At 39.3% G+C, this 70588-nt stretch overlaps 1 protein-coding gene across 1 annotated transcript; it reads left to right on the top strand.

The window, feature by feature from the left end:
* Positions 1-13638: 13638 nt before the first annotated feature.
* Positions 13639-67711, top strand: INO80D (INO80 complex subunit D). The gene is made up of 11 exons (XM_083348186.1): positions 13639-14417; positions 27419-27514; positions 27607-27853; positions 39009-39760; positions 40412-40520; positions 46830-47054; positions 49457-49560; positions 56992-57125; positions 58191-58408; positions 59740-59897; positions 61344-67711. Exons 3-11 carry the CDS (start codon positions 27636-27638, stop codon positions 62513-62515), a joined length of 3090 nt encoding a protein of 1029 aa, XP_083204312.1. The 5' UTR covers positions 13639-14417; positions 27419-27514; positions 27607-27635; the 3' UTR covers positions 62516-67711.
* The last annotated feature ends 2877 nt before the right edge of the window (positions 67712-70588 follow it).

Here is a 70588-nt window from a genome sequence, read left to right as displayed (position 1 = left end):
AAGAATAATATAAAGCTCTAAAACAAAGAATAACAACAAACCAGTAATAACAAACCAGTTTGCAGTTCACAGTAGTACCAGAATAACTGATCATCAGGGTAGACAAGTGCCAAAAGCTTTTAAATCTTGGTGACAGCCATATCTTAGGGATTTATGTATTGTGGTCTCTAAAGTTGTCACATAGTAATTGTTGGCAGATGCCGTGTCCATCAAGCCTCTCAGAGTTGGCTTCAACCGTGAGATGGGCAGCAAATGAATTTGAGTAGAATAAAAATGCCAAATCCAGTCTGAATATCTGGCTGACTGTGATGAACCAATAATAATGATAATCCTTAAGAATTATACTTAGCTAGCTAATGCATTCTATAAGGTAACCATTACTGCAAGCCAGAGAAGCCAGTGCCATGAACTTTGTTCTCTAATAAAGTGATAACCAACGCTGTGCCTTCAGGATGGATATAACATGTTAGACTATTCTCTTCAATGCGGCATACAGTCTGAATTAAGCTTGATTACCATTGACTTCATGGATACATTTGTGTAGTTTTCTTGGAAACAAACAAAAAATGTCTCCCATTATGCTTTTTTCAACTTAATTCATAGCACTTGAGTTTTCTGGTAGTCTCCCACCAAAGTATTAACCAGATTTTCAAGATAGCCAAGTTTTGCTAGGTGCTCAAACTAACATAGTTGCAGCACTTTGCAGTAACTTCAGTTCTCAAGCCAACATCAGTTTTAGCCATATATAGAATGCATTAAAGTAGTATGTTTCTGATATTTATGTTTTCTCTGTCAGATACCGCTTGTAGATACAATGGAGGTGATTTTAGTATTTAATAGTGTTACAGTGGAGGTGCATTCCTAATCCCTGGGGAAACTATAAACTGACAATTCTACTCATGGGTGATTTACCCATTGAACTTGACACCTCTCAATTCAACCTATCTCGTGTGTGTTATTATATATATATACAGTGGGACAAAAAAGTATTTAGTCAGCCACCAATTGTGCAAGTTCTCCCAGTTAAAAAGATGAGAGAGGCCTGTAATTTTCATCATAGGTATACCTCAACTATGAGAGACAAAATGGGGGGAAAGAATCCAAGAAATCACATTGTAGGATTTCTAATGAATTAATTTGTACATTCCTCGGTAAAATAAGTATTTGGTCACCTACAAACAAGCAAGATTTCTGGCTCTCACAAACCTGTAACTTCTTCTTTAAGAGGCTCCTTTGTCCTCCACTCGTTACCTGTATGAATGGCACCTGGTTGAACTTGTTATCAGTATAAAAGATACAAGTCCACAACCTCAAACAGTCACACTCCAAACTCCACTATGGCCAAGACCAAAGAGCTGTCGAAGGACACCAGAAACAAAATTGTAGACCTGCACCATGCTGGGAAGACTGAATTTGCAATAGGCAAGCAGCTTGGTGTGAAGAAATCAACTGTGGGAGCAATTATTAGAAAATGGAAGACATACAAGACCACTGATAATCTCCCTCGTTCTGGGGTTCCACGCAAGTGGGGTCAAAATGATCACAAGAACGGTGAGCAAAAACCCCAGAACCACACGGGACCTAGTGAATGACCTGCAGAGAGCTGGGACCAAAGTAACAAAGGCTACCATCAGTAACACACTACGCCGCCAGGGACTCAAATCCTGCAATGTAGACGTGTCCCCCTGCTTAAGCCAGTACATGTCCGGGCCCGTCTGAAGTTTGCTAGAGAGCATTTGGATGATCCAGAACAGGATTGGGAGAATGTCATATAGTCAGATGAAACCAAAGTAGAACTTTTTGGTAAAAACTCAACTCATCGTGTTTGGAGGAGAAAGAATGCTGACTTGCATCCAAAGAACACCATACCTACTGTGAAGCATGGGGGTGGAAACATCGTGCTTGAGGACTGTTTTTCTGCAAAGGGACCAGGATGACTGATCCGTGTAAAGGAAAGAATGAATGGGGCCATGTATCGTGAGATTTTGAGTGAAAACCTTCCATCAGCAAGGGAATTGAAGATGAAACATGGCTGGGTCTTTCAGCATGACAATGATCCCAAACACACTGCCCGGGCAATGATGGAGTGGCTTCGTAAGAAGCTTTTCAAGGTCCTGGAGTGGCCTAGCCAGTCTCCAGATCTCAACCCCATAGAAAACCTTTGGAGGGAGTTGAAAGTCTGTGTTGCCCAGCGACAGCCCCAAAACATCACTGCTCTAGAGGAGATCTGCATGGAGGAATGGGCCAAAATACCAGCAACAGTGTGTGCAAACCTTGTGAAGACTTACAGAAAATGTTTGACCTATGTCATTGCCAACAAAGGGTATATAACAAAGTATTGAGATGAACTTTTGTTATTGACCAAATATTTATATATATATGTTTTCTGAGGTTTTCGCGGGTGTTTGTATGTGGATCTTTGGTCATTCGGGTTTTTCCCCGCGTAGAATTAAAGGTGTAGGAGCAACATTTCGACGGAATCCCATCCGTCATCATCAGGCTGGTGGCTTCAGCTTCCTTCTTCTGGGAGAAGCATGTGGTAGTGGCTGTTTGTTCCTCTTTTTTAAACTGCCAGAGGGGGTGTGTTCTGTGGGTGGAGGTGTGCTCTGATTGGGTGGGGGATTAAGTGTGTTCTGATTGGGTGGGAGTGTGTTTTGAATGGTGGGTGTGTTCTGATTAGGTGGGGGTGTGTTTTGAGTGAATGGGCTGGTCTCAGCTGCCAGCCTTAGACCTGAGCTGGTGAGTTGTGCTGCTTTTGTTCGGCTTCGTGTTTGTGGTGGTGCCATGTTTTTATAGTGGGTGTCAGTTTGCTTATGGTGTGGTTTGGAGGGGTTTAAAGTGGCTGATGTTGCAGCTGTAGTTAGGTTTCTGTTTTGTGGTTGTGCCTCGTTATCATTGTGGGTTTGGATTTGCTTTTTGAATGGTTGTGTGGTGGTGATGTCGTGTGATGTTATCATGAGTTTGGGTCTGGTATCATTCTTGGTGGTTGGGACTCGTCTGTCAATCAAGGTGGGTTTCCAAATGGCTGGTAAGCGAGAGGTATCATCTCGTTTGTTCATGCTGTGGGGGCGTTTTTCTATCTCAATGGCTTCTCTGATTATTCTGTTAAAATGTTCAATTTTGGTGATAGTTTTGGTTTTTTTTAAATCAATTTCATGTCCCGTGGCTTCAAAGTGTTGGACCAGGGATGAAGTTTGTTCTCCCTTTCTGAGTGAGTTTTTGTGCTCTTCAATGCGTGCACTTATTCTTCTGTTGGTCTGTCCGATGTATGTGGTGGGGCAGGTGGTGCATGGGATTTCATATACTCCTTGGTTTTCTAACCCAATTATGTCCTTGGGGTTTCTTAGGATGGTGGATATTTTTCTGTCTGTGTAGAATGCTGTTTTGATGTTGTGTTTTTGGAGGACCTTGCTGATTCTGTCTGTGGTCCCTATATATATATATATATATATATATATATATATATATATATATATATATATATATATATATATGCTTGTCGATCAGAAGGTCGGCAGTTTGGTGGGTCAAATCCCGAGTACCGTGTAACAGAGTGAGCGCTTGTTACTCGTCCCAGCTTCTGCCAACCTAGCAGTTTGAAAGCACGTAAAAATGCAAGTAGAAAAATAGGGACCACTACAGTGGGAAGGTAACAGCGTTCCGTGCGCCTTTGGCGTCTAGTCATGCCGGCCACATGACCACGGAGACGTCCTTGGACAAGCGCTGGTTCTTCGGCTTTGAAACGGAGATGAGCACTGGCCCCTAGAGTTGGAAACGACTAGCACGCATGTGCGGGGGAAAATTTTTATTTTATTTATTTTAATTCCATTTATATCCCGCCCTTCTCCAAAGACTCAGGGCGGCTTACAAGCTTAGCAGTAGCCTTCATTCTATGTATATGCCTGCTTATTAGGGCTTTCACACACACCCCAAGCGGCATTATTACAAAGTCAGCTTAATTGCCCCCAACAATCTGGGTCCTCATTTTACCTACCTCGGAAGGATGGAAGGCTGAGTCAACCTTGAGCCTGGTGGGATGCGAACCTGCACTAATTGCAGGCAGCTGGTGTTACTTAAGGAGGCATTAGCCCACTGCTCCACCAAGGCTCTTATATATATATATATATATATATATATATATATATATATATATATATATATATATATATATATATATATACATATATATATATATCAATAGCACACACACACAATCTTGAGTGCCTTATATTTAAGAGTGGGATATAGAGTGAAATAAATTAAATGAGGGGACATATATGTTGCCTTCAACTCCTACAGTACAGAACAGATAATAAAGGAAACAAGCACCAAACCTCTGTAAAAAATAGAAAAATTTGGAGAAGTGGCAGGGTTGACAATAAACAGAGAACAGACTAAAGTGCTAATAAAGACTCTAACAGAAAAACAAAAAAATCAACTAGAAAAAAACAAATCTTCAAATAGTTAAAAAGTTAAATATTTGGGAATTTATCTAACAGCAAGATGTGTAACAATAAAAGAAGATAACTGTGTATGACTGCTAAAACAAATAAAATTGGATATGTAAAAGTGGAAAAACTTCCAACTTTCAAGGTTGGGGAGAATAGAAACAGTGAAAATGAATATCTTACCAAAAATACTCTTTTTATTCCAAACGATTCCTGTAAGGCTGGGAAAAGCCTTTTTTTGATGAACTGAATACAATAATATTGAAATTTATCTGGCAAGGAAAAAAAGCTAGAATTAAAAGTGAAAATGCTATAAGAAGCGAAAGAAAGTGGAGGCTTTGGACTGCTGGACTGGAGGTTATACCACCAAGCAACTATTTTAACATGGCTTAAAGAATGGATAATGCTTAGAGACAAAAGACTATTGTACCTAGGGGGGCATGACCTATAAATTGGTTGGCATGCCTTTCTGTGGTATGGGAAGAATAAAATACATAGATACTTTCAAAACCATTTTATAAGGAATACATTTCTTTCAGAATGGGAAAAAATAAAAGAAAAAAAATTATATTAAGATACCTGAATGGCTTTCAACAATGGAAGGTTTTGCTTACCCTAATTTAATTAACTACGATAAAGTTGTGACTTATAAAGATATTTTGGACAATGAAGGAAAATTGAAAGATCTAGCATGGTGGCCATATCTGCAAATTCAAACAAGATATGAAAAAGATGTTAAAACAATGGGATTTTATAAAGAACAGACAGAATTTGATCAGATACTGCTAAAATCAGATGGAAAGTTGATTAAGAAACACTAGATTTCTGTTAAAGATGGAGGAAGAACAAGTAAAAGAAACTGATAACATGGGCAAAGAACTAGAATTAGAAGATTGGCAAAAGTTATGGGAAAGAAATATTAAATTAACTAAAGCAGTGGCATATAAAAAAGCTTATATAGAATGTTTTACAGATGGCATAAAGTGGCAGAAAGTGAAGAAGGAGAGTGCAAAACCTGGGTTGAAACTAAACATTAAGAAAACCAAGATCATGGCATCCGGCCCTCTCAATTCCTGGCAAATAGATGGGGAAGAAATGGAGGTAGTGACAGATTTTATTTTCCTGGGCTCCAAGATCACTGCAGATGGGGACTGTAGTCAAGAAATTAAAAGACGCTTGCTCCTCGGGAGGAAAGCCATGGCAAATCTAGACAGCACACTAAAAAGCAGAGACATCACCCTGTCAACAAAAGTGTGTATAGTCAAGGCTATGGTCTTCCCAGTTGCAATGTATGGCAGTGAAAGCTGGACCATAAAAAAGGCTGAGCGCCAAAGAATTGAGGCCTTTGAACTATGGTGCTAGAGAAGACTCCTGCGAGTCCCTTGGACTGCAAGGCGATCAAACCGGTCAGTCCTTGAGGAGATCAACCCTGACTGCTCTTTAGAAGGCCAGATCCTGAAGCTAAAACTCAAATACTTTGTCCACCTAATGAGAAGGAAGGAGTCACTGGAGAAGAGCCTAATGCTGGGAAAGATTGAGGGCAAGAGAAGAAGTCGACAGAGAATGAGGTGGCTGGATGGAGTCACTGAAGCAGTAGGCGTGAGCTTAAATGGACTCCAGAAGATGGTAGAGGACAGGAAGGCCTGGAGGAACGTTGTCCATAGGGTCGCGATGGGTCGGACATGACTTCGCAGCTAACAACAACAACAAAAGCAGTGGCATATAAAGAAAACTTATATAAAATGTTTTACAGATGGCATATGACACCAGTGAGATTAGCAAAAATGTTTAAAAATACTTCAAACAACTGTTGGAAATGCAAACAAAGACCAGGTACTTGTTATCATATCTGGTGGACATGCCCTAAAGCAAAAAGATTTTGGGTTAAAATACATTTATGGTTGGAGAAAATAACTAAAAAACAAATAGACTTTAAACCAGAATTATTTTGGTTAGGAATAATAGGAGCTAATTATGAGAAAGATTGCAGATATTTAATACTGCACGTACTAACGGCAGCAAGAATTGTATTTGTCCAACATTGGAAAAATGAAAAATTACCAGCTGAAGAAGTACTAATTAAGAAAATTCTAGAGCGTGCAGAAATTGATAGAAATTGACTTTAAAGATAAAAGAGGACTCGGTATATTTTAGAACATGGGATAATTTCTATCAATGGCTAGAAAAACGAGTTAGAGAGAAAGGAATGTGATATGTAATACTGAATATATATTAGCAAGAAGGCTATTGAGTGATTAACATACTGTTTACGATAATTAACTATTATCTATTATTGTTTATTAAACACATGAATCCAGACATTATGCTGTTTGCTAAATATTGAGAATGTTATTTGGAAAAACCCCAACCCCAACCCTAATCCTAACCCAAATCCCAACCCCAACCCCGACCCCACCTTATTCCTAACCCTATAAAAACTCCTAAAATCTATAAAAAAACAACCAGATATATATGGAGAGACTTCTGTGATAATCCCTGGGCAGGCTCTTTGATGCTAAATATCTCTAAAATAATCTTGATTTCAAGACTACAGTAAAAGAGCACTTAAGCTTGGCACTGACAAATTGGAAACCAATAGACCATAGAGATAAATCACATTTACACACAATTAAAAAGAGACAATAGAAAAGTTAAGAAGAAACAGACCAGAACACATTCTCTCCAACACCCAGCACCCTGATAAGTAGGGATTAACCCCAATCAAGCAAGCAGAAAACAATACCTTAATCAAGGAACAACCAAAGTGAAAACTATACCCCTACCAACACTAGTAGCGCAAGCTACTGTATATAAACAGGGACCAAACACCACACTCACTAATATGATACCTAGTTGATTAATGAAACATCTGCAATCAAACAAATTCAGACAGAACCAAGGACTCCATAGAATAGCTAAGGCTACAAAAGGGTGAAATGGTAAGTAGAGAGGAATAGATATCTCAGCTTCCCCTTCCAGCTATATTCCATATTACTTCCAAAAGGTTTGAACTATTATGGTTCCAGACAGGTATCATAGGTTCATCTTTCTGCTGCAGTACTAAGTATGTGCCTGCTGTTTGCCATTCCTCTTTAAAGGTAGTCCTTGGTCTACTACCGTAATGGAGCCTGCCCATTACGTTTATAAATTGTGATGGTTCTCAAGGGAGTCGCCATGTCACTGGGCCCATTTTTTATGATCTCTTTTGCAGTGGTCATTAAGCAAATCCATTATTTGCCAAAGGCTGTTTTTTTGTAGAAAACCATTAAATAGCCATAAATGCAGGATAATTGCTGAATGCCCCAAATACAGCTGTGTGACAGGGGAGGCAGCTGTTTTAACTTCGGAACCAGGTTGAAAGTACCTTTTGGGTACTCTGTTGTGACAGATTTACCCTTCCCAGTTGTAGCCCAGAACAAAATCTTGAATGTCTTAAGCCGACTTTCTCTTAAGTTTCTGTTTGTGCATTCAGCCATGGTTTAATCCCAACTGGCTGCATCTGGACAATTCACATACCACAAATCATATTGCTAGAACAAGCCAAACCCAATGAAATACAGGTAGTTCTTGACTCATCATTTAGTAACCATTTGAAGTTACAACAGCACTGAAAAAAGTGACTTATGACCACCAATTCAGACGCTTGACAAACGTTTATGATGGTTGCAGAGTCCTGGTTCATTTAACAACCACTTTACTAACTTAACAACTGCAGTGATTCACTTTGCTTAAATAGATACTGACATAATATGGTCATTCATTGTACAGGTAGTCCTCAACCCAAGCAAAGTCAGTGGGGAAGCAAGATTCACTTTACAACTGGGTTAACAACTGCAATGATTCACTTAACTTTTCTTGCAAGAAAAGTTGTAAAATGGAGCAAAACTCACTTAACAAATGTCTCATTTAGCACCATATATTGTGGGATCAATTGTGGTTGTAAGTCGAGGACTACCTGTATTGATTGGCTTGAAAACTACTAGCAGAAAGCTACTAGCAGAAAACACGAAAGTTCCTTCTGAATCAAGAATCCACTCAAAATCCTGGAACTAAAATCTTGTAATAGTGATGGCATTTGGAATAAAACCAAACTCACCTCAGGACTGCCTACCTAATTTTGAAAATAACTGCAAGGTGCCACAAACAAAAAAAGGAGGGAGGGAGCTTGTTAACCAGACAGTAAGAATGAAAAGTGTCTTCAGAAACAAATATCCAGCCTTTCATAATACACAATTTGTAAATTAGATAATTTAAGTTTTAAAGTGATTTACTAAATAAACAAAAGCTTTTACTGAGGTGACCATATTGGGTGATATCAATAAAATACATGATTGAAACTTTACAATTGTAATATATTGTAAATTTATATAATAAAAACAAAATCTGTATATCTAAACACGTATACAAATGTGGAATTTTAACCAATTTTTTCCTTTTGCCTTTCCCCCCCACACTGCTGTTCAGTCATATCCAATTCTTAGAGACCACCTGAATAGGTCCTTGCAATTTTTTTGGCCAATTTTTTTTCAGAGGTGTTTGCCATTCCCTCCTTCCTAGGGCTAAGAGAAGGTGACTGGTCCAAGGTCACACAGCTAGCTTCATGGCCAAGGTTGGACTAAGATTCACGGTCTGTCAGTTTCTAGCCTGATGTCAACCACTACACCAAATTGGTTCTCTTGACTTAAATATGAAAGTTAAAAAACAGGGTGTTTCTTGATCATTTCTATGGTATTTTTAAAAGTGCCTTGTCTTTAAAAATATGCAAAACATTCTGAGTCCTTTTAAAACCATTTTTTTATTGTGATACACACAAAAGAAGTTGAAAGTATGCCTGTTTTGATTCATGTCAAGATATAGTTTATAAGTTCATCCTCTATCCTTCAAAGTGGAAACTCATAGCTAAAATCATTTCTACAAATATCAGAATACATTTAGCCATAACTAATATGGAAAACTGGGCCATCACTCATATTCATGGTCAATTCTGTTTTCCCTGAGTGCGTCATAGTGGGAAGAGTATATGGTTAATGCCACCTGAGCTATGCATGTTAGATCAGGGTTCTAGGAGTTGAAGTCCACAAGTCACAAAAGAGCCAAGTTTGAAGACCCCTGTGTTAGATGGTGGCTCAGAGAACTGCACACTGGATTCTCTAGTGACATCACTTGAATGTATCAGAGTAAAACTTCTAGTTGCTCCACCACAGCTTCCCATAATGTGCTTTTTATACAACCCAATTAAGTGGAATTTTGCACTGTCCTCCATAGCCCTCCATCCTATCACTGTCCTGTTTTCATCCTGTCATGCAAAGTTGGTTAACAGATAGCTGTTGCCAACTCCATCCACATATACCATACACTCTGTTACCTATAGCCCAGACGTGTCAAACCCGCGACGTCATATGATGTCGCACAACATATCGGAGCTTTTTCCCCATTGCTGGCAATGGGGTGGGTGTGGTTTCCTGGTGATGTGTACAGCCCATGGGCCGGCAGTTTGACACCCTTGCTATAGCCCATGCTATGTCATTTACTTGTGGGGAATTCTCTAAAGAGCAAACAACATCTTAGATTATTTGAAACTATTAAATAAGCAATTGTTCTTCCCCCCTTCCCAAAAAGATTCTTTGCCATGATTCATTCTGTTATCTACAAAAAGAAATCAAGAAATGTAGAGGTACATTTTCAACAGATTCCATTATTGAGTAGATTGATATGTTGAGTTTTATGTATATGTGCTATTGGGTTGTCTTGATGGTGAATTTTCAGATGCATTTAATGCAAACATTGTAGGTTTCTAGACCCTAACAACTGAGAATAGTTCTGCATTTTGCAAATAGTTTTAACTTTGCTATTGCAATGTTAATGCTATCTATAGAAGATTTATAAAGCTGCATGATTTTTTTTGCTCACAAACTCAGCAAAGAGCAATAACTATTGGGTGTGTGCTTATCAATCAGGGTGTTAAAACCTGTGCTTGACCCTTCTGCAATTGCTCCTATGTATTTGTTTTAATGTTTACAGAAGCATTAAAATACTCCTGACCAATTTTTCAGTTATGGTGAACAGCTGCTTGCAGTTAGCATGGACTTCTATCCCATCCATTCTTATAACCCTGGAGTAAAAGAAAGACAATCTAAAGTTTTCTGAGAATTTAATCCACTTTTTAGTTTTATTAACTAAGGTATGTAGGAAGCACATAACTAAGGTATGTAGGAAGCACATCACAATAGTAATGAACTTTAATTACCCTGACATCAACTGGGAGACATACTCTGCACTAAGTGGAAGATCAAACAGATTCCTGACAAACCTAGCAGACAACTTTGTCTCCCAAAAAGTAGAGAAGGGAACTAGGGGATTAGCCATATTGGATCTAATCCTCACTAACAGAGATGAAATGATAAAGGTGTCGAAGCCACAGGAACCTTGGGAGGAAGTGATCACCCAATATTGGAATTCAACATTCTGGAAGCATGAGGGGATAGATGGGGAACTCATCAAATTTGTTCAGACTCTAGAAAGAGTACAGAGATGATTAGGGGACTGGAGGCTAAAACATATAGGGAACGGTTGCTGGAATTGGGTATGTGTAGTTTAATGAAGAGAAGGGTGAGGGGTGACATGATAGCAGTGTTCCAATATCTCAGGGGTTGCCACAAAGAAAAGGGAGTCAAGCTATTCTTCAAAGCACCTGAAAGCAGGACAAGAAGCAATGGATGGAAACTAGTCAAGGAGAGAAGCAACCTAGAACTAAGGAGAAACTTCCTGACAGTCAGAACAATTAACCAGTGGAACCACCTGCTTCCAGAAGTGGTGAATGCTCCAACACTGGAAGTTTTTAAGAAGAGACTGGACAGCCATTTGTCTGAAATGGTATAGGGCAGGGTTTTTCAACCTTTTCACCCACGGTACCACTTTTAGGATATGGCAACATCCGAGTACCACCAGTCATCTAGCAAGGTGTCAAAAACTTGACCAAAAAAAAAAAAAGGAAAAAAGTGATGAAGTACAGATAGTCCTCATCTTACAACAGTTTGCTTAGTGACTGTTCGAAGTTATATTGGCAATGAAAAACGTGCCCCGCAAGCCACAGCCGAGCAAGATACCTGCCTGCCCGGCGGTGCTCTTCCTCCTGTCCAAGGTTTTCACTGTTGTGAGCATGAGAATTGGCAGTGGGGGTGGGGTGGGGGGATGTTTGGCTTTTATTCCCCCCCCCTCTGCTGGGTAGTTGCAGCAGGCTTTGGTCACTTCACATGACCCTGGGACACTGTGACCGTCATAAATATGAATCAGTTGCCAAGCATCTGAATGTAAATCACAAGACCCTGGAGATGCTGCAACATTCCAGCTGATCGGCGCTTCTTCTGGGCTCAGCAGAAGCGCCAGGATCAGCGTCGAGCTCCAGCTGGAACCTGGCACTGATCCTGGTGCTTCCACTGAGCCTCACAGCCCTGCAGCTCCAGCCCTCTCTCGCTGTCTCTCGCTTAGGCTTGTGCAGTTCTGCCACCAGTTCAGCTCATTCCCCTCCCCCGCTACCACTTTTCTAGGATGGTTGCATACCACCTGCCAGGTGCCAATGTACCACAGGTGGTACCCATACCACTGGTTGAAAAGCCCTGGTATAGGGCTTCCTGCCTGAGCAGGGGGTTGGACTACTACTACTACTACTACTACTACTACTACTAATAATAATAATAATAATAATAATAATAATAATAATAATTTCTCTCAGAACAAAGCCAGTTCAAATCTGAACAGACTTGAAGCAAAACACATTTCCCCTTTTGTCTAAACAAGTTCTCCTTTTTCTTGACTAAACAAAAACTGAGCCTCTTTCAACTACAGGCTAGCTTTGCCAAATTAAAACATATGAAGGCTTCATATGGGAAGCTCACATGGGAAAACCTGCACTCTTGTATAGTAATCACCGAGGCTTCAGCAATATAGGCATCAGCTCATTTTAGCATCTTTAGACAAAATATCATTCTGATATAGATGGCAGGGTATGTATTACCGCTATACAATACCTGCACTTATACAGTACAACTACTGCCCTTTACTTTGTCCATTGTTAAACCACAGTAGCTTAACAATGGTGAAAAACATCCGGTTATCCAAAGTGGTAAGATTGACCAATTTTTAGATGAGAGTAAATAATGCATTGAAGGGTTCAGTTAAATGTAGAATATAATAAACTGTAATTGAAAAATCTATAAATTTACAGATTCTAGGTTCCCTTGTGTAAAATGCTTCAAATATGTATAATACAAGGATAACCAGAATGGTCCATTTTAGCTTCAATCTGGCCATTCTGCAATTATAAGTCATTTACTTATGAAGTAGGCCCTTCTAAAGATCAAAGATAGCACACTATCAAGGAAGGCAGCAGAATTGCTGCTAAATATTCAGAACTGAATGTATTGCCAAGATTAGCAGATAATATTGCCAACAGTTGGGAAAAATTATTTAATACTAGATTCACTCTGCTATGTATAATTTGAAAGTACGTATATAGTGTATGCACAATGGTTCATAAAAATTAACAGAAAGTAAGTTAAATATAAATAGATTATGATTGTAGGGCCCCAGATCAAAGAAACAGACATTCTACAGCACTGATCTAAAATAAGTTAAAACATACATTTAGTTAAACATTACAAAGATAATAGAATACTTAACTATACAATCAATATAAAATTTAACGAGCCATTTTTTGGGTACTTCATACTATATAAGATTATAATTTTCTGTTCCCTTGTTCAATTTAGCCTTTACAGTATCTTTTACAAACTCATCATATATTAGAGTCAACTTCCTACCGGGTCAAGTTTTTTTCTCTCTAAAATAGAAACTTAATAACTTTCTCAACTTTGAAAAACATCCAACTTTGTACTTCGGTCAAAACACAGTTCAAATAAAGAAATTTGCACAAGGGTTAACACTCCAATAAACAGTCTAAATATATTAAATGTCCAACTCAATCCTTAAAAGTTTTTAAAATCAGTTTGATTTACCCCTTATGCTACTAGAAACACAGTAGCCTAGGAAAAACATATACCGGTATGGTATATTGTATTTACAAGTATTTCAATATTTTGATCCTTGGTTTCCTAAAAAACTATATTTTCATCATCAAAAGTTTGATTCCTTTAGCTTACCTTGAGCAAAAAAGATCCAGTTGTGTCAAAATAATCCAATATCAATTTTAGCTTTGTTATAAATGAATCATTCCATGAGAATTTCAAATTTTCAAAATTATCTCATAGTTTTTACTCACATTCGACTTCCATCCCAGAAAAATCACACAGTCCTGTTTTTATTTTAAAATACATGAATAAAAACTTCTTGCAAATTTTAGAATGAAATTATTTCATCCAAGTTGCACTTGAGCTTCAGTGAAAATTGCTCCACAAATCATATCCCCCCCCGCCCTGTATTTCTCTGAAAAAGTATTTTTGATACATCACACTTTATAAAAACGTGCTGCACTTTTCTCCCTTTTCCCTCTTCTTCTTCCTTCACCTTCTTCTTTCTCTCTATACTACCTCCAAGATGGTAGGAAAGTTGTTGTTTTGGAGGGCAGAGAAGCCGCTCTCTGGTGTTATGTCCTCTCAGTGCCTGTAGTGGTGCTGTAGGAGGCTGCTCAGCTCTCTTCTTGAGCAGCCCCAACAGCCCTGCCTTCTTTGCTGGAGAATATATTCAGGGATTCCCCTTAATAATCACCTACCCTCTGAGCACTTTGTAGTTTTAAAATAATAAAGAGCTCCCGTTCAAAGCTTTCGTCTCTTCTAAAAGCAGGAATCTTTCTCCTCAGAGCCAGGGGGGCAGCAACAGCAGCAGCTCCTCAGGACTGAAGCAGCTCCGAGCCCATTCCCCGGTCCCTCTGCTGGGGAGGAAACTCTGGTCTGTCAGCCCAACAGAGGGAAAGGGGGGAGAGGAGAGAGGAGAGAAAAAAAAGCAGCTGGAAAGGTAAGCCAGGCCCGGCCTCCATCCCCGGGCTCGCGTAGAGCAGCAGGCGGCGCTATGTCCGCAGGGCGGGCGGGCGAGCGGGCTACGCGAGGCCGGGGATTCGGAGGGGCGCTCTAGGCCTCGAGGGGGACTGGTGGGATTTGGGAAGCCGCGGGGTGCCGCGGAAGGAAAAGGGGGGGCGAGGCGGCCTCTTGCTCGTAATGGTGGGGAAGAGGCTCCTGGTCGGGCCGGCTTAGAGGGAGCGGGGTTGCTCAAGCCAGGGCAGGCCTGTGAGTTCCCCGCCCCCGCAGGGTCCCGCTCCGGCGCTCGGCGGGCCCAAATCGCCAAGATTAATGCGGGTTCAGTCGAAATCGTCCCGACTCCACGTTGCTTTGGGGTTCGGGGGTGGCGCTTAAGCCCGGGAGTGCCGGCCAAGGCCCTGAGCCGGCCGTTGACGGACGGGCGGGTGGACGGGGGTGGGTGGGTGTCAGCGGAGAGCCCGGGGCGAGGAAGGGGGTTTCGCCGGCGATATTATTGGGATAAAATATCAGGCCGGACACTATTTCGGCCGCGTCCCGCTTCTACCGCGGGTGGGTGCGCCCCGGCATGGCTCGGGGAGCGCGTCTCCTTGGGCCCCCGCCGCCGGCCTTTAAAGTTTAATTTGAGGCGTCGGAGCCATCGATACTCTTCGAAATCCCCCTGCCGAGTATTAAAATCCACCCCATTCTAAAAGGAGTGTAGAGGGATACTCCGCGTCCCTTGCTAAATTGCAGAGAGGGGTCTTCTCCGCCTTCTCCACGCCCTAATAGCCCACTCCTCCGCCGCCTCTCTTTCGAAAGTCTTAAGGTTAATTCTCAATTCCACTTAGGCTCGTGGAAACTTTTTCGAAATGCCCCTGGCACCCGCGAGCATCCGATGAAAGGTCCTGGGCAAGGGGAGGAAGGGAATTTTGCTACATGGCTGTTGCAGGGTCCCTCCCGAAATCCTCTCGGAGTGTTTGTTTTAGGGCATTGGAGCCTGGGTGGGGAGGGGGTGGACAGGGCTGCTGCCCACCCAGCTTCCTAGGCTGGGATTCTGGGCAGGATCACTCGGATCGTTTCGTTTCGGGAGTTCGTAGGTGCTGTCACGCAGAGTCCCGTGTTCATTGAAGGCACCTACGGTAGTTTTGTGAATGAGTTGTAGGGCGGCTCATGATCTATCTCTGGTCGGGGAGGGTCGGCTAATAACTGTTATGCCAAAGCACTGGGTCCAAAATTTCATCCATGAGACACGTGGAAGGAGGAATTGTTGAATTAGTTGTTTGGCCGGTGATTTTGGAAAGAAAAAAAAAAGACCTCAAGAGAAAGTTGGAACCGAAGATCATTCAGATTAGTTTCAAAAATGAACCCGCTATTGCCTCTGGATAGTTGAGTGAGATAACCTAGACAACATTCAGTCCTTGAGGCAGAATTTTATCCACACAGAAATAATGACCACGTTTCTGGACCAGTTTTAGGAAAAGTTTCTTAAATTAGTCCGTCTAACCTAAACTAATTTAGATGAGGTCTTGGTGAAGATATAGAAATAATTGTTGATACAGCTCTGTCAATCCAAGGAAACTTTGGCCTTCTGTTTCTCCAACTGTAACTTTTCAAACCATATATGAATCAATTTCTGAAATTGAGCTGAATTTTAATCTGCTGTTTGTTGAAAAAAGCAAGTTCATTAATTTATTATGGTCAAATTTGCGTGATTCAAATTTGCATGAATGCAGGATATTTCTTTTGTGGGAGAAATCTAAATTCAATTGCAAAGCACTCATATAAATATTCTTTTATTAAACAAGTACAGAGTTGTATCTCAGCGTTGGATGTTTACATTTAAAATATTGTTTTATTAAATACAGTAGCAACAATTTTGTCACACCTTAAAATGGTAGACTGAAATTGTAGCTTAGATCTTTTGAGGCTATTTCATGGGAGGATTTTATTAAAAACTCTTGAACTACAGAAAAGTGAGCTGAAGTCACGATCTAATCTATACTTTCCTAAAATTAAGTATATTTAAAGCAACACTTTTAACTGACAAGAAGTCTTATTTTGTCACAGTTCTTGGTCATTTATGATGATTGATATATTCTTTTCAGAAATGATTTATGGTCCGAGGACTTAACAGTTTTTCTCCCTGTTCCATTACTTAAGCTTAAATATTGCAATTTTAGTTTTATTATAGAATAACAATTGTATGTATTATCAGTTTTCCCCATTTCTACCTTCTAGTGCATATTAAAATGTACTTACATTTTTTCAAATAAAAAATGCACTGAATAAAGCAACTGGTTTATTTCTCTGACCCTCAGAATCATCATCATCAACAACAACAACAACCACTGAGTTGGAAGGCACCTTGGAGGTCTTCTAGTCCAACTCCCTGCTTAGGCAGGAAACCCTATTTCAGACAAATGGCCGTCCACTTTCTTCTTAAAATCTTCCAGTATTGGAGCATTCACAGCTTCTGGAGGCAGGTTGTTCCACTGATTAATTGTTCTAACTGTCAGGAAATTTCTCCTAGGTTGCTTCTCTACTTAGTTTCCATCCGTTACTTCTTGTCCTGCCTTCGGGCTCTTTGGAGAATAGCTTGACTCCCTTCTTCTTTGTGGCAGCCCCTGAGATATTGGAACACTGCTATCATATCACCCCTTCACCCTTCTCTTCATTAAACTACACATACCCAATTCCAGCAACTGTTCCCTATATGTTTTAGCCTCCAGTCCCCTAATCATGTTTGTTGCTCTTGTCTGTACTCTTTTTAGAGTCTCAACATCTTTTTTACATCATGGTGACCAAAACTGGATGCAGTATTCCAAGTGTGGCCTTACCAAGGCATTGTAAAGTGGTATTAGTACTTCACGTGATCTTGATTCTATCCCTCTGTTAATGCAGCCTAGCACTGTGTTGGCTTTTTTGGCAGCTGCAGCACACTGCTGGCTCATATTGAAGTGATTGTCCACTAGGACTCCAAGATCCTTCAGTTATTATTATTGAGCAAGGTACCACCTATACTGTACCTGTGCATTCAGTTTTTCTTGCCTCAATGTAGAACCTGTATGTATGCATGTAGCTGATCAATTAGGGGAATGCAAAATTGGCTTCAACTAGCACCTTAACTCCATCTTCAGTTTTTGCTGCATTTTAACTAATTTCTCAGACCACCTAAAGGTCAGTTGGAATGAAAGCAATTCTGCTCTAGTGTGAGGCTCATAAGGTGGGATAGGGAGATGGCAGAGGGCAATAGCTCAGTGGGATGAAGCAAAAGGTCTTCCCTCCTACCTGGCTTCAGCACCACAGTTGCACGATAGGATTGGCATCAGAGCCAAGAATTAATTTGTTCTGATGCTCAGTCATGAGAATGGTATGTAATCATGCAGATGTACAAGTGATCTGCATGGAGAGGTATTTAGAGTTGTATTTAGATGAATTTTTTGGGTTCACAAAACTGAAAATGCTCAGAATATAACCCAGATTTAGCAACTCATGTAATTGCAATTGAGCAGTTCCTTGAAACAAGGCAACCAAGTAACAATGCTAAATATAATCCTAATAGCATTGTCAGACTCTGTCCTAGTACAAAACTGTTAAGTAAAGTTCATTAACTAAAACCTAGGTGCCTAATGACAAGATTTTTTTCTTAAATTGAGTTTTCTGTAATATTGCTCTGCTAGGGCCATCTGATTTCAAGAGAATTAAGATGAGTTATGAACGCTTTCATAGTTACTTTATATTTTTGTGAGCTTAGGTGAATATGATTTAATATTCCCATATAGGTGCTTTTATTTAGCCTGTTACCTTCAACATCTGCCTGTATCAGGAGAAGAATTTTATCAAAAATCCACTCACAATAAGAACTTCATGGCTCAGAAATAATAATGCATTTATTTCATGATTGAGACTGGTCCTGCACTTGACATATGTGGATGAAGGGTGAGGGTATTCTGAATTGGTAGACAATTATTCTCCTAAAGCATAGAAATCTATGCATTAAAACTGAAATACAAGAATTTTAAGACTAAGTGCTTTTTTCATTAATAGGACTATTTTAGAAGTAATATGTTTCTTTGATAAAACATAATTTTTATAAAAAAAACTAGCATATACTTCATTATGTGGGTGGGGTCTGAATATTTTGGCACTAAAACTATCATTTTTAGAAATATGAAATTGTGGCAATCTAGATTCTATTTTATTTTTTAATATCTTGCAATGTTCAAATATACAATTACAGATGATAATGAAAAAATAAATCTTGGCTGGACTAAATTAAGTTCTTCCTGATATGTGGGAGTTAATATTAAGAGCAAGACAATATGAGTTATTTTCATTCTGATCCTAAATTCATGTGAAAATATAATTTGTACAAGTTTCAGTGGAACCTATTCTAGCTTCACATCCAAGGCTGGGAATGAACCACATTAAACATCCTTCTGAGTAAAACTTACATGGGGTTGAGTTGTGAATGTGCATATAAAATCAATTTATAACTGATCTAATGTCTACGCAGAAGAGAGTTTTAATGATGGTATTGTCTTTAGTCTTCAGTAGATGTTTTTGAAGCTCTCCTCCTGTGAGCCCAAAAACTAAGGAAAAGCAATGTCTGATTCATTTGCACGATCTCTTGTTATAGATCAAGCTGATAGCATCATGCAGAGGCCGCGCCCACTCCAGCTCTGGCAATGCGAAAAAAGTTGCGATATGTCATGACACGTCACGTGACACGACGACTTTGACACCCGTGTTATAGATTATACAAAGAACGCTTTTATATGGGAGATTAACAGTATAACTGCTATGTAGAAGTATATGGTGGTACGATAAAATCTTCATTAAATTAATAGTATCATCGATACTGTGTGATTTTAATATTAATTTTTGTGATGTGATGTATAATAAGACACTTAGTACTGTAACTTTATTGATGTAAAATGTCTGGTTGCCATCCTATGAATATTTATTGGACAGTGAGGATTATTGATTTCATTGAAACTTGCTTCTTAATAAATATAGTTAGAATCAAGCTGCCAGAAACATATTGTAGCATTTGTTGTCATATGATAAAATCTAATATTACATAAAGAAAAAAGCTAGAACGTTTTCTTACTTCATGTATTCTCCACATTTCCTAAAAAAAAACCAACCCAAAACTTTGGAATGATCCCTAGCTATTCAGAACTGTATTGGGGAATGTAGGTGCATGGTTACGGAGAATTACCCCTTCCTTTTTTTTCTACAGTACTGCCAGAAGCGTTGTCTTTCCAGTGGGAAAACTGGACTGGATTTTACTACATCTCAATTTGTTAGCTTATAAGCAACCCAATTAATTACATGTGACCTGTCACCCTGACAGTTGTACTAGTGTTGTGTTATACTCAAATAAATGCCTTAGAAAGATTGATATTTGTGAAGGTGGCAAGTAGTAGATTCAACAACATCCCAGATTCAGAGGCAGAATGGGGTAATTCAAAGCAATGTCCTGAGATCCTATCAAGCTCTCAGCTTTACATGGCTCTGGTCTTAGATTTTTTCTTCTTCTGGAGTTTTGTGGTGCTTCAAATGCCGTGGCAGCTTCACCAAAATAAATCAAAGCTCAGTGTTTACACATACAGGCCACTTATTAAACTTATGGTAGAATATCACTCAAATATCTATGCATGTACCAAATTATGTAAATTCTCCATTTTTTTCTTACAACTCTTTGTTTGGAAATTTTATTCCAGTATGTCCTCCCCGCTTAACAAGGGACAAAAATGTATAACCACTGAAGTTTTCCTCTGCTAAAGAATGAGAGGGTAAATGTCTATTCTTCTGAATCATCTTCTGTATGTAGGTATTGATCCTTCTCAGCCTATTTTTGGAGTTACAGTACTTGGGCTCAGACTGACTCTGAATTTCTCAGAAGTCTCTGCAGACTAAAGCTTGTTTGTTTATGTGTCATTCCATTTCTGAAGATTCTGAGCAGCTTGAAATAGTTAATGCAGAAACAGAAATTTAAAAATAGCAAAAAAGTAATATTAATAACAACCACACAAGTAATATTGCAACATTAAAGCAAAAATAATGGCACACATTTTTTTTTGCTATTTTTTAAAGCACCACAGGCATAGAATTCCTTTAACTTTCCCTAAATCAGGGGTCTTCAAACTTGGCCCTTTTATGACTTGTGGACTTCAACTCCTAAATTTCTCAGCCAGGCACGCTGGTGGAGGAATTCTGGGATTTGGAAGTCCACAAGTCATAAAAGGGCCAGATTTGAAGACCCCTGCCCTACATTCTGAAAGGTTGCCCCCCTGTAACAAGTGTTGTGTCACAGCTGGTCTTTGGAGGCCTAAAAATAAAGTTTAATGTGTTCTTATTTTTTAAAAAAGTGTAAATCACAGTTTGAAAAAGGTTCTGATTTACAGCAAGGATAACCTCTAAAAATAATTCTTTTTCAAAAGGATCTCCAAATCACCTGTTTACTTGTTTTTATTATAAAGATTCTGTTAGAGTTGTGAGCATTTTAGAAACAGCTGATAGAAGATAATTTTGTAACAGTTTTCAGTATAAGAATTGTAACCTTCCATATGGGTCAGAAAATGAGAGTATACTATGTTTCATATATTGTGTTATATGTATTATTTTGAAATATTTGTATTTCAAAAGATAGTAAATGATACATTTTGAAATCAACAGGCTGTTTTCAATAGAACAGGAGGACATTTGTAGTACACTTGATCCTTCTGAGACTATTCTCATTCAGAACAGATTTGAAAAAAGTCTCCTTTTTTCTTTTATGTCCTTTACAATGCAATTCTTAGACAGAATTAGATAGTATTTCTAAATGTACTTGAACCTTTTGTGGGATAGCCTATGCTAAATTTGTATGGATATAGAGGTGATTGTATAAATGGAATAATTATAAATGCAGAATGATAAAACTGAAGAGTCATTAATTCCCATAGTATTACTAATTTTTGATGTGTAATGTCTGTGTAAACAGCAGACATGCTCAACCTATTCCAAATGAAAAAGGTTTGCAATCTTAGGATTTTGCGCAGAAAGGAAGGATTTACATCTCTCAAAAATCACACTGTAGTTGTGTGAACAAGGGTGGAAATATGAGAGGGGCTGGGAAGTGCCTTTGTAAGAGTGAGGAAATGAGAGCAGAGTTTGGAGCTTCTTAACATTTTATTTATTGTTTATATGATTTGTATAGCTGCTATCTGACCAAGGTGCTTTTAGGAAGTATACAGAAATCAAAACCAAAGGAACAATTAACAGGTTATTAGTAGGGAAAAGATGGGGGATGGATAAGCATTTTTGAATAGACAGCAATTCTTATTCCACCCCAAAGAAGACATAGATTGGTATAAGAATGCCCTTGTTTGAAAAAGATTGGTCCAAATCAGGGGTAGGCAACCTCGGTTCTTTTATGACTCGTGAACTTCAACTCCCAGAATTCCTGAGTCAGCTGACTCAGGAATTCTGGGAGTTGAAGTCCACGAGTCATAAAAGAGCTGAGGTTGCCTACCCCTGGTCTAAACTGTAGTAAAAAAAGCTTGTACCTATTGAACAAGTATTGTTTTTGCAGTTGTTGTTAGTGGACAAATGGCTAATTGAAATAAGGAAGACGTGAACCTTACCAGATGGGCACAATTGTCAGTACCAATGGAAAAGAGTCACTTAGGTGCGATGGGTGACTGTATAAATTGAATAAGTAAATAAATAAGTAAATAACACAGTGCTTAGTGTTTACAGATATTGTTTCTGTGCTTTAATGAAGGACCAGCTGAAGAAAGATTTCACTCATAACTTGAAAATGTAGAAGAAATTTAAATTTAAAAATAAAGTCAAAGTAATAAAAATGGACAGAATCAACACTCGGGGAAATGTACAGTATTTAAAAAGGCAAGACACTGAGCTCCTTGAAGCAAGAAATTTCTAATTATACTACGGTGTCAGAAAATGAGATTAAATAGAAAAGATGTGATTCTCATTTCTTTTTTAGTTTATCCCGTGTGTGTGTGTGTGTGTGTGTGTGTGCGTGTGTGCCAAAAATCCCAGGTTAAGTTTTTTTTAATTAGTGAAATATTTGTGGTGTTCTTTCTGTTCAATATTAACTTTTTAGTTACCTGCTTCTTCTAAATTAAGAGATGCTACATTCCTTGGTGTGCAACTGCTTTAGTTTCCCAAATCTTTTTTTTTTCCTCTAGAAAAAAGGAGCTTTAACAATGTTAAAAACTGACTGTTGGGATCAAGGTGGATGTGTCCAGCAATTCTTGCTTAGCTCTGATATCCTTGGTTATGGGCTGGCTTCATGCTCTTGGGGGCGGGGGGTCCTGCACCAGTTAATGCAGTAGCAAAGTTCAAATGGCATCTTGAGAGAATATATTACCTCTTTGTCTACCAATTCTCCTAAAAACTCCACCCTCTTTGTGCACGCAGACCTGCTGAAGGTGTAAAATGTCAATGCAGGACAACTTTCTGAGAGCATCTGAGTAAAGGGCTGGTTTTTGTCACTTAGAGTCTCATCATTAAACAATAAAGGGTGATGTTGGAAAGCATTGTCTTGGAGCCTCATGCTTACACTCCTACTCTTACAACTCATGTCCTCCATAAGGGTCTGCCCAAGCCTTTGCTGCTTACGCGTAATAGGCTTGGGGAATTTCTCATCTTCTATACTTATACTAGTTTTGCTTTCTTTCTCCATATTAGAACAAGCTGGAGGTACCTTCTCACTAATACAATGTTCTTGGTTCTCTTGCAGTGTTGAATATTTTTATTTGTTTTGCAGTCTCAAGAGGCAACTTGGGCTGGGATCTGCTGTCCCCATAAAAATATTTTGTTCAACACTCTGCCTCTTCTCTGCCAATCCCTAATAGTTTTCAGAATTTAGAGAAATCTCTCCACCAATAAGAAAGTAAGCCAGGAAGAAAGTGCTAAATAACACTGATGTCTTTATTCCTACCTTCACAATGCTCACTATAAAAAGATTGTTGCTAATTTCCCCAGGGAACTGTAGCAATGTGAAATAAATCCCTCTTCTGTTATCCATGACTTCATCACATCAGAGGAACAGTGTTGTTTCTCTCCTTTCTTTCTTGCATCACGAAGACCAGTATCGCCAAGCCCAATTGCTCCCTCTTCTGCAAAACAACCCTCAGAGCTATGTGAATGTAAAAGTGCCTCCCCAGGATATAATACAGGTGTGGGACTTAACTGGGTGTAAGCAGTTACAGCATCAACTCTGACTCAGTCTTTGGGTTCCATATAGGATATAACATGAACTACTAGAGAAACTATGAAGATAAATAAATGTGCATGTTAGTAGACTGAGTTGGAATGGAAGTAGGATTAGAAAGGAATAAAAAAAATGAAAGATTTGGAATTTATTTAATTTAAAAATAAGATTGGAGAATTAGCTAAAGAAAATCTTACTAAAAATTATTCCACTATGAATGAAGAATATACACAAGAAAGATTTAGTGTAAAGTTGGAACAAGGGGCTGAAATAGCTAAAGATAACAACAACAAACACCATGCAACATCCAGATCTGCCTATCTCTATCCCTATCCCTATCCCTTGGAAAAGACTCAATAGGCAGATAAAAATGTCAAATTTGGTCTGAACAACTGGTTCATTGTGTGATGAATCAACAACAACAACAACAACAATAATAATAATATCAAGAGAGGAATATTTCAAGGTGATCCACTATTCACTATCACCTTATTTGTCATTGCACTGTTTCCTCTGTCAACAATACTGAATAACTCAGGATTGGCTATCAAACATCAGAAATATCTGCCTGACTATTCTGCCCCCTTTACATGGATGATCTGAAGCTGTATGGAAAAACACCATCTGAAATAGAATCGCTGCTCAAGATATTGCAATGGAAGTTTGGCTTGGACAAATGTGCCACACTCACTATCAAACAAGGAAAAACAGTGAAAACTGAAAGAATAAAGATGCCCCACCAAAATAACATTAAGAGTCTGGATGTGGATGATTATTACAAATACTTGGGTATCCTTCGAGCTGACAACCCCAAGCACACTGAAGTCAAGAAAAACATTAGAGGTGAATACATCAAGAGAGTGAAAAAGATCTTAAATCTAAACTCAGTGGAGGAAATACCGATGAAGACAACACCTGGGCAATTCCAGTCATTAGATACACAGCTGGAATAGTGGACTGGACTCAAGCAGAACTAAAAGCAATGGATAAGAAGACCAGAAAAATAATGATAATGAATCAGGCCCTTCATCCACGCAGTGATATTGACAGACTCTATCTACCAAAGCAAATAGGTGGGCATGAAATGTTGCAAGTACATCAGATGGTTGAAGAAGAAAAAATGGCTTTAGAAGAATATCTGAAGGACAATGATGAAGATGCACTGGAGTTAGTATATCAGGAAGGCTTACTGACTACTGGAGAGAACAAACTGGCCTACAAGAAAGACCAAATGAAGAACAGAGTGGAGACATGTGAAGACAAATCACTACATGGCCAGTACATTAAAAAAAAAACAACTGGGGAAGCAGATAATAACAAGACCTGGCAATGGCTAAGAGAAGGAAAGTTGAAGAAAGAGACCGAGGGACTAATTAAGCCTTAAGGACAAATGCATACAAAGTGAGAATTGAGAAGATAGCAACTGAAAATAAGTGCCGCCTGTGCAAAGAAGCTGAAGAAACTGTGGACCTCCTGGTAAACTGTTGCAAGAAGATCATACAGACTGACTACAAACAGTGGCATGACAAAGTAGCAACAATGGTGCATTGGAAGATCTGCAAGAAATATCATTTGCCTGCAAGCAAGAACTGGTGGAATCATAAAATAGAGAAAGTCATAGAAAATGAAAATCTTAAATTGCTCTAGGACTTTAGAATTCAAACAGATAGGAACATGCCACATAACACCCCCAGACTTAACAATTGTCAATAAGAAAGACAAAAAAGTTTGGATAGTGGACGTAGCAGTGCCTGGAGACAGAATAGAGGAGAAAGAACTAGAGAAGATAACAAAATACAAAGACCTACAAATAGAAATAGAACGACTCTGGCAAAGGCAAGCAAGAGTAGTACCAATCGTAATAAGTACCTTGGGTGCAATCCCAAAACAACTGGAGCACCACTTGAACACCATTGGCATTGACAAATTCGCCATTAGGAACTGCTGCAAATTCGCCTTACTAGGAACTGCTTCCATCCTGCGACAATATCTGTAATACCATCAAGCATCCACATCTGCCTATCCCAGGTCCTTGGTAAGGACTCGATAGGTAGACAAAAATGCCAAATCCAGTCTGAACATCTGGCTCACTGTGTGATGATCAATAATGATAATAATGATAACAACAACAACAACAATAATATAATCATCATCATCATCATCTCCACACTGCCAAGATACTTTCCAACAATTTCATTGGGCATCTGACCCTTTTTTAAAAAAATAGAAACTAGAGATTTGGTGACAAATTGATGACTTTAATTTGAAAATAGTCATTTGCTCAGTTAGGTTCCTCTTCCTTTCCCTATCCTTGCTTTTCTGGAAAATTGGAGTTTAGTAATAGAGGTATATAAAGCCTTGTCCCACTTTGAAGAAAACCTTTAAAGAAAGATGCTTGCAGATTTGTTTCAAGTAGCTTTGTCAACTCAGAATTCATTGAAATCCTGTAGATATTTCTATTACCTACAGTTAGTTTTGCAGATACACATTTACAAAGTGTTGATGGAATAACAGTGAAGGAGCAGCATGATATATGATGTGCAGTTGTTCCATGCTAATGACTTTCTGATTCACAGTACCTCAAAAAGGTAGAGGTAGATAATGCTTCTAATGATGTTTAAATATTTTAAGTAAAGGATCCTGTTTTTTTAACAATTAAGTTTTCCTTTTGTTTCACCTAGATTTTTTCCTTGTGTAAGCAAGTTATGCGTAGGTAGTTTAATTTGATATTTGAACCAAAAGATATGCTTTATGCTACTCAAACCAGAATAGTATTCTAGGTTTAAACTTTTTGGCTTGTGGATGCCTATTCTTTTAAGCACAATTAATCATAATCTTGAATGTGGGTACAGTATTTATCTCCTCAAATATCCATGTCTGGTTTATTTATCTGCTCAGATGAACAAATGAATAATATATACTAACATTATTGACATTATTGTTTCATAAATCAAAGGTCCTGGTTTAAAGTGCTAAGCAAATATGCTTGTTAGTAAATATTTTAAACCTTAACAGCTTTAAAACTTGGAAATCAAAAAAACTTCCAAATAAAATTGTGCAGAACACTTGTTAGTGCAGGCAGCCCAAAAGCAAGTAGCATGAATAATTATTCAAAAACTAGCTCCACATTTTTCTTTTAAAAAATGAAAATTTTTAGATGTAAAATATATGATTAATGTGTACACCTTTGTCCTGTGTTTCAAAATTCACTAGTAAGTGTAGTTTTTTATACTTGATTTCAAGCAGAACCACATATATTGATCCCTAATACAGGAAATGAAAATAATTTAGAACTAAGAAGAGGTGCTTAAAGAAAGAATTGTCATTGTTCCTTGTTCCATTTATTATCCAATGAAAGTAATTATTTAAAGAAACATTTCTGGAAATTGATATACTGTACACTAATTTGCATATAGTGCAATCTTTTAAGTTGTGGATCTGTGATTAAAGGGCTGAAGTTCAAGGAATCTGAAAGTTGTGGTGCATATGGAACTAAGGACCCAAATACATTTTCCCATAATTAAATGGAGGAATTCAGTGGAACAAGCTGTCTTTCACGATATCTGCAATTTATTTTTGCATATAAAGATTTAAATAATTATTCTCTCATTATTGGCCAGGGTAGTTGGGTCTTAGGAATTAGAGCCCAAAACATTTGGCAAGTATCAAGGTATCTACATCTGCATACAGTTTGATTTTATGCCATAAGCAGTCTAGCTCTCTCAAATATATTCTTTGATATATTTTTCCTGTGGTTTTTTTTTCCTTAGACAATCTATTTCACCTTGACTCATCATCATTCCAAGATAGAGGCATCTCTGGGGCTCTCTGCTAATGTTAATATGGTACAGAAGATTTAAAATTAGGTAAGTCCTGATGTGCATATAGGATTAACTTCAATATGTATCAGCAGCTTCTCCTTTTACATTTTAACTTTTTTGTTGGTGTTTTCTTTCAGCTGATGTTCACAAGAAAAAGAGTCACGTGATGTATGAAGGCAAACATATACACTTTTCTGAGGTTGATAATAAGCCATTGTGCTCCTACAGCCCCAAACTGTGTAAGCAGAGGCGACTAAATGGCTACGCCTTCTGTATCAGACATGTTCTGGAGGATAAGACTGCCCCTTTCAAGCAATGTGAATATGTGGCAAAGTACAATAGCCAACGCTGCACCAACCCTATCCCTAAATCTGAGGACCGTAGGTAAGTGACAGCAACAAAACTAAAATTATCAACAAGATAAGTAAAGTAAGTAATGGATGCTACATAAATCCGTGAATGATCAGTGATACTAATCAGAGGCCACTTGTGAATTTGATGAATGTATTTATTTACTTAAAGGACATATATGACTGCCTATTTCACACAGGGACTATATAGGCAACTTGCAATAATCTATAAAACATAGTGAAAAAAAACAAAGGTATCCTCCCCCCAAAGGGCTTGACCAAACATCATCCCAGCTGACACCCCCCACACACACACACCTTCCTAGCCCAAAGCTTGCTGGAAAAGCTGATTATAACAGCTCCCATTTTAGCTGGAGGAGTAGAATAAAGGGAGTTGGGGAAATAGTTGAATATCAGAAAATTAGATAATGGGTCATCAGAAAAGTCTTCTCACTAAACACGCAGCCTTTTAAAATATGTACTTTACTGCTTTTTAATTAATAACAAAAAGAAAACCACAAAACTAATAGTGATAATTTGTCAATGAGAAGGAAAAAAGAATATATGAAAAGTGCAGTAACAAAAATGAAAAATACAACAAATAATATGTCATAATAATAAACTGTTAGAATTCTATATATATTTGTCTAATGGAGATTTTATTTAGGATATATTTCAGAATAGAATAGAACATAACTAGAATAGAATAGAATAGAATAGAATAGAATAGAATAGAATAGAATAGAATAGAATAGAATAACTTCACTGTCACTTTAAACATACACTAATCAACACACATTAAAATGAAATTTCATTGCATTCAGCTTTTGAAAGATAACCACGTCCAATATATGCTACATAAACATGACATATGCATATGCCCTCATGCACATATATGACACAGAGAAACAACACAGTATAGTTTGGATATATACATATACATGGCGAGAAAAAAGAATCCTATGAATTTACAAGACAAGGGAGCAACAGAAACAGATCGTGAAGTGGATGTGGGTGGGTCTCTAACAATGCTTTGAGCTCTAAGCACATAGCACTTGTAAGCAGTATCCTGAATAATGGGAAGTCAGTTTCCTATAATCTTCTCGGCTGTCCTTACCACTCTCTGTATGGACCTTCTATCTGAGGCTCTGCTATCACCAAACCAACAGTGATGCAGTTTGTTAAAACACTCTTTAATTGTGCCTCTGTAAAAAGTGGCCAGGAAGAGAAGGAGAAAGATGTGTATCTGACACTGATAGATTTATACAACTATCTTTTTTAATCTACTATATTTTGTACACATCAGTCCCATATTTCATTATACTTGTTGATACATAGTCTATGTCTAGGCAGCCTGCTAACAGTTGGCAAATACAATCAGGTCTTCAATCAATAAGAGAAATGGGCCATATATTTTTCTTTCTAATGCTGTAATATCAGTCTTTGGGTCATAATAAGGGCCTGAAGAACCTATTTATATTCCCCAATTGTCAAATTACATGTATTAGGTATGTACACCAATCATATTTATACAATACTTTCTCCCCAAACCTAGTAAGTATAGGACATTGTAAAAACATATGTTTTTTATAGATTTTATTAGTTTTTATAGGGTTAGGAATAAAGTGGGGTTGGGTTCGGGGTTGGGATTTGGGTTAGGATTAGGGTTGGGGTTGGGGTTTTTCCAAATAACATGCTCAATATTTAGCAAACAGCATAATGTCTGGGTTCATGTGTTTAACAAAGAATAATAGATAATAGTTAATTATCATAAACAGTATGTTAATTAATCGCTCAATAGCCTTCTTGCTAATATATATTTAATATTACATATCACATTCCTTTCTCTGTAACTCATTTTTCTAGCCATTGATAGAAATTATCCCATGTTCTAAAATACACTGAGTCTTTCTCTTTTATCTTTAAAGTCAATCTATCCATTTCTTCACACTAGAATTTTCTTAATTAGTACTTCTTCAGCTGGTAATTTTTCATTTTTCCAATGTTGGGCAAATACAATTCTTGCTGCCGTTAGTACATGTAGTATTAAATATTTGCAATCTTTCTCATAATTAGCTCCCATTATTCCTAACAAAAATAATTTGGTTTACAGTCTATTTGTTTTTTAGTCATTTTCTCCAACCATAAATATTTTAACCCCTTTTTTTTTTTTGCTTTAGGGCATGTCCACCAGATATGATAATAAGTACCTGGTCTTTGTTTGCATTTCTAGCAGTTGTTTGAAGTATCTTTAAATATTTTTGCTAATCTCACTGGTGTCATATGCCATCGGTAAAACATTCTATATAAGCTTTTTTTATATGCCACTGCTTTAGTTAATTTAATATTTCTTTCCCATAACTTTTGCCCATCTTCTAATTCTATATTATATCCAAAGTTCTTTGCCCATGTTATCATTGTTTCTTTTACTTGTTCTTCTTCCATCTTTAAGTTTAACAGAAATCTAGAGTTTCTTAATCAACTTTTCATCTGTTTTTAGCAATATCTGATCAAATTCTGTCTGTTCTTTATAAAATCCCATTGTTTTAACATCTTTTTCATATCAAAGTTCTGTTTGGCCCTTTTAATCTGTTGAGGCGTTATTTCCATCTCGGTTAAATTTATTTTATGTTTTATTATCTCCATTTGTTTCTTAAGTGTTTTCTTTTGTGGATCTATTTGTAATTCTGATTCTAATTTTCTGAATTCTTTCTTCAACTTTACCTGTTGTTGTTTCTTTTCTTTATTCTTTTAGCAATTTAAGTTATAGCCAACACTCTGAAATATGCTTTAGCCGTATCCCCCACATTTTGAAGCGATGTTTCTTCTTGTATATTTTGAAGAAAAAATCCATTTCCTTTGTCACTAGTTGTAAAAATTCTTTTTCTTTTAATATAGATTTATTCAAGGACCATCTTAATTTTTTCCTAGTTCCTCTCCAAGTCATCTTTATTGGATTTGATCTGCCCAAACATTAGTTTCTATCTCAATTTCTTGTATCATTAAGTTCCAAAGATGTCTATATCATATGAATTCTAGACCATAATTTATGTCTATTTGAGTAAAATGTATATTGTAATTTCTTTGGATTTTTTTCTCTGCATATATCTTGGATACAGAGTTCTTCTGTCATTTTTAAAAATACTTTAGGTAATATATTTCCTCCTTTTCTCCCTTGTTTGGCGCTTTTGTAGTCCAAAATTCCATCTGTTATTACATTAAAGTCTCCCGTTATACAAAGATTTTGATAGTTTAAATCTAATATTTTTATATAGTTTTTCATAAAATTGTTCTTGTTCATCATTTGGTGCATAAACTGCTACCATCACTATCTGTTTTTGATCCATCATTATTTCCACCATTAATATTCTCTTCAACTGCATAGATTTGTTTGGGATTCATCGTTTCTTTAATATATAGAGCTATTCCTCGTTTCTTTTGAAGTGCTAATGCAAAGTGAAGTTTACCAATTTTCGGTTGTTCTAACAACTTATAGTGTTGTATCTTAATATGTGTTTCTTGAAGACAAATTATATCCATTTTTATTTTTTGTAATCGTGTAAAGATTTTTCTCCTTTTTGAAGGAGAATTTAGTCCATTTATATTCATTGACAAAATCCCACTCTCCTCCATCTCTTTCAGTTATATCTAGGTCTTAATCTTCTAATCGATCTTATCTGTCTCTGATCTCTTGGTCTTGCTCCTTCTTTTGTATACCGTATGTGTTTTTAATTTCTTCCTCCTCTCTTGGTTTGACTTCTCCTTCCACTGCCATTTTTTCCTGTTTCTTTGTTTCTCTCTTTGTACCAGATTCAGGGTCATCTCTTTCCAAAAATGCTCTATGGTTGTCGAAGAATTCCAGATGCTTTAAGTGGCATGTCCAATTATATCTTTTCATATCCCAGTAAATTAAAATCAGCCATCTGAAATTCACTCCTTTTTCCTGGTTAGAAACTGGTATTCTCTTTGGGATTCTCTTATTCTCCTAGGAATTCGTTTGAGGAGTATAATTTCTTTTTCTTTGTATTTCAAAGTTTTGTCTCTTACTCTTCTCAAAATCTCGTCTCTTGTAGATCTTTTTAAGAAATCTAACATGTACTTCCCTGGGGATTTTATTTCTTCTAGCATAGTTTGAGTTGACTCAATAGATCTGGTCTAATTCTCCTTCCATTTACTGTTTCCCAGTTCCTAGTGCATCTGCCAATAGTTCTGTTATCAAACCTAGGAGATCCTCTTCCTTATCTAACATTATATTTTGAAATCTTAAAAAGTATGAGGCTCTTTCCATCTCAATCCCAGTTATCGAGTCTTCTAGTTCTTCATTGATTTTGATCAACTTCTGATTTTCATCTTCTAAAACTTCTAGTTTTTGGTCAATCTCAGTGATTTATCTTCTATTTTTTGAATTCTTTGTTGATTGTGATCATCTGTTTAAAACTTTCAAATTGAGAATCCATATTGTTAATTTTTTATTCATTTTATCAAAATCACTTTTCAACTCTTCATGGTTTCTCGATGTGACTGCCATGTGAATAGCGATTGCCTCTTGAATTGCTTGTAGGGTCGCTTGAGTGTCCTTTTGGAAGGTATTAGCCTTTTCTTGTTGAAGCATTGTATCAATTGATCTCTGATAGACTGGACTTGCAGAAGCCAAAGAGGGAGCAGAAGATCCTTTTTTTCCAACTTTAGATAAGTTAGGAGCACTCATCTTTATCTTTAAATCATCAAGTAAGTCAAAATTTATAATCCAATAGGCTCCTAACAAATAGGAGAAATAAACAATAAAAATAGTAAATGGTAAAAAAGGGCAAAAGGGGAAAAAGCAAAAAACAAAAACAAAAAAACCCAAAATTTGTAATCCAAAGTATTTGGAGGGATTTCCTGTTATTTCAAAACAGCTTGTAAAAATTTCAGGTCAAGCTGTATTTATAATCCAGGGAAGTCTGATGACTTAAAACACAGTTTTTATTTATAACTGTAATCCATCCTGTAAGACAGGGCAATCCAAAAAGAGTCTTTCTTTTCCAGCCATAATCTTCAATTCCAAGGACACCAAAATGTTTAAACTGTAAGCTATGTCTGGGCATACAGCCATGTTTTACTCCTATCAGAGCAACTCACTAAAATAAAAATAAAAATAAAAGCAAGGTTGCATGTAGTTCTCAGGTTTGCCACTAGATGTCATTAGACGTCCATTCCCAACATACTTTAAAAAAAGTTTAAGAAGTTAAAACCCGATGATTTCCAAACAAGAAATAAAAAAAAAGATTTATAAATCCAAAAGTTTTCAAAGTTATCCTTCTTACATGCCTCAGTCATCTTCACAATATTGTTATAAGTCAGTTTTAATTTCCCCAAAGCTTAAACCGCTGCTTATAGTTCAGGAGGGAGGGGTAAGGAAAAAAATCCCTCCCTCCCTGGAGCTTGGGGATGTTTTTAAATGCTGTTTCTCTACTTGTAGAGAGATAAGGAAAGTAGTCTCACCCTGATCGGCTGTTTTGCCTTCCGCTTTAAAATTCGTTGTCTCCAACATCAGCTGCTTCTGGCAGACCGCATGGGTGTGGTCAGCCTTCCTGCCGATCCTCAGGGCTCCTTTGAATCAAGTGGGCCAGCTGCCATTGGCCCGTGATCTGCAAAGTTTCATCCTTTGGCCAGTCGCCTCTATGGGGTGACTTTCGGTCCTATTGGACTCCCCAGCTGGTAGAAATCTGGCTTGGGGAAGGGAGATTCATTCCTCAGTGCCCATCTTGCAGCAATGTCACCGGAAGACTCTGAACATGTTTTAAAGAAGTATTATCCTTATTTCCAACAAAATGCTGTTTTTGACAGTCCTTTTCTATACAAATGTAATGGAGTCTGACCAATTCTATTTTTGTTGTTGTATAAATCATAATTTGAGATCCATTGATATTCTTTCTATAGAAATTCACTACAAGATCCTCTAATTCTTTGTTCCACTCATTTCTTAACATCTGCATATCAAATCTATTAATAATAAATATCTATTAAAAACTTTTAGCTATAAAGAAGTTAACAAATTCTTCTAGTATTTCTAGTGTTTCAGAAATTGAAAGTGCTGCTGATCTAAAAAAAATGTGTTAACAAATGTTGTAGTTTTGTAAATATTGCCATCGGGTTATATCTGATATATGACATTTATCTTTTAACACAGAATATGCTAAAAATCATCACCTATCATTTGGTCCAAAGTCAATATTGCTACTTCTATTCCATTTTTCCATATTGCCACCTTTTCCCCATTTTTGAAAGGTGGGCCAGTAAACATGCAAACTTAATATTTTTTAATGTATACATGCGACCATGAAATCTAGTGTACTTTCGTGAAAGCTGAGTACCCATGTATACAACCTGCTGTGCTTAAAAAACTGCAGAAAGAAAAATTAAGAAGAAAGGCATGCTACAGTCTAAAGCACCTTTTTATTTCCAATAAGACCTCTAGATGCTATGTAGGCTTCTTAGGAAATTTAAAATGGAGGAGGCTATAACCCAGTATTTTACTTTTGCAGTTTTTTTCTGAATAGGCAACTTCCCTATGACTGTCATTTTATGAGTATAAATACAATGTGCTATAATACTTTTAAGAGCACCTATATGGCCTCTTGGACCATAATTGCTTCTTTTTATTTTTCTGAACCATTCATTATTTTCCTATTTTAAAAGTTACTTGCTTATCTAGTTGCCTGTTAGTTGTTAGTTCTCCTTTCAAGTGGCTAAATATACTAATAATGAGATATGAGTTTAAATAATTCATATTTTCCAAAAAATATAAACATTTCTTGAATTCCCTCAAAGGGAAAGAGTATACCTTAAATTCTAGCTCAATAGTATTTGAAGTACTGTATATGCATATACAAGGGACGCGGTGGCTCAGTGGGTTAAGACGCTGAGCTTGTCGATCAGAAGGTCGGCAGTTTGGCGGGTCGAATCCCGAGTGCCGCGTAACAGAGTGAGCGCCTGTTACTCGTCCCAGCTTCTGCCAACCTAGCAGTTCGAAAGCACGTAAAAATGCAAGTAGAAAAATAGGGACCACTACGGTGGGAAGGTAACAGCGTTCCGTGCGCCTTTGGCGTCTAGTCATGCCGGCCACATGACCACGGAGATGTCCTCGGACAAGCGCTGGCTCTTCGGCTTTGAAACGGAGATGAGCACCGGCCCCTAGAGTTGGAAACGACTAGCACACACGTGCGGGGGAACCTTTACCTTTACCTTTATATGCATATACATGAGGGACGCGGTGGCTCAGTGGGTTAGGACGCTGAGCTTGTCGATCAGAAGGTCGGCAGTTTGGTGGGTCGAATCCCGAGTGCCGCGTAACAGAGTGAGCGCCTGTTACTCGTCCCAGCTTCTGCCAACCTAGCAGTTCAAAAGCACGTAAAAATGCAAGTAGAAAAATATGGACCACTGCGGTGGGAAGGTGCGCCTTTGGCGTGTAGTCATGCCAGCCACATGACCACGGAGACGTCCTTGGACAAGCACTGGCTCTTTGGCTTTAAAACAGAGATGAGCACCGGCCCCTAGAGTTGGAAACGACTAGCACGCATGTGTGGGGGAACCTTTACCTTTACCTTTATATGCATAAAGTGAACAGTGGAATAGTTCAGTAAATTAATGATGGACAACTTCACTTGTTCCCTGATACAACATGAGCAACTTACAATGATTTCCTTTTCAAGATACACACATTCCTCTAATGGTTGACTTGCTTAGTGACTGTTCACCGTTGATATGAACGTGATGACAAAGTAACTTTGTGACCAGTCCTTGCATTACAACCTTTGCTAGTCTGTAACGGAAAGTTGAAGTAAGATCATAAGCACAATTGCAGTTTCATTTAATGCCTGATTCATTTAACAACTTGCTAATTCCAGTCGTGGTCGTAAATGGATAGAATGGTCTCATTCTAGTTCTTCAGTGCAGCACAGATAGATTAGATGATAAAATGGAGGGTGCAACTGCTCTGATCCTTTCTTACCTTTTCTCTTAAATTCTTGTATTTGCTTTTTTTGTGGCCTGAGAGCCTAAAAGTGTCTCTGAAAGGATAAAAGTAAAAGGAGGAGTCAAAGAAGATAAGTTTAAGTTATTTAACTTGTTTATCAGTTCTATTCCAAGTAAAATAAGACCCAGCCACAAAAATAAGACCCAGCCAGAAAATAAGTCCTAGCATGATTTTTCAGGATGCTCATAATATAAGCCTTATCCCTAAAATAAGCCCCGGGGGGGGGGCGGCTCAACATTGCTCGTATCAAGGATGCATGTGGAGGCCCTTGCAGGCTTGGAAGGATCCAAGAGTCTCCAGCGAAAGGGAAAGATCAGGGTGGGTGCCAGGGCCTGATCCACCGGAGGAGCCTCACTGATCTCTTTGGGGTGCATGGGGCAGCTCTGGGACTGGGCTTGGGCAGGCGAAGTGGGGAGGGGAGGGGAGTCCTGGCTGCCTCTTGGGGATGGGGGCTCCCTGCCTCCGTGGTGGGGTGGTGGATGGCAGGCTCGTTGGACAGCGGGGGCCGAGCACGCAGGGGCCACAGTGTGGCACCACTTCTGCCCCATCATCTGCCTCGCCTCACCTGTTCAGAAGTAGCTTCTCCCATGTTCTCCTTCCTCCTCCTCTTCACTCCCATTACTGTTTTTTCAGTCCCGGATCTCAGTTTGTCCGGAGTCTGTGCGGAGGGTCTTTGGAAATGAAGCTCTGCAAAGACCAGGTGGGGTGGGAACCATTCCCTCTGTTTTTGATCGGCTCTGAAATGTGCTGGAAGGAGCGGCCTGAGGGCTCCAGTTTGGCTTTGCAGCAAGCAAAAGGATTGGTGGCTAGTTTGGTGAGTGAACTGTAGCCAGAGTAAATGATTTAGTGAGTGAAGTTTAGCAGGCTGAGCTCACAGGAGCTGTGGTGTGGTACCACTTCCGCCCTACCACCTGCTTTGCCTTGCCCTGTGGCTGCAGCACCAGCAGTAGGCGGAGGAAGAGGCATGGGGGGAGGCAGCCGTGTGGACATCCGGCGGACCGGATCACGTGCCTCCAGTGGCACCATTGCCACTAAACGTTATTTTTGTTATTGTGTGTATTGCTAAACAGTTCAGCCATTCTGTTAACGGCATTCAAAATAATATGTGTCTTCAATTCTGTGTAAGTAGTAAATAATCTGAGACTTATCCTATAAATGTTTGCATATATTTGCATTTCAAATATTTTTTTGGCAGCAGCAGCAATGGCACTCATGGTCTTGATGAGGCTTGAGATGTTGGAGGCACTTGGCAGTACGTCTTTTGTAGCAGGCAGCAGTGTTTGGTAATGGCGAATGGATTGACTTTTTTAAAAAATGCTCTCAAACTTCTCAAAACTGCCTAGCAGGCTGCATGTGGCCCATGGGCCATGTGTCGAGCAGGCCTGATACAGACACATTCTGGTAGCTGAATGTCTTTTCCAAGGCCTTCGTGGCCTTCAATAGCACCAAGTGATATTATGCAATATATTCTTGGACTATTGGTAATTAGTCCTAAAAAGAGAATCTATCCACCACTTCAGTATTTTCATTTTCAGTTCTAAGGATGATTGCTGTACCTATTCTCATGTATTTCTTCTTTGTATTTAATTTTATGCATATTTTTTCATTTGGTTTTCATTGCAAGGTTGCACATCCTTAGTGCTTTCAGCTACCAGTAATGTCATCAGCTAGTACAAGTTATTCAGACTTCTTCAACCAGTTTTAAGTCCATGCTCACCTAAGCACATTGATTTGTGCTTCGATTGTAAGCCGCCCTGAGTCTTCGGAGAAGGGCGGGATATAAATGGGATTTTTTAAAAAAATCTCGTTTCCCTCAATATGTACTGTATTTGACATATACAATACACTGAAGAGCATACTGATGTCTTTGGTTTTCTCCATTTTCCTGTATGCATTGGCAATAATGCCTCATGTTCCTCAATCTTTCCTAAGGCCAGCTTGAAATTTTGGCATCTCTCTTTTCATGTAGGGTTCTAATCTGTGTTGGATGAGTATTGTTTTACTAGCATGTGAGAGTAAAGATATTGTACAGTTTTTTGTACATTCTGTTAAGTTGGAAAGTTGATTGATTCTTCCAGTCTGCTGTCCACTGTGTCATTCTCCAGATTTTCTGGCATAGCTTGCCTGGGACCTGTATTGATTTTTCTTCTGTGGCTAGCCCTATTTCTGTGGGTGTGCAGTTCCTGTAGCTTTTCAGCTGTCTAATAAACCAGAGTGCTGATCTAACTCCATCTTCTGACATTAGAGGTTCTTGTAAATAGGGAATATTTTCTAAGGTATCTTAGATGTTGACATCTCTATTGTATGAGATTTCAGTATAGTCCTTTCATTTTTGTTTGATACTCTTTTAATTACTTTTTACCTGTTCATTAGCACACTAGCTGGAATTTTGAACCTACTTTTGAGTTCAGTTAGGGAATTGCAGCTGATAAAAATTCAGCTGTTACGATAGTGGCACCTCACCATCTAAGGAGTTTAGGGTACCATACATAATTCTTTCACTTCTATATTATTACAACAATTCTGTGAGGATGGTTAATTTATAAAAATGAGCAGCATAAGATTATCTGATAAATTTCATTGTGAGTAAAGGGCTGAGCTGCTCCTAGTTTCATATTGTTTTGATCAGACATCAGTATACTATACTCTTGGAATTGGTAAAGCTGAAATGATAGACTTTTCCATTCTTAAACAATTATCTGTGACAGGCTATTAAATTAGACATTTTTTACACTTTTCCTCATTTCAAGCATAAGCCTGAAGTGTTAGAGAAGTAAGCTTCCACAATGTGTTAATTCTAACACAGCTATTTTTATTAGGATATTTAAAAAATGTCTTGAAAGATTTCTGTTACACTTAAATAGTCTCATCCTCCCTTACAAATGGGCATCATTTAAATGCAGGTTATAACTGCAAATGTTCAGAGCTCTGGATATGGTAACTGTTCTCATAAAATGTTTACTGTAATTCAAGTTTTGCTTCCATTTTTGAAGAGTTGAGCATGACAGCTTATGTGTCCTTCACTTAGTCTTCCCACAAATATAAATGGATTTCCCCCCCTTAGTTTTGGCTGGACTGACAAAGTGTTGGTGATTAGCTTTTTCTTCCTGATTTTTTCCCCAGGCACAAATATTGTGAGAAAAATATATCTTTCTGGTTTTGATTTTTAAAGGTATTGCAACAGTCACCTACAAGTTCTTGGCTTTTTACCGAAAAAGGAGAGGAAGAAAAAGAACGATCCAACAGAAGAGGTAAAAGTCCGGCACCAGATGGATTCAATAGCCTTCAGCCTGACAGTTCCTCCGCTGGCTTTGAAGATGCCCAATGGCCTGGATGGGATGTCTCTTTCTCCACCAGGGGCCCGGCCTCCTCTCCACTACTTAGAAGCAGAATTGGAAGACCCCTTTGCTTTCAATGAGGAAGATGAAGAGCTCAAGAAAGGGACAGCTGTGAAGAAAAAGTTGCAGAGCAAATTAGCCCAAAACCGTCAACGCCAGAAAGAAACTGAGATTCTGAAAGTTCGCCAAGAGCACTTTAACCCCGTTCCTGCACCTTTGCAGCAGCAGCCTTTGCAACCACAGCAACATGCCCATCTCTCACATATACCAACATCTTTAAAGCCAGCAGTGCTCCCACAGAGCTTAGCCTGCAAGTCACCTCAACCTCAGAATACCAGCCTACCAATGCAGGGAGTGGCACCCACCACACATGCTATAGCACAAGCCAGGCAGTCGGCCAACAAAAGACCTCTGCCTCTCTTGCACCCTACTAAAGTTCATGCCCCAGACCCACCCAGGGCTGACAGGATCCTAATGAAAGCCACAGCCTTCTCCCCGTACTCATTCTGTAGGAGCCGGTTACAGAGACTGGTGAAACTGTGCACTCAAAAACATCAGCTGGATGCTGATCTCTTTCCACATTTAGGTAAGTACAGAAGAATATCTGCATTTTTGTTGGGTGTAAACGGATTGGCAATTGTATGTGAGCAAACTAATTGGAGAAACATTGGGTCTTTTCTTTATTGGAAAGAATAAAGAATGTATCACTATGCTTCCTCAGAATATAAGGGTACCCATTACTATTTACTATTTACTGATTACTATTTCATGATGAAAAGGGACGCGGTGGCTCAGTGGGTTAGGACGCTGAGCTTGTCGATCTGAAGGTCGGCAGTTTGGCAGGTCGAATCCTGAGTGCTGCGTAACAGAGTGAGCGCCTGTTACTCGTCCCAGCTTCTGCCAACCTGGCAGTTCGAAAGCATGTAAAAATGCAAGTAGAAAAATAGGGACCACTACGGTGGGAAGGTAACAGCGTTCCGTGCGCCTTTGGCGTCTAGTCATGCCGGCCACATGACCACGGAGACGTCCTCGGACAAGCGCTGGCTCTTTGGCTTTGAAACGGAGATGAGCACCGGCCCCTAGAGTTGGAAACGACTAGCACGCATGTGCGGGGGAACCTTTACCTTTACCTTTACCTTTATTTCATGATGAAGTCAGAAATATATATCTTCTGTCCTGGGGGGGGGGAAAGATTCAGCGGCACTTGAAAAAGCTCATCTTCTTTCTTCCTTTTCAGGGCTGGACTGGTCAGAAGATAGTGGAGAAGAACTGGAAGAATTAGACCAAACCTCTCCATACCAGGTTGCATGGTCTATCCGGGAGGCCCTCAGATATGAAAGGAATGAGTAAGTACACAAAAAAGGGCAAAAGAGTACAAAACAAAATATGGCCTTTAGGTGCACATTCTTATGCGAAACATAGACATTAGTGAAGAAGATGATTAAACGGATTTTTGAAAGTCCGAAGCACAGCACTCACATTAGTTCTGATTTTATTTGACACATATATTTGAGGTGTAAAGCCTCAATATAACTGACCTTTCAGAAGGACAGGTGTTATCCCTTAATTTTGAATTCACATAATTTGTATAATTACATAATTGATGGCATCATTTACAGTAAAACTCTCCTTTTAGTGGACATTAAATGAAATCTAAATGGAAAATTTATTGTATTCATAGTTTGTTCATTGAGGTTGTTAAACATTTTGCTACTAAAAGGTTATTCTTTGTTCAGCCAAAAGCACAAAAATATGAGATAAGAGATAAGATAAGATAAGATAAGATAAGATAAGATAAGATAACCTTTGTCATTTTTTTACTGTGGGCACAACGGCACACATCAAAAATGAAATTTAGTTGCCTGCTCTCAAAGTGGAACACATAAATGACACACACCTAACCATACTATATACACATATGTATAGACCCACATCCCTACATATACATAAAAAATAAATACTGTCCAACTTGAATATGTAACGGAAGAAGGAAGCTTGAGAGTTCACAAGGTTAATGCTGTATGGAATGAAATTATGGCTGAATCTGGATGTTCTGCTATGGATACCACGAAGCCTCCTCCCAGAAGGTAACAAGGAAAACAGGTCGTGAACAGGATGTGTAGTGTCCCAGATAATCTTACGGACCCTGCTCAAGCAACACTTCTGTGCTATGTCCTGGATGGACGGGAGGGAACTGCCAATGATCTTTTCGGCCATCCTCACCACTCTCTGCATCGCTTTCCCATCTGAAGCCGTGATGCTTCCAAACCAGACTGTGATGCTGTCTGACAGGATGCTCTCAATCGTCCCCCCTGTAGAAAGTGGTCAGGACAGGGGAAGGAAGATGTGATTTTCTCATGCGACGCAGAAAATGCAGGTGCTGCTGTGCCCGCTTCACCAGTTTCTCACTGTTGAGCGACCAAGCCAGCCTACTTGTTAACTGCACATCCAGGAATTTGCTGCTGGTAACCATCCCCACAGGTGAATCATTTATGCACAGAGAAATGTTGCTGTGCCTGCTTTTTCTGAAATCGACAATGTTCTCTGGTTTTTCCGGTATTTAAAACTAGGCTGTTTTCCTTACACCTGTTCACCAATATTGTTTCTACATTTCTTGTACTTTGATTGAAATAAATCTTTTAATAATATAATTTACCGAGTAGATGGTACCATTTCCAAAGTTTGCAAAACATGATTTGAATAATTCAGAAACTTGTGATCAGAATCACTGATTCCTAGAATTGGAAGTGGCTTTTGAGGTCTTTGTGTCCAACTGATCAGTGCAAAATCAAAATTAAAACTTTCCTGGTAGATTGAAGTTAGAATAGAATAGAATAACAGAGTTGGAAGGGTCCTTGGAGGTCTTCTAGTCCAACCCCCTGCTTAGGCAGGAAACCCTATACCATTTCAGGTAAAAGGTTGTCCAGTCTCTTCTTAAAAACTTCCATTGTTGGAGCACCCACAACTTCTGGAGGCAAGTTGTTCCACTGATTAATTCTTCTAACTGTCAGGAAGTTTCTCCTTCCTTCTTTTCGTTAAACTAGACGTACCCAATTCCAACAACCGTTCCTTATGTTTTAGTCCCCTGATCATCTTTGTTGTGCTTCTCTGTACTCTTACTGGAGTCTCAATATCTTTTTTTTCCCTCATGGTGACCAAAACTGGATGCAGTATTCCAAGTGTGGCCTTACCAAGGCATTGTAAAGTGGTATTAACACTTCATGTGATCTTGATTCTATCCCTCTGTTAATGCAACCTAGCACTGTGTTGGCTTTTTTGGCAGCTGCAGCACAGTTACTACTATTGAGCAGGTACCACCTATACTGTACCTGTGCATTTGGTTTTTCTTGCCTAAATGTAGAACCTTACTTTTTTTCACCATTGAATTTCATTTTGTTAGATAATCCAACCTCTGCTTGGATACCTTCAGTGAAGGGAAGTCCAGCAGTTGTTGGTTCACAGCTAAGAGGGTTTTTTCTTTTAACTTATGCATTTTTATTTTTTACAAGTATATGTATGCTGCATACTCCCACGATTTTAAATGCCACATGGTCAAAAAATACGAAGTAGCATAAAAACCTAAGCAAAATCAGATTGGTAATTAAATGACTAACCCATATTGTTTTCCATCATATGTGAGGTTCTCCGGTCTAACTTCAAGGGCCTTGTGAAAAAGCCTAGTACTGCTTTCCTAACATTCAGCATTTAATCAAAGCAATGAAACATAACGTTCTTCTCAATGTAGTTTTTATAATTGCTTGTGGTTCTGGTCTGTTCCTTAGGAGTATTGATTTGAAAATTATATGAATAACTGCAGTGTCAGAATTGCTGAGTTGCATGCTATTACAAATGAGTAAAGCTATTACATAAGAACAGATGTTTGTAAAAAACCACTGCTAGTGGATTGTTGTATTGGATGTGCTGTTGGAAAGAAGATTATCGAAAGGGTGGGAGATAGAACCGTATATGATTTTGGGGGGACAATTTATCCTCTGTCTGCTGTTCCAACATATTCTGGGATAGGTCATATAAAATTTCAAATATAATTAAAATAATTAATTAAATTTCTTTGATTAAAAATCATTACCCAGAGATGAAGAGTAATGTACCCACCTAATATATTGCATCACAGATGCTCTCTGTCTTCACTGCTTTTCAAAATATTAAAAGGGGTGTTGTTGAGGGTTGAGAGGTATCCAGATTATAAGCAGAGGTTGCTCCGGAGGGCAGAACTACCTTTCCAGATGTCTGTTCCGTGTTCCCGTCTGTCAGCGACTCACAGAATATACTTAGAGCATGTCCCTTTGGCTGGCTGCGCAAACAGGGAGATGCTTTTTGAAGAAGGTGGTCCCGTGGGTAGGACATTTAGATAGAACCAACAGTTTGAATTATAGTCAGAAATATATTATCAACCAACGTAGCGTCTGTCATAAAGGTATCGTAGGTCTTTGCCATGGGGGCTGCTGTGCTCTGTCCTAATTGCAGATTCTTGATAGTTTTGAAAGGCAGCCCCAAATACAGTGCAGAGTCCCTTATTCCAAAATAAAAATAAAAATGCAATGGCTAGAAAATAAACTGAAGTTAAGCAAAGTCTCTGCTGGCCGTCACACACTTTTGTTTGATCTAATAGGAGCTGTGTTGCAGATCTGCTCTTTCGGGTGATGTTTCCTTCTCTCTAGAGCCAGTGCTGGGACAATAAGCAAACCAACAGGATTCAATGTCAGATTGTTTTGTTCCACCTAACTGAATCCCTTTCAGCCTCCAGACATCGGATAAGAACTCCACTACATCTCCTGTTTGGTTAGGCTGGAGATATACTACTGGATGATGGATGACTTTCCTGAGTAACAGGAGAGAGAGAGAACTGAGTACTGTGATGCCTGTACAGGAGTGGCTGGGGGCTCATTTGCTAATCCCCCATTGCTACAAACTGTCTTTATAGGGAGGAATGTCCTCATAGCTTCCAGTTATCACAGTTGGTCCGGATGATATCAAGGAAGATTTTGATTCTTCTTATCATTTTCCTGCAAACATAGTGTCTGACTTTTGTTGTTGATATGATGATCAGCCAAGTGTTGATCCATTGGTTGTGACAGGAATTGATCGTCTGCCTGGTCACCCTAGCATGACATTGTAGGCTACAGTGAGTAGCTAGTACAAAGTGACCCAGCCGGTTTTCATGCCTAAAGCAGTACTAGAACTCATAGTCTCCTGGTTTGTAGCCTGGTGCCTTAATGATTAAGGCTATTGAAATATTTAATTAAATAAAGGACCACTGAATTCACAGAAGACTTGTACAGAAAAGTAACTTTGTCAGTCATGTTGAAGTAGGGAAATCACATACGGGAACATTATAAAAAGAGGCTCTTATACTGTCCATCCAAACCAATATTTTTCCTGGTAGATGTTACACTAGATTGGGGAAGACTGTCAGAGGAAGTGGCATTGGGGAGTTGCAGGAGGAAAGGAGAATTAGTTATTGCTTCCTCTGGCAGGAAAAGTAGTTCTTATTTTTACAAAAAAGTAATCCCAATATCTCAACCAACATTTAAAGCAGCAAAGTAAAAATAACAATAGACACAGGTGGTAAAAACGAACTCTCTCACTGGTTGCCATCTCACTTACAAGATAGGAACTTCTAAAGCAATATAGAGCATTGCCATTTATGTGATTTAATTGTGAACAAGACCACGGACTTGACTGGACATCCACTTCACAAGATTGGTCCAGCCAAATTTTATGTTTTTCATCAGGCTTAATCCTGGGACAGGAAAGGTTATGCGGAAGTTGTTTACTCAGAGATGCTAGCTGTTGTGAATGCTGTTCCCAAATCTTGCTCATGACTTAGGAGATTATGGGAAAGCTGCAATGGAACTATGCTCCTAGCTTCATGACAGCATGCCTAAGTAGGTGGACTTCATTATAGAGTGTGTGGATTCAGCCAGACTATTACTACTGGATGATTTCAGTCTCCCCTCCCTGGGGGACCTCAGGAATTCATGGCTATCATAACAAACATGGATTTGTCTCCGATCCTTACCACCTTGCCCCAAAGTACATTTTAGATCTGGTATTTACCTCAGATCCATTGTGTAATAATCAGTCTTTTGGGGACTGATTATTGGGGACTCCAGACACCTAATGGATCCAGCAGGTTTCCAGCAGGAATAATGTATCCATTTCTCTGGACAATTTCCTTGTAACTCTGTTGAACACCTTCTTGGTTTCTGGAACATAGAAGGACTCAACAGAATTACCACTGATTGACCTCTTGCTATCCATTGATCCTTTCCTGCTCCTTTGCTTCATTAGGTTGTCCCACTGAGTGGGAAATGAAGCAGGTAAAGAGATGCCTGGAGTCACACTGCTAAAAACAAATAGCAAAACTGGTCAGACGCAAGTAGTGTTAAAGGTGGCAAAGTGTAATGAACAGGAGGGTGCAAACCACTGTATCCTTCATGCACTATTTAAAGTCTCTCTGATCCTTTGGGGGAAAGAATGGATCGGAAGATCTAATCAGTGTGGGTGGTGATCATCTGGCTGAATATTTCATTGCTAACGTCACTCACATTTACTCCAAGTTGGAAGCCAGATGGATAGATTTTTTAACAAAATACAGAAATTATGTCATGTGCTGTTACGTTGGAGATTTTTGTACTTGTAGTTCCCCCCAAAAGTGGTCAGAACCTCTGCAGTCTTAGCTGAATCACTTGTACGTTGGATCCCTGCCCCATATGGCTAATAAAAGTGGCTAAGAAAGAGTTGGGATTGGATCTAGGCTTTAGTCAATGCTCTTCTAAAGGAATGGGAGATTAATTCTTTAGAAGGGTAGTGCTTTACTCATTCCTTGAGAGGCAAGCTTGGGTCTAATGAAATTAAACAACTACCATCCTATTTAATCATAGCTTTATGGGGAAAGTTACGGAGAAGGTTGTGGGGTTGCACTTGCAGAGGGCTCTGGGGGATACTACAGATTGTTTAGAATCATGGAGATCAGATTTCATACCTCAGCATGGGACAGAAATGACTTTTAAGATTGACCCGTGATGAGATTTGAAGTAGAAAGCAGATCTTTTAGCAGTTTGCAGTAATGGTTTGCAGTACTGTTGACCTTCGGACTATCTATTGAGAGTTGGGGGAGCATGATATTGTAATGATTGGCCTCTTACCAGAGTAGGTAGGTCCAAATGGTGGTTGAAGAGAGGAATGTTAGACCCCTACGCAGTTCATTATAAAGTGCCTCAGTGTTCAATCCTTTTCACTGTCCTGTTTAATATCTACATGAAACCACTCAGAGAGGTCATTTGTCTCATCAACATGCAGATTCTGTCTCCACTCCAAGCTCATTGGGACGTGCTGTGGAAGTCATGGCTTAATGTCAGAGTCTGGATGGGGAAAAATTAGCTAGAACTCAACCCAGGCAAGGTGATGTGGCTGTTGATTCAGAGGATTGCTTCATCTTTTGACTTTTTTTGTTGGAACTGTACTTCTGCAGAAAGACTGGGCTTGCAGTTGTTGGGGTTTTCTGCTTAAAAAGCAGATGGGGCATGGCCAGAGGGTTTTTGTACAGTTGCAGCTAGTACACTATTTGCTGCCCAACCTGGAACAGGATGCAGGCTATTTTATCAGCTTTTCCCCTTTCTCCAACTTTACAGGCCTGATGATGATTATGCCAGTGGCAGGAGAACCCGCATTTCCCAACTTTGCACTTACTTTCAGCAGAAATACAAGCACCTCTGCCGCCTGGAGCGGGCAGAATCTCAACAAAAGAAATGCCAACATACATTCCGGAAAGCATTGCTGCGGGCAGCAAACAGAGAACCGGAATGTGCTGGGCACCTGATTCGAGAACTCCATAGAGCTTCATGTCCTCGGACCAGGTGAGGGACTTTCCCATACAACTGCAGCAAACTAATACTTGGGAAATGCAAAATAATGTTTTAATGGAACTTTGAAAATTTCAGCAACAAAATCTAAGAATCAAATCTTCTAATATTAGTAGTTTGCATCTATGATTTTTCTACCTGAGAATAAACCCACACAGCAAATTCATTTCAAATTAAAAGTGACAAAATATTATTGGTTAATTGCCAACATTGGTAATAGGTTTTAGTTCTGAATTCAGATTTATTTCAGCTCTTACTAATAAAGTAGATTATACTCTAAATGCCAGAATAGAGTATTATGGGCACAGGGGTTCCCCCCACCCCCATAAATGGCCTTAGAATGGGTTCTAATCCTGATGCTACGCCTCTTAGTTCATTATGTCCCGGGAACATAGGTAACAATTACCAAGTTATTTCTGGTCAAGAGAGATGACTCACCTACATCAGGAAATAGAAGACGCTTAAGGCTACAATTTGGGGTTCCAGCTCAGTCCTGGATTTCAGAGTTGGAGTTTGATGGACAGGTTTAGTTGAGATGCCCGAGGGCAGGCTTTTGTAGGATTATCTGTTGTGGTATGCTAATGTGTGGGCTTCCAAGTTGCACCAGTTACCTATTGACTTATGAGTGCAATACAAGGAACTGGTTATCATCTATAAAACTTTTCATGGCCTAGGGCCTGGCTGCTTGTGAGTCCATCAGTTTTTGATTCATCTGGTGAGATCAGGCAAAGTGGGCGTGCTTTGGGTCCCATCAACAAGAAAGGAGAAAGGGAAAGAGAGAGAGAAACCCATTTGGAATGATTGACTCAGATGGCTTCTGAAACTGAATGTACCAACCAACAAATAAATAATATCCCCAGAATACATTACATTACAATACAGTTCTTCAAGGAGAATGCATTTCAGTCAAAATTGCTTAAACCCTATTTTTCTAATCTGGTAAAGAGCCAACTGACAGAGTATCTAACTTGTCTAGACTGAGTTCACTTTATTAGTCATTACTTTATTCATTTTTATTATTAAGTACCAGCTCATCACTTTATGAGACTTTCATAAATGTAGAAGGTAAAGTTGATTTTTACTGCAAGTGCGCTGTTTTTTTAATTTCAAAATCCCTAAATGGCTTTCTACATACGGTTATTAAAATATGCCAGACACTTGTGAACCTAATACTGCAAATGCCAGACAGGATTTTTTAACTTCCACCTTCTGTAGTGGAATTAATCTCATTATTGATATCAAAGCCACCTAAGAGATCTGGGAATAGGAGCATAGTCTGATATATCAGGCTGACAAAAGCCTCATGGGAACAAACCTATTTCAAAATCATGTAAATCATGGGTGTCAAACTCGCCATGTCATGTGACGTGTTGCAACATATCGCAACTCTTTTTGCATTGCTGGCAATGAGGTGGGTGCAACTTTGGTGTGATGAAACTGGCCCATGGACCGGCAGTTTGACAACCCTGATGTAAATAATCCAAATTAGCACTATTTACAGAGAATTTGTTTTGACATTTTAAATAACTTATTCTCATTTTATTTGTAAAGAGACAGGCAAGAATATTGAAACCCTGATCCTTAACTATTGAACATTTTACTGAATCACTTTTCCTGTAATACTTGCTTTATATTTATATGTGTGCATTTTAATAGAAATGCTGTAACTTGTATTTTGTTTATACTCTTGGCTCAATAGGGACAGAAAGGTATCTATTAATTATTTTAATTGTGTATTATATAGAAAATGAAAGGGACGCGGTGGCTCAGTGGGTTAGGATGCTGAGCCTGTCAATCAGAAGGTCGGCAGTTTGGTGGGTTGAATCCCGAGTGCCGCGTAGCAGAGTGAGCACCTGTTACTCGTCCCAGCTTCTGCCAACCTAGCAGTTCGAAAGCACGTAAAAATGCAAGTAGAAAAATAGGGACCACTACGGTGGGAAGGTAACAGTGTTCCGGGCGCCTTTGGCATCCAGTCATGCTGGCCACATGACCACGGAGACATCCTTGGACAAGCGCTGGCTTTGAAACGGAGATGAGCACCAGCCCCTAGAGTTGGAAACGACTAGCACGCATGTGTGGGGGAACCTTTACCTTTATAGAGAATAGATATATTGGATGTTACAAAGAGTGCAATCTCTGTGTTGTGCAGTGTATTTGTCTATTACATGATAATATCTAGTAACTAGAAATAAATATTGACACCTCCTGTTTGTGAGTGTTTTGCAGGATGGATAAAATACTTCTGTAATGTGAAAGGAGACATGAACAATAATTAAATTTTAAATTTTTTGATAAGACTGTTAATAAACATCTCTCTCTCTCTCTCTCTCTCTCTCTCTCTCTCTCTCTCTCTCTCTGTGTGTGTGTGTGTGTGTGTGTGTATACATCTATTTCAGCTCAAGCCAGGTGAAGCAGAGGGATGCATCACCATGCGGTGGAACTACAAAGGGTGAACCATGCACTAACAAGGCTCTTCCATTCACTAAACATTGTTTTCAACGTATCCTTTTCATTATTCTTCTGTTTATTTGTGGGATGAAAGGGAATAAATTTTGGTCTATTTTCGTTTTCAGTAAATAGCTCTTGGCATCTGTATTTGGTTGTACTTCTTTTGCACTGTGCATTAAGAGACCAGATTGACTTCTAAAAGTAGACTGGTATAATTGATTTATAAGGCAAGAAATTCTAGTTGGAAAATTAAGCTTGTAACTCCATACTTAGAAATAGTGAATATAGCATAATTTTGTATGATTTTAAATGACGTTATTGGTTAAAAATTCTGAGTTTTTAAAAATAGATAAAAATAAAGATAAAATGGTGAATGCATTAGCTGTAGGAGTAGATACGTTCTGCTAATTATTTTATTTAGTATTATGTGCCAAATTTCTATCTGCTGAATCTTCAGGACACAGTGACTTAAAATACACTAAAATGCAACAAAAATCCAAAGAATAATGAATAATAAAATATAATATACAATAATAACGACAGACATCTGTTGTGTAGTGGGTTCTGGAGACCAGGAAGGATGCCGAGATGATGAGTACAACATAATAGCTCTTTATTTGGTGGAAGTGACTGTACTGGGGAATAGGGGCTAACTGCACTCTTATATATACCTGGCCAGTACCTGGCCAGGTATTCAACCAACCAATCAGATTGAACCTCTGTTTCCCACCGAAAATGCTTCCCGCCAAAACAGTTACAGTTCAACGCCTCCTGGTGGTGACTCTTATACAAGCTTTAGGTGTTCCAATAAAGCCTAATACATAACACCCCTTCCCCCTTAAGGATGAAACTATATACACATATAATGAACTTACATACATGACAACCAACTTCCCAGTGGACCTAGCCCCCGGCTACCCTTATTTGTGCACATAGTCCGTGAGGTACGCGGGTGGCCTATGGGGCTATATGAATATCTTAGGGTCTCTTCCCCCTTGTGGGCTGGCACCTTACTCGGCGTATCCTGGACATCCAAGTTATCCTGAACTGGAGAGTCTGCAGGTAAGCTCTGGCTGCCCGTTTCTGGTGGACCCACCCCATAGTCAGACCCTGTGGCAGGGTTAACCCTGCGGTCTGGGGAGGGTTGCTGTCCAGGTTGATCGGGGTTCTCCTGGTCCTCCTCGGGCTCGGACGCAGTTGTTTGTTGGTGGTGCTGGTAGGGAGAATGTGAGCTAGCTTGTGTGCCAGCTTGGAAACTCAATGAGGGGTAATTTTCTCCGTGGTCGCTTATTGACTGTTCTGGAACTCTTTTCCTTACTTGGTCTATGTGCCGTCTGACCTGACGACCCCCCTCCACCCCTACTACGTAGGTTAAAGGCCAAGTTTTGTCAACCACCACCCCCGAAATCCACAAGTGTCCCGGACCATAGTTTCTGGCCCAAACCAAGTCACTTGGGGTTTGGGGTTGTGCGGCCTCAGAAGCCACTCTGTCGGGGTGAAGCCTGTCTAGTTTGGTGATGAGGCATCTGCCCCCATGGAGCTCCGCAGGATTGTTCCCCGTGGCTGTGCAAGGTGTGTTGTGTTGTGATAATAGGAATTCCGCCAACCTGTGGTGCCAATCACTGACGATAATGTGCCTGAGTGCGTCTTTGGTTGTTCTCACCATCCTTTTTGCTTGTCCATTAGTCGACGGGTGGAAGGGCGCGGATGTGGCGTGTCTAATCAAGTTTGCTCTCATGAAGGAAACTCAGCAGCAATAAATTGAGCCCCATTATCTGATACCACAACGTCAGGCAGACCATGTGTGGCAAAAAGTCTCCTGAGCACTTGGATTGTTCTGGCCATGGTCATATTTGGGACTGGCACTACCTCCAGCCATTTTGAGTGGCTGTCTACCACTATTATGAAAAGCTGTCCTTGAAATGGACCAGCATAATCTATTGGACCCTGGACCAGGGTGTATGTGTTGCCTCCCATTTGTGGACAGGCGCTTGGGGCATGTCAGGTCTGGACCTTTGGCAAGAGTAGCATCCCTGTACCTGCTCTTCCACTGCCTTATCTAACCCTGGCCACCAAAGGTAGCTCCTTGCTAAAGCCTTCATGCGAACTATGCCAGGGTGCCCTTCATGTAGAGACTACAGCACCCTATCTCTTAGTGTTGATGGTATAATAACCCTACTACCCCACAACAGGCATCCTTTATGTGAGGACAATTCATGCCTCCTTACAAAATACGCTTGGAATTCTGGGCCTGGACTTTTATCCTGCCACCCTGTGAATACCCAAGACTGAACTCTGCTCAGGATTAGGGTTAGGGTTGCATGGAGAGGGCATTCCGGTAGCTCTTGGATTGCCAGTATCTGCGCAGCTGGCATTGGATCTGGTTCTATGGTTGCTAGGGGTAGCCTACTTAACCCATCTGCATGGCCCATTTCTTTCCCTGGCTTATGAAACAGTTTAAAATTATAAGCTGATAGGAATATGGACCATCTGAGTATCCTAGGGGAGAGTATTTGTGGGGTTTGTTTGTCAGTGGTGAATAAGCCTAATAGAGGCTTATGGTCCGTAAACACTGAACTCCCTACCATACAGATAGTCGTGGAATTTTTTGACCCCAGCCACTATTGCCAGGGCTTCCTTGTCTATCTGTGCATAGTTCCTTTCTGCCCCTGACAAGGTTCTAGAGTAGTAAGCTATGGGAACCTGAGTACCATTTCCCTCCAGATGGCTTAGCACTGCTCCTACTCCATATGGTGAAGCATCGCAAGCAATGCAGATAGGCTTGGTTTGTATGAAATGGGTGACCGTGGACTTGTTGGACAGTAGAGCCTTTAGGTCCTGGAAGCTTTTGTCATGGACCTTGGTCCATTTCCATGCAGCTTTTTTTATCTAGGAGTCTATGCAGGGGTGCAGCTATGGCTGCTTTGTGGGGTAGGAAGGAGTGGTAAAAGTTTAATAATCCCAGAAAGGCTTGCAGTTCCGCCTTGTTCTTGGGAGTGGGGGCCATCTTAATGGCCTTTACTTTGGATTCTGCGGGATGAATCCCGCTGGCATCAATCCTGAACCCCAAAAAGTCTTTGGTTGTAACCCCTATGCTGCATTTTTCTCTTTTTAGTTTGAGACCTGCAGAGCGAAGCCTCTGTAAAACTGCCCTAAGTCTGTCTGCTAACACTTCCTCTGTTTCTCCAGCAATGAGTACATCGTCAAAATAAAGGCATACACCTTGGATGCCCTTAAGTGTTCGCTCCATTACCTCCTGAAAAATCCCTGGCGCTACACTTACTCCAAACTGCAGGCGATTAACTCTGAAGGCTCCCTTATGAGTTACAATTGTTTGTGCTGCTGCTGTCTCCATGATGACTGGCAGCTGCTGGTACGCCTGCGCGAGGTCTAGTTTAGCAAAGATGGTGCCGCCTTGGAGGGAAGCGAGAATGTGGCTGACCGTGGGAACCGGGTAAGCGTGCTGGTTTAGGGCCTTATTTAGAGTGCATTTATAATCAGCACAGATACGGATCTCCCCGTTAGCTTTGAGGGGGGTGACTATTGGGGTCTCCCACTCTCCCCCTGTCGGCTGCAGGACCCCCTGTTCTACTAGTTTATCTAGCTCTTTCTCAATTTTGTGCTTGAGTGCGAAGGGGACTCTCCTGGGTTTGATTCTAATTGATAAGACATGGGTTTAATTTAAATGAAATGTGGGGCCCTGTGTACCTCCCCAGCTTACTATCGAATACATCTGCAAACTCTTTGCAGACAGATTCAATGTTGTGTCCCTGCAATCTGTGGATGCTCGATATTACAATGCCCAATGCCTCAAACCAGTCCAACCCGACTAAACTGGTCCTACGGCCTTCGACTACGATAACATCCAAGTGCCCCTGAAACCTCTGCATGGAAAGGGTGGCCTGCCCCTTAACTGCATGGAAAGGGTGGCCTGCCCCTTAACTTTTACTGGGGCATTTTGGAAATCGGTTAACATGATGCTGGAGGGCCTCAGTTTAACCCACTGCTTGCTCCAGCTGCAAACAAGTTTAAATGTCTCTTCGGAAATAATCGAGACTGCAGAGCCAGAGTCTAGCTCCATTTTACAAGGAATGCCTTGTAAATGGACTTCCAATCTTAGTTTGGGTTTAAGTGGTCAGCGGGCCCCGGTTTGGCAGATGGCCCTCCAGCTTTCAAAAAACCCCACGCTTGTCGATCTCCGGGCCCCGGTACCTTTCCATGACGAGTTCTCCGACTGTCGCTTGGGTAGGCCCTCTTGGAAACGGCTATTGCAGACTGCTGCGATGTGGCCCAATTTTCTGCAGGCCCAACACGTGGCCGACCGGAACTTGCAGTTTACCCACGGGCGGTTGCCTCCGCAGCCTCCACATTTCTGGGAGGGAGCTGCCTTCGGCTGGATCTCCCTGCGCTCACGTCGTTCCTGTTGTTCCGTTTTTAGCTGGATCAGGTCGATGTTGGGTTCTTCCTCGTCTGTGTGCTCGCCGTACATAGCGCCTTCGTTGTGTATCGCTTCCTCTGGGCTGCTGGGCAGGGGAGTCTGTACCGCTTGCACCGCGCCTCCAGCCGCCTCGTCAGCCAAGATCTCAAGCATTTTGGAGAGTTATATCGGGCCTTGTGAAAAGCCTCTGTTGCAGTCGCTTATCTCTTAGGCCGCACACAAGCCTGTCCCGAAGTCTCTCCAGGTTGGAGAACTTGCAGAGACAGGCAGCCTGTCACAAGGCTGCGATAAACTCCGACGCAGATTCGCCCGGCTGTTGTACCCTCTGGTCGAATCAGAACCGCCAGGCCAGCTCGGACATTCGGGGCTTGAAATGCCCGTTCAGCTTTTGCGTGAGGTCTCTGTATGAGACGGTTTCGATCGGCGTGGGGGGGAATAGGCTTTCGGCCAAGTCGAATGTGGCAGGCCCGCTTATGCAAAGCAAGGTTTCTGCTTTTAGGCCGTCTTCGGCAATTTGGTTCGCCCGGAGATAATTCTCGACTTGTCCCAGGTGTGATGGCCATTGTTCAGGATGGCGGATGTCAAATTCTCTGGGCTGGCCGACCTTCAGCATCTTCATCTTGTTCTCGGATCCTGCTCCGCTGACTCAGACGGTGGTTCTGAGTATGTGAGACCGCTAGCGTGGTGACTAGCCGGCGATAGGAGGGGGGGGGGGAAAGATGCCTCTTTCCTCCAGCATGCGAAGCCGTCCCCTGTGAATTCAGCTCTTTAATGCGAAGCAGGATCCCATCCTCGTCACCACTGTTGTGTAGTGGGTTCTGGAGAGCAGGAAGGACGCCGAGACAATGAGTACAACATAACAGCTCTTTATTTGGTGGAAGTGACTGTACTGGGGAATAGGGGCTAACTGCACTCTTATATATACCTGGCCAGGTACTCAACCAACCAATCAGATTGAACGTCTGTTTCCCGCCGAAAATGCTTCCCGCCAAAACAGTTACAGTTCAATGCCTCCTGGAGGTGACTCTTATACAAGCTTTAGGTGTTCCAATAAAGCCTAATACATAACAACATCTATATGGTAACAATCATAATTCTTAAAGATAGCCCAGAGAAACTTCAACTTTAAGCTTCTGGAAGGTTATCAGCAAGAGACCTGTGTTAATTTCTAGAAAGAGCTTGTTTCATGATGTAGGTGTTGTGATGTGGAAGCAGTGCCTTCTAGTGCAGCCCTTTCACCTCCCAGGAGAAGGGGTATCACATATCTCCTGAGGGGACTTAGTTGGGTTGAATACACCTAGATAGATAGTTCTGTAAGTATCCAGGTGCCAAGGTATAAAGAGCATTATTAATCAAAATGAGCGCTTGGAAAACTATTGGCAACCAATGTAAGTCTATAAAATAGGTGCAATATGTTCATTGTTATTAATGCCAGACAACGAATGAGCTACTGCACCAAAGTAAAATGAATTGTAGCAGTCTAACCAAGTGATGATAAGGGCATGAATCACTGTTACAAGGTCCTCCCATTCCAAGTAAGGTTTCAGCTTTATAGCTGATGAAACTGCAAAGGCCTCCTGGACATGGTCTACCTGTACATCAAGCAAAAGCTGTACGTCCAGGAATACATGAATTGCAGAAGCAATGAAATAAAAGGTAAAAATTTCAAATTAAGATTAAATGAGCTCAGAATTTGAATTTTAACACAGGTTTATCTTTAATTTATAGTTCTTCTAGGCATGAAAAAACTTGTAAAGTGAGCAATATAGACAGGAATGACAACGTAGTAGATGAAATAAGAAAATATCTGAGGGAAAATAATATACTGTACATAATCATGCTGAAATGTTTTTAAAAACTGGTCATATAAGCTACTTCTAGGTGAGAGTTGAACATGTTAGCATAATCTACAGACTTGCGGGTTGTACTTTGTTTTCATTAGAAACCTAAAGATTAATAGGAGATGGTACAGAAGAAATAGAACTAAAATGTTGTGAGCCCCAAGATCTGTTCTAAATACCAGCAATAAATGGAGCTTATGACATGCTCCTCATTAGGACCTTCTTTTCATCATGCCTTCTTCATTTCAACAGACTGTAGAATGGGAGAGTGTCACTGGCTGTTGATGTTAAAAAATAGATACCCTGCAGATCATCCAGAGATCTTCATACCATCCTTCATGCTTATGTGCATTAAATTACTTTACAAATCTAGCAGCCATTATCTAAAGTATTGTCTTTACAAGCAATCAATCCGATGAACTATACTTATTTGTACAATTATTTATATCAGTAAATCAGCCTTTCTTTCACACACCATAGATTTTATCATCTAGCTTGTCTCCCCAAGCTTATGGTTTTAACAGTCCCTAGGCATTAGTTACATATTCTTACCCATTGTCTTGCTCCACCTGACATAACATTGCTCATTTGAGTATTTATTAAGTAGAGAAAGGCATGTTAAATATACTGAACACATTTTTAAGACCATGCAGGTGAAGCAGCATTGCATAAAAACATAATTTTGAAGAACTATATCTGTTACAAATTGAGCAAGGAAACATAGCAAGAGAAAGACTAGAGACTGCTAGTTATATACCTTTTATGAGCAATCTAAGTTCATATTCAGGAACCTATTTATTGATTTCCTCTCTGTATTATCTTTCAGAAACAGGATTTTTTTCATTTGTTATATCTTCTATAGATGATAGAAATTTTCCTTTTAATATATTATCTAGTTTTCCATTAGTTCATTAGAAAATAATCTACTCATTATATTCTGTCTTCCTCTGACAATAATAATTAAGAAATTTTAGAAAACGGACAGTGGCTCATTAGCAAAGTACCTACTTCAGTAAACCTATCTTAAGACAATAGAAAATCATTGGCAGTTCTGCTGGAAGGCAGTTTGCTATTAAATCTTCCAAATTTTGAAATACATAAATAAATTATATTTAAAGGTGTGGGGTTTTAAAAATTTGAAAATAAAGTTGTACTCAAATCTCATCAGTATTGCATATTATTCTTTAAGCTGGTATATAAATAGATATCCTCTTGAATCGATCGCAGCAGCTTTTTTCAAGTTGTACAGCTAAATTTGCTGATGGACAGCAATGCTCTGTGCCCGTTTTTGACATTACACACCAGACCCCCTTATGTGAAGAACATGCCAAAAAAATGGTAAGTACATTTGATAGTCAAGCAAAAAAAAAAACCGCCCCAAAACAAAACAACCCCCCCCCCCCACACACACATTCAGAACAACAGAAGTTGTAGCAGATCAACAGGTAAGCTCTAAGTGCTGAGTGTTCCACTTTCACAGTTCTTTTCAGAAGGCTATAAAATCTTTTGCCAGTTATGGTTAAAAATATAGGATATCCACTAACTTATTGAGCTAACCAAAGGAATAATGGGAAGGTACCTAAGCTTCCTGTCGTAGTTTGATGCAGGCTGCACTTAACTCAGGATCATTCTAATTTTGTGAATGAACAGTTGCTTGGCTAGTAGCATGGAGCTCACCTTTCCTACATTTCAAAACTTTCTTCTTTATTACAGTGCCTTTGCAAAACTCATATAAACAAATACACATAATAAATTCTGAATATTGCCCTAGGGTTATTGCTCATTAACTGTTACAAAATATAAATTGTTCTGAGTTCAAAATGGTTGTTTCCCAGTCTGTTTTGATAGCTTTGAACTAAAAATGGCGATGAGTTTGAAACATTGTGTTTGGGGCCAGAAACATTTCCGGAATGATTGAAACTGCCTGCTACAACTGTTTTTAACTTGAATTTGAATTTAAAATTGGCATTCAGATTAAAAATGTTATGTATACTTCTATTACACAGCATATTTGCAGTATTTTCCATTTGTTCTGATAAGCAGGACCATTCTGATAACAGTGTGATATACTAAACTGACTAATCCACTTGACAGAAAGATAATCTGATTATTTCCTACTTTAGCCTCTGTGAGTCATTCTTTCTGATGTATTCAGCATAACTAAGTTTCTAGCCTTCAAATACCTGCCGATCTTATTTTAAATTAATATTTATGCTGTTGTGATTATATTGGGCAATATTTTGGCCTCTACGTGCTGATAGTTCTCTTGCCCTTGCTATGAGGTTCATGGCTGGTTTTTTACGTGTTCAGATATTCTGTCTGAATTTTGTGATGTAATCATACCTCTTGGAATTTCAAGGAAAAGAAAAATATTTGTTAATGTCTTCTTCCCCACCCTGGAAGGATAACTTCTTGAGAGGAGACAGCTGTCGTAAAGTTCAACACCAGCAGCAGAAGAAACCCAGGAAAAAAACGAAGCCCCCGGCGCTTACCAAAAAACACAAGAAAAAGAGAAGACGAGGACCACGGCGCCCCCAAAAGCCAATTCCTCCTGCTGTGCCCCAAGGAAACCTTATTATGCCCACCAGCATCTCACTGCCAATGGAGTTAGCTCATATACGGTCAGTGCCCAGCTGTGAATAAAAATGCCCCATATTTATTTACTGTCCATATTACGTTATTTGTTTCAGAATACAGAATACTTGTTAGTGATTGTTCGACAGTACTGAAAAACGAGACTGGTTGTTGAAACTGCATCCATTGCCTCATCCCTAAAGTCTCAAACAGTTGCCATTTGCAATCTTCACTGTTGGCTTCTGATAAACAAGTTCAGTACGGAAGCCGGCAGGAAGTTGCAGCTTACAGTCGTATAACATCGCACTTAATGGCTCATGGTGGTTTGCTTAACAACTGCACATGGAACTCCTGTCTTAAGTTGGCACAGTCGTGTGACATTGCGCTTAATGACTGAGTTGCTGGTTCCTATTGCAGTTGTTAAGTGAGGACTCTCTGTACTGCAAAGGCAGAATTGTATTTATGCAGCTATTATATATGAGCAAGACAAATTCATTTGTTTATGTCGTTGATGATTATGAGTTTTTAATAACATCTATAGTGCCTCAGTTTATTGACATTTAATATAGCAACCTTGGTGTCACACATACTCCTAAATGTTACCAAAATCAACAAATATGACATGTACTGGTCCTGAAAGCAATCATTGTACAGATTTTTGATGCTCTACATTTCCTCTGGATAGAAGCTACTATTTATCTTACAGTTTACTCTTCAAAGATAATTATTTTTTCATCAGTTCCTATGAATTTCTCCCTCTTATTTAACTTGGAGAAGTTAATACTGCCTACTAGCACTTCAAACCGCATTATATCTCAGGAATATTAAAAAACGTGGTATTAATTTCTCTTCTGACAATGTGCTCTCTGAGTTGGAATCCCAGTACATGATCACTAGAGGTCCCGTGTCTATCAAAGAAAGCTATTTGGACCCATGGTGCAAATGGCATGAGTGACGGGTGCATCCCATGTCCCTATTTTTTAAAGACATACTATATTTGTACCTGCTCCTTAAAGCTATATTTAAATTCCTCTTGTCTAATAATATGAGTGTCTGACAGTGTTACAACCTCTGACACAAAGGTAGGCAATGGCCTTTTCTGTGTCAATCTTCCAGCTCTGATGTTAGCCACGCTGTTGGGAAAAAGAAGGGAGATATGGCTTCCTCACCTGTCAAATTGCCTGTCAAAAGCATTTTCTAATGTTAGGATTCTGGTGTAGCCATACAAGTTCCTCTTTTCTCTTCACGGATTTAAACTCTATTCGGGGAACTGTTTAAAACATTTGAAAAGAGAGACAGAATGTTTCACCATAGCTGGGTGATCAGTACTGGATCTGGTTCTCCACCAAACCATTTGACTACCTTTCCTGTATCTCAGGAGTCCCTCCACACCTGAGCTGAGTACAGATGAGCTGCCAGATGATATTGCCAATGAAATCACAGACATTCCACATGACCTGGAATTGAATCAGGAGGACTTCTCTGACGTCCTACCACGACTGCCTGATGACTTGCAAGATTTTGATTTCTTTGAAGGTATTTTGTTTTGTTGTCACATGACGTTCAGTGCTAACCGAGTAGATGCCACTCAAAGCTGAGCTGTAAGATAAAAGGGTGACTTGGCATTTTGGAACCAGTTTTATGATTTAAAAATAAAATATATTGGGGAAACTGCTGAAAGATGGGAATGGAATAAGAAAATGGCTCAAGGTTTGTTCTAATGCTGCATGTCAGATAGATGTTATTGTTCCCTACCTGAAAGAAATCAGCTTTGAAGCGATGTGATTTTACTACACTGGTCTTTTCTGCCTCACAAAACCGTATTATATTTTCTTTCCATTGAGTTTTTATAAGGTAATGTATATAAAGGGGTTTTGACAATGTTAATATTATGTGGCTTTTTATTTTTACATTTGTCTCCAGGTTTGAGGTTCAGTTGCTGATTTTGTTATTTACAAAAGAAAGTTGAAGTTTGAATGTAAAGAAGGCTAAGTTTTACAAAAGGCTTGCAAACAAAATGCAGCTCTGAATAAAAAATAATTGCAACTGCCCACCGTGAATCTTGCAAGTCTGCTATTACAGAAAACTGTCTTCCTTGAAGCACGTTCCTCCCTCCCATGTACTTTCCATGATAATAAGATCGATCTTAGTTCTTCTTTTTATTTCCCCCATTTCAAAAGGTGACAAGCACCAGTAGGTGAAAGGGCTTTTTCAATCATGGCTTACTTCCCCAAGGAGGTTTGCATCAACATCACAATTTTCACTTAACTATTGCTTTAGTGTCAGATTGGAATCTGGATTTTCTTTTAAAATGTCATTGAATGTAATGTTAAATATCTTTTGTTCTGCTGTCTTATTTTTTTTTTATTCAAGGAGTTCATATATTTTGTTTAATATTAGCCACGTGCATAATTATTGAAAAATTTGAAAGGTAATAAATAGTATAAGTAAATCAGAGATTAGTACAGATACTGCATGTTTTTTGAAATAATTGAGAACTGTATTTTCTCTTTTCTCCCTTTATATGTCAAAATCTTAATCTAAGAAGATTTGGCAAAACTGCTTTGGGTATACTGCATTCTGAGAATTAACCATCCTTATTGTTAACAGTGAAATTGAGTATAGTATACTGGTTAAGGTGCTGGAAGACCCAGATTCTAGTCCTCCCCTAGGCATGGAAACCTGACTTTGGAACAGTCACTTTGGGACAGTCACTCTCTTTCAGCTGTAGACTAGGGAACTGGGGGGGGGGGGGAATCTGCCTACCAACACTGATCTGGGTTAGCTTCCTATTTACACAAAAAGAATATTTCATTTGGTAAATCATGGAGGTTCTTCTGTTGCAAACCACAGATTTTGGAGTTACCTGTTAGATTATGAGTTTATGACATCTCTGCAACGTTAAATAGCTTCAACAGCTTGTCTCGAGGTATATGTAAGAGAGAGGCTAATTTTTTTATTTTATTTTTTACTTTGATGAAGGTAAAAATGGAGACCTCCTTCCTACCACTGAAGAGGCAGAGGAACTGGAACGGGCCTTGCAGGCTGTAACTTCTCTTGAGTGCCTGAGTACTATTGGTGTGCTCACTCAAACAGATGGCGTGCCAGTTCAGGAACTATCGGACAGAGGAATAGGGGTGTTTTCCCCAGGTGCTGAAACTTCAGGAATTCAATCACTGAGCCGAGAAGTCAATGCAGATCTAGGTGAGCTGCTGAATGGGCGCATAGTACATGATGACAATTTCTCTAGCCTGGATCTTGATGAGAACTTGCTCCGTTCTGCTACCTTATCCAACCCATCTACGCCCCTGGCAGGGCAGATTCAGGGGCAATTCTCTGCCCCAGCCAATGTTGGCCTTACTTCGGCTACTCTGATAAGCCAGAGTGCGCTTGGGGAGAGAGCCTTCCCAGGACAGTTTCAAGGACTTCACGATGGCAGCCATGCCTCCCAGAGGCCACACCCTGCCCAGCTGCTAAGCAAGGCAGATGACCTAATCACCTCACGACAGCAATACAGCAGTGACCATTCACACTCCTCACCCCATGGAAGCCATTATGACAGTGAGCATGTGCCATCACCTTACAGTGACCATATAAGGTCCCCCAGTTCCACCTCTTATTCTAGCGATAATTTGGCAGCTACTTTCTCTACTGAGATGCCCATCATAGCACAGCATCTGCTCCCATCGCAACTGGAGGTGCCGCTTAGTGGTGTGGTGAATCCTAGAACTCACTGGGGGAGTCTCCCCGTAAACCTTGGTGACCCTTCTCCATTTAGTAACCTGCTTGGTGCAGACGGACACCTCCTTTCCACTTCCCTGTCTACACCACCTACTACATCGCACTCAGAAACCACCCAGCCTGCCTTCGCCACCGTAACCCCCAACAGCTCCAGCGTTCTTCCGGGGTTACCGCAGACCAGTTTCAGTGGCATGGGTGCTGCATCTTCTGAACTCATGGCCTCCACTTCTCCTAAGCAGCAGCTCCCACAGTTCAGTGCAGCCTTTGGCCACCAACTAAGCTCCCACAGTGGCATTCCCAAGGACCTGCAGCCCAGCCACAGTTCCATAGCTCCTCCAACTGGCTTTGCAGTAACAGGTGCCACAGCTACAAGTACCAATAATGCATCAGCTCCTTTCACCACCTCCAGCTGAGTTTGTCTGCCTGTGAACGACAGGCAGTTTGGGTACCTTATGTAATCATCATTGCATCCACCACCACCACCACCACCTTTTCTCTTCCTGGTTTTTGTCACCCCTTCTTTTAAAAGACTTTTTTATTTAAAACAAAAAAGAGGGGCAAATGTCCTGATTCAGTAGAGACCAGGGTTTTCCTGTTAAGCTCTGCTCTAATTATCCTATGTGCTGTTTATGTATTGGTGCTCATTTATTTCTGGCAGGTTGCTGTACTTATCCAGTTAATACATGGTTAGGGAATACAGCACAGATACTGGATGAATTTGATTTTAGTCAAAAAAAGGGGGGAAGATGTATGTAATTGACCTTAGAATCAGAAATGAGAAGATACCTCAAATAAAACAATTGCAAGTTCCTAAGGTTCAGATTGGACTTTCCGTCCCATTAGCATCTGGGGAGGAGATGGGAGTTGCTTCATTTTTGAAGGCATGGGTGGGATGAAAGTCGCCCTTTTTAATTTGATAACTGGGCACTATAGAATTAAGCCAAGACCATAATCCAGTTGTTAATTCTGTCATCTTAACAAGTGGGCCCTTGACCTCTTCTGTGAGTTTAGAGGTGTGTTTGTGTGTGTAAGTATATAGATGGATAAATGGCAATTCTTTTGTTTTTTGTCTTGAAGAAGCTCCTCAAACTAGTGACTGTTCCTACTAAGATTGTTTTTATGCGCGCGTGTGCGCACACACACACACACACATACACACACACATTCATTGAGTCTATTAAATAGAAGGAAGATTGTTTGAGTAAATCAAATTGTACTTTTCTAGTATTACATCATCATAGTTTTTCCCAGTCTTCTCATAATCCAACTCAAGTATTGAGGATCTATTTTGTTCTGTTCTGTTGTGTTTCCATCAAACCAATATACATTAGAACTGGTGTGATTATTTTGCATAATAATTGCCATCTACAGATATTTAAGGCCCCTTAAATTTTCTACAGCACTAGAAAGCCTTCAGTGTACCCCATAATATTTTAGAAACAAGTAGGTATATTTTGGGAAATCAGGCATGGAAAAGAACCAACATTCTACACCACTGAAGTTTTTTAAAAAAATTACACAAGGCGTTCTTTTGCTTTTTATCATTGTTTTCACTAATTAAGTTGGATTTTTTTTAAGGTTAAGGGATTTTGTTTGTCTGTTTCATGCTCTTAATGCTGAAGAGATGCAACTATCCCAACTATAAGGAGTTTGTCAGCATAAGGCTGTCTTCTCCATGAAATGCTATTTATCAATCACATTCATCATTATACCTGCTTCTTCTCCACCCCCAACAACACTTTGTATTTGTGATTTTGGTTCTTCAAAAAATGAAATTAGATGATGCATTTTACTTGTCATGAAGTCAGATTCTTTCTAGTGGAAATAATCCTTTCTATCTGGAGTTCCCTCCCACCTTCATTGGGGGGACATGGAAACAATGGCATGTCATTCTTAAGAACAGCCTTTGTTATATGTTCCGGCCGAAGGTTTAAACTGTACATAATTGCATCTAATTTTATAATATATTTTTAAAAAATTGAAGAGAAAGCACACTTTAGTACGTTGTTTTTATTGGTTTTAGATTAGGAACATAAGCTCTGATTTTTCTTTGAGGGTGAATCGGCTATTTCCTACAACAGACTTGGAATCCACTTTCACTGGTGCTCATGTATAAAATCTGACACAGGTCTTTCTTTTCTCAAACTTTTCAAGGAAAGAATTTTCCAGGAATTGCCTGTTGATAAATAGAATTATTGCCTTCTCTCTCTCTTTTTTTTTTTAAAAAAAAAGCTGTGCTGCTTATTATTCTGAAAAGATCAGGGAGTTAGGAGTTTGCCCTTGGGGGAAAAAAAAGTACCTAGCCAGAAAACACATTTGTGCTTTGAACTTTGTGAACTCTTCCCTCTTTCCCTGCATTAAAAATGAATTGTATAATAAACATTTAAGTGTGATAAAAGTACATTTGTAATGTAAATCTTTTTAAGTCCTACGAAAGAGCTGAAGTAAAGGCCCTTACCTCTTTCTTATTTCACTTCAGTGCATAGTGCATTGGGACATGAGGCAGAACGCAATTCCCCATCTCCCTTCCAGGCCTTGTCTTTTTGCTGAAGAAAGTTTAATTCCCCGTTTCCCAAACTTTTCACACAATCTGAAGAGCTGAAATTATTTCCTCTCATAGAAAGATTTGGGGGAATGATAAAATGCTGATCAATGCTAGTTGGTTGCCTTCTTCCCCATATCTGAAAATGTAGCAGGGTTGCCAGGATCCAATGAAAGGGGGGGGGTGTAGCCAGCACACTTTTTTCCCCACATTCGTCCTCTGAAAAGCTGCTTTTAAAAGTCAACGGAGAGCAGCATCCAAGGCTATAATGTGGTGAGTGGAAATTGGCCCATTGAAGTCTTTTCCCTACCGTCCTCACTGCCTTCCACAAACAAAGCTAACACTGTTCTGAATATAACCCAGGGGCTGTGCTGGATCAATTGTATTGCCTATTACGATTGAAATGAATGGTCCCACCCTTCCCCACACAAACAAGGTTTGTGTTTCTATTCTTTCCCAGTTCAGGGGCAAGGATGAATCCAGCCCATTTTGTTTCCGTTTTTGAATATCCACAACTTCGTCCGCAACAAAGGTTATTTGTTGACGATGAACTTAGCCTGCTTCTACCAAGCAGAATTAAGATAAATAAATAAAAGTACAATAGACCCAAAGGTGAAGAGGAAGTTTCCCAAGGTGTCTTGGGAACTTGCAAGTGGGGGTGGGAGCTTATCTCCCCCACCCCACCCCACCCCACCCATGATCAGCCATAGTCTAATGGGAAGGTCAAACCCAATAAGGGGAGAAGAGTTAACATTTGGGCAGGAAGCAGATCATATTTTAGGTTATAAGCAAGGCTGTCTTAGTGTAAATTAAAAACAAAAATTCAAACTAGGCTTTCTGGTTCCTTAAGAAATTACCTTTGTTGATAACAATGCGTTCAGCAACAGCTCTTGTTTCTCCTTTTCACTGTTGGTTATTCTTAACTCTTTCTCTTGCTTATTGCCTTTTGAAACTCCCTTCCCTCTAGCCAAAAAAAAAAAAAAATACAGAACAAATTCTACAGAACAAACACAAACAAAATGTGTTTCAACCAAATATACATTTTTCGTGTTGTACTGTAGATAGCAGTTTCAACTGAATCTTGGGAAGTTTCATTCACAGGTTTTGTTTTATTTCACACATTTCATGTTTTTGTGAATTCCTTTTGTTTTTCTGTTAATGAACCTGAACTAGCATCCAGTTCTATGATATGTGTCATAATAAGGCAGAACATATTTCATGTGTGGTCAAGGCAGATAATATGACAGAGTAATATTCTTGTAAGTGGCATTTCCCTGAAAAGTACAAATGGCCCTAAAAGAGGAGGGACCAATTTTGCATAGTTTTGGCATGTTAATAAAATAGCTTGAAAATAGTAATTTCTCTGTATTATGATGCTCATGAGAAAATCCCAAAATGTGTTTCTCCTTAACAATCAGTTCTTATCTGATAAACAAATGGTACAGTTTTTGTACATTGATGTTTGAAAAAGCTAAAACAAGGCTTGTGAGACTGAAAAACAAGTTAATTTATTTCTGTGGCAAATTAATCTGTATAAATGGTGCCTTTCTTCCTTTCTTTCTTCCCACTGCTGTTCTGGTGTGCCACTTAGCTTTCAAGTTGTCTCCAAATGAATAGGATTTCTAGAAAGGCAAAGGAAAGTATTGTAGCCTCCTCAGCATTGCCACTGGAGGGCAGCATGCGGAAAGATTTTTTTTTGTCCCCGCTGTAGGGAATCTCAGATTTATAGAGACCCCGTATGTAGTATCCAGTTTGACCTGAAACGTGAGAGAGAGAGAAAAAACACTCAGGGCTAAAAAAAAAGAATGAAAAATAATAATTCTGTTATAGTCTTAACTCATTAAATGTGCAAGCCTATGTGTATATACACCTTTTCACACTCTAAACATATGAACTGGATTCGTATGTTGAGCTTGAACAACTAATGTGTGTCTTTCCTTCTAGGACCAGTGTCCATTATTAAATGTATAGGATGGTAATATTCCCAAATCTGTCTTGCCAGAAAGGTGCACAACTGCTTTGTGCCATAGACTGGGGCTGAGTTATCTTGAAACAACCCTTGACTTGCAAAAAGAAAGAAACAAGGGAATGGATCTAGCTTGAAGAAGTGGACAGTTAGGTTGTGTAATGAAATATCTGTTTCTCTTGAGAGAATGGAGTTGATTGTGGACCAGTTTCTGTGAATGGTGATGCTGATTACTAACCAGTTTGGGGCATGTCTCAGGGACTCCATACAGAAATAAGAGCAGGGAAAGTATTTTTAAGCAAGTACATTTTGCAGAAATACAGAGTATGTATCATCCAAGTATGAGCACTAGAAGGAAAAAGCCATGTTTATTTTTGCAGCTCATAAAGAGAGGTGCATGTTTCTGTGTGTGTTAGTGTGTATGTGCGTGCGTGTGCGCATGTGCATCATTCTCCTCTAGAAATGGTGCCGAAGTCCGACATATAAAATCTTTTCCTCCACTGTGCTCAGCTTAGGCTTTTTCTCTTTGTCATGCCAAGGGGATTCAGAATACTTAGTGTAGGTTTTGGGTTTTTTTTTTTAAAAAAAGGTATATTAATTTATGCTTTAACATCACCTCATAAATTATTTATACTAAAAGTTATTGACTGTAATGAATTATGCTACAAAGGTGTTTTAGCTACAAAATTATATGCATTAAAAAAAATTACGTCCCCCCTCCCCTCCAATGAAGCATCTTTTTTACACTGGATGTTTGCTGTGTCAAGGTGTACAATTATTCTGTGCTATCTTACAGATATAAATATAGAAATAAAAATATAAAACATAAACTGAAAGTGTTATCTTGTATTGCCAAACCTTCTTCTTGTCCTTTTGGCGCTCTGATTTTTTTCTGCAATCATCTCTGTAACTCTGATGATGATTTGCTTTAGTTACAGTGTAAAAAGAATCAGAAGTTTTGCAGCTGGAAATTGTGAAATGCATTCCAATTTGCTCTGCAGGTTGGAAGTTCAAATGGAAACACATGAGTTCTAGAACCCACAGTGTCTTGTCTGGGAATGTCTTTCTTTCTGTCTTCATCACAAAGGAATTCCCATAGTGACTTATAAATAGAACCCATTTATCTTGTGTGCATTTATGTATACGTTATACACAGAACACACAAGCATATGTATAAATACCAATTGAGGGAATTGTACGTATGATATACAAATGTTTCTATAGTCTGTGAGTCACCAATTTTATCTTGTTTCTAGAAAAAAATGGTCACTAATGGAGATGATAGAATGTATTGTGGAAATACGATTTGCTTGGGTGAAGTTCATTTTATGCTCTCCATTGTGCTTTTTGGCTTGTTTCAAGGCTAACTCTACTATCATGTTTTCTTGTTTATTTTCTGTTTTCAGAATCCAATTATACTGGCCCCTGTTAAAATGACAGGAAATGCTGTAATTCCAAGATAGCCTTTTAACTTAAATAAATACCGGTAGATAATAAGTGGGATGCTGATTTAAGGAGAGTTTAAGGTGGATATACTACATATGATAGAAACACTGAATGTGGGAATCAGCTTTGCAAAATTTAGAACAATTTTAATCTTTCCTGCCTCTTGATTTTGAAACAATATACTTAGTTTGTTACTTGACATGTGTGATGTGGCTTCCTATCTTCATATTAGCTTTTCACATCAATATACTATACTTCTGAAGGGGATCAGGTGCCTGAAAATCTTGTTTGATGGCTTTTATATAGAAATAATACAGCTTTTTACTCCCAAAGATGGCCACTCTGATAATTATTTTAGCTACTGTTCACTTGATATTTTGAAAAGAATGGCTCGGTTCTCACTTGGCTCAGTGCAAATTTAACTCTGACTCTCCTTCCTTTTACCATATTACCTATCTCCCCCCTTCATTTTGACTACTCATCAATATTGAACAGAGCTACAGTTCATCTAGATTTTCCTCCTGAATAAGATCTGAATTCATTTTAAGCCTGATTTCAACTTCTGATTTAAGGACAGTTTTTGTTAGCTTTAACCACAGGTAACAGCTGAGCTAGAGCATCAAGTGAAATTATAGCATTGCACAAGCCCCTTCCCTTCCCTTCCCTTCCCAACAAGGACAGCTGTGAGGAAAGAAGAGGGAGAATAGGCATTTTAATCTGCAACCCCGAAAAACCCAATAAAAACCATATTTAGAAAATTTATTTTTGGCAGTTTGCTTTTACCAATTGCCTAAGCTTTTCACTTCTTAAGAGTCAGGGTAGTAACAGAAAGTGGGGGGAGATGAACAAAGCAGAAAAACTCCAAAAGAAGCTGAGCGTTTCTTTGTGTTATTAAAAGTTCAAGAGTGGGTCACTGGCTCCAGCAAACCCTCTTGCCTGTGGGACCTACTAGTGACAAACTCCTTTTGGTCCCCAACCTCCATTTGGAGATTGAAGATCTCACAACCACAATCAATTACTTCTTTGGGGATTCCTCTAATTGGGATGGTAGTACAAAGGAATGTGGGGAGGGTCTCTTGCTCTGCAATGTGGAAAAGTTGTTGGGAGAGGCAGTGCATTTTCAAATTTTGCTTATTTTGGTTAGCAGGGTATCTGCACCGGTCTTTCAGAGTAGATAAGAGACCAATCCCAAATATTTTTGTTTGCTTCCTTTCTCATGCAGATGATACACAGAATTGCAATACCCAAATTCAAAGGAGCTTTGCCTTCAGTGCTGTGTGTTGTGTTGCTGTAAAAACCACGTCATTTACATTAAATCTTTCCATCCCAATTTATTTTGTTGCACATAGTTCCATCATACTGGTTTTGAAGACAAGGTTGCATTTTAAAATAGATTTTATAAATCAGCTTTTATATTATACACACAGAGAGAATTGGCTGATTTTCCTTACTGGTTTTTCCCCCCCAATTATTTTTTAGGGGAATCATTCTTTGTACATATGCATGCAGTGTGAAGGGGGAATTGTGGGTTGCTAATGGTCTTTGCTTCCTATTAGTAATGAAAATGGGAAGTTCCAGAGTAAATTTATTTATGGAAAAGAATAGACGTGTATATGTGTACAGAGAGATACATATATCAGATGTGGCAGCACTTTGCTGAATGTGGAATTGCCCTTTGTACAACACATAACATTAATGTGAGATTTTTCAATCTAAAAATATGTGCATATTTGTATCCATATGCTAAGTATACATCTAGGGCAGATATACAAAATATATTAATTGAATACATGTCTGGGGGGGGGAATCTGTGTGAGATGGTAAACTTGTCATTACATCTGAGAGGTTTTGATGATTTAGCCCGCTATTTGATTGTTATATATTTTTTTGTTAACAAAGATTCCTCTAGCGTGTTGGCTTTTGTTTCTAGTAAAAAAAAGGTTTCTATGGTATGATTTTTGGCCTATTTCCTATCACTTGAGGACTTTTAACTAATTTTCCTTTATTATTTTGTCAGAATGGACCTCTCTTTTGGTACTTAATCATTTACCAGAGTTTGTTCCAACCTTTCTTGGCTGGAGCAGAACTCCTACAAGTCAGAGCTAAACTATTCCTTGATGCTTATTCCTAGCTTCTTTGAACAGATTATTTGGTGGCCAGTTACTTACCCTGAATTTCTTTCTTGTTTATTATACCAAAACAGAAACTCTTGATTCATATTTTGTCATTTTCATTTCCACATGTGACAAACAAACCCTGGATCTTTGTTTTATCTTTACATTCCTAGTTCTTAAAATTCCCAAACTTCTGATTCTCACAAAATCTGAAAAGTTGATGTTTCATGGAGTTTAATTGCTATTAAAAATTGTTTTCAAAGAGATCCATTTTTTATAGTAGATTGGACCTGTATTCAGCCAAAGGTTTGCTCACATGACCCAAAGTGAAGCCTGCACTTGGTTGACTTCAGTGCACACAATCAACTACTTAATGAGGGTCTCGTCTGATTGCTGAGACAGGTTGATTTTCCATAGA

Source organism: Vipera ursinii (assembly GCF_947247035.1).
Source record: "Vipera ursinii genome assembly, chromosome: 1".
NCBI classification, from domain to species: domain Eukaryota; kingdom Metazoa; phylum Chordata; class Lepidosauria; order Squamata; family Viperidae; genus Vipera; species Vipera ursinii.
This window is presented reverse-complemented; position numbering and strand designations above follow the sequence as displayed.

Coding starts and splice junctions, on each gene's coding strand:
- INO80D (XM_083348186.1), top strand. CDS start 27,636: ATGTATGAAGGCAAACATATACACTTTTCTGAGGTTGATAATAAGCCA. Junction 39,761..40,411: donor TGATCTCTTTCCACATTTAG/GTAAGTACAGAA, acceptor CTTCCTTTTCAG/GGCTGGACTGGTCAGAAGAT. Junction 47,055..49,456: donor GCTTCATGTCCTCGGACCAG/GTGAGGGACTTT, acceptor CATCTATTTCAG/CTCAAGCCAGGTGAAGCAGA.